The sequence below is a fragment of the Plectrocnemia conspersa genome, unplaced genomic scaffold (genome assembly GCF_051122295.1).
Source record: "Plectrocnemia conspersa isolate PC_06_02 unplaced genomic scaffold, ASM5112229v1 ptg000013l, whole genome shotgun sequence".
NCBI lineage: Eukaryota > Metazoa > Arthropoda > Insecta > Trichoptera > Polycentropodidae > Plectrocnemia > Plectrocnemia conspersa.
The window spans coordinates 29,571,307-29,643,395 of record NW_028277177.1 but is presented as its reverse complement, the minus strand read 5'-3'; the positions used below and the strand labels follow the sequence as shown (position 1 = coordinate 29,643,395).

The 72,089-nt window shown below is 30.1% G+C and overlaps 4 protein-coding genes across 4 annotated transcripts; 2 read left to right on the top strand and 2 right to left on the bottom strand.

Annotated features, from left to right (window-relative positions):
* The first annotated feature begins 30,611 nt into the window (after positions 1-30,611).
* On the top strand, positions 30,612-42,510 carry Gyc88E (Guanylyl cyclase at 88E). Its single transcript, XM_088202048.1, has 15 exons — positions 30,612-30,779; positions 31,490-31,771; positions 31,833-32,038; positions 32,101-32,224; positions 32,292-32,430; positions 33,139-33,265; positions 33,381-33,585; positions 33,664-33,810; positions 33,872-34,004; positions 34,583-34,658; positions 35,003-35,154; positions 35,225-35,446; positions 39,127-39,353; positions 39,860-39,965; positions 41,846-42,510. Exons 1-15 carry the CDS (start codon positions 30,612-30,614, stop codon positions 42,124-42,126), a joined length of 2,595 nt encoding a protein of 864 aa, XP_088058174.1. The 3' UTR covers positions 42,127-42,510.
* A 3,054-nt stretch (positions 42,511-45,564) lies between these two features.
* Positions 45,565-52,466, top strand: Tfb4 (transcription factor B4). Its single transcript, XM_088201401.1, has 9 exons — positions 45,565-45,628; positions 45,701-45,887; positions 45,951-46,049; positions 46,115-46,220; positions 46,288-46,404; positions 46,471-46,599; positions 51,959-52,094; positions 52,161-52,197; positions 52,271-52,466. The coding sequence occupies exons 1-9, from the start codon at positions 45,607-45,609 to the stop codon at positions 52,323-52,325; spliced, it is 888 nt and encodes a 295-aa protein (XP_088057527.1). The 5' UTR covers positions 45,565-45,606; the 3' UTR covers positions 52,326-52,466.
* On the bottom strand, positions 52,163-53,151 carry LOC148227807 (uncharacterized). Its single transcript, XM_088201403.1, has 2 exons — positions 52,791-53,151; positions 52,163-52,723 (listed from the first exon to the last, which is right to left on the bottom strand). The coding sequence occupies exons 1-2, from the start codon at positions 52,998-53,000 to the stop codon at positions 52,457-52,459; spliced, it is 477 nt and encodes a 158-aa protein (XP_088057529.1). The 5' UTR covers positions 53,001-53,151; the 3' UTR covers positions 52,163-52,456.
* Positions 53,152-53,558: 407 nt separating this feature from the next.
* On the bottom strand, positions 53,559-57,842 carry LOC148227806 (vesicular integral-membrane protein VIP36). Its single transcript, XM_088201400.1, has 6 exons — positions 57,616-57,842; positions 56,139-56,254; positions 55,863-56,060; positions 55,637-55,799; positions 54,968-55,134; positions 53,559-54,895 (listed from the first exon to the last, which is right to left on the bottom strand). The coding sequence occupies exons 1-6, from the start codon at positions 57,725-57,727 to the stop codon at positions 54,686-54,688; spliced, it is 966 nt and encodes a 321-aa protein (XP_088057526.1). The 5' UTR covers positions 57,728-57,842; the 3' UTR covers positions 53,559-54,685.
* Between the last annotated feature and the right edge of the window lie 14,247 nt (positions 57,843-72,089).

Genomic DNA, 72,089 nt, shown 5'->3' with positions numbered 1-72,089 from the left:
CTTAACTAAATAAATAAATTAAATCATTAAGAATCATTTCGTTAAGAAAATTGTATAATTATAATACACCCATACCTCGCATTACGGCTTAGATACGTTCCACGAAACTTGGCCGCAAAGCGAAAAGCCGTATAACGAATCAATTATTCTAATACAAATTCATACAAATTCAATGGGATCGGTTCCAAATTTGTTAAATATGTAACATGGTTTATCATTTAAAATGCATTTTATCTTTTTATTTCATTTAAATCAAAAATACATACATTTGTACCTAAAATAATAAGAGACTCCAAAAACCAACAATAATCCATAAACAAAAATGAAACAACTTCATGTTACATAAAATATGTGTATGAATACATACATATTTTTTTTAAAATGGCTTTAATCTGAAGACGATGAAGAAATGGTAACCTGTAGATCACTGTCGTTCTCATTTTTCGCTGGTAAGGATGGGCCTGGCTTAAAAAAATTGTCCAACGTTGTTTGTCTTTCCTTTTTGTCTCTTTCGTTCTTCAGTGATTAATAACAGCTAATGGCTGAGTTAATTCCTCGAGAAACTTTAGCGCTACGTTCGACGTCAGGATCGTTTTCAAGGAAGATGTTTATTCCTTGTTCGAAATAGGAAAAAGCTTTTGACATTTTTTTTATGTTTACTGTTTGGATACAACAGGCTCTGTCTCTTCATCAAATGCCGGTTCTGCTCGCAACTGAATGAGTTTCTCATATGAAAGGGGTTCCCTATCAGCTTCAAGTAGATCAAGCACACCACGTTCGTTCAAACCTTCAAAGTCGAGATCATGTGCTAGATCCAAAATGTTTTGCCTAATCTCAGGAAGGCAATTAACTTCTGCATCAGTACTTTTTACACATTCTGGCCATATTTTTTTCCAAACATGGTTCATTGTTGTTAATTTTAATTCCTTCCGTGATTCACTGATGTTGTCAACAGCATCCTTGATGTTATAGTTTTTCCAAAATGTTTTAATTGAAGATTTACCATCGGTTTCCCTTATAAGTTGTCGAAAAGTTCAGCGTAGGTAATATGCTTTAAAAGTGGATATTGCACCCTGATCCATTGGTTGGATCAGAGCTGTTGTATTTTTCTGAAGGTACTCAATCACGACATCTTCAGATAGTTCGGATAAATTAGTATGATGCCCTGGTGCATTATCCAAAATTAGCAAAGCCTTGTTGCTTAAGTTATTGTCTCGCAAATATTTTTTCACTTCTGTGCAAAAGTGATTTTTGAACAAATCCTCTAAAGTAGCTTTAGTCATCCAAGCTTTCTTGTTGGATCTCCATAAAACGGGTAATTGATTTTTATTTAGTCCTTTAAGAGGCCTTGGATTTTCGGACAAATATATTAAAAGTGGTTTTAGCTTAAAATCACCCACGGCATTTGCACCAAGTAGCAAAGTTAATCGTTCTTTAGACACCTTATAACCAGGCGCAGATTTTTCGGTTTTTGAAATGTACGTGCAATCAGGCATTCGCTTCCAATAAAGCCCTGTTTCGTCTACGTTAAACACTTGTTCAGGTTTATGACCACCTCTTTCAATAATTCCCTTTAAAATGTTGGGATATTCCTTAGATGCGGCCTCATCGGCGCTAGCTGCTTCACCTTTCATTTTAAAATTATGCAAATTAAATCTATATTTAAATTTTTTTTTAAATCGACAACGAAAAAAAGTTTTTTGCCGTTATAGCGAAACATTTTAGGCCGTAAATCGAAAACGTGCCTTAATTTAAGAGGGCCGTTATAGCGAAAGGCCGTATAAAGAGCGGCCGTATAGCGAGGTATGGGTGTATATTTAAATAGCATTACCTATAAATATATAAATTGATTGTTTAGTTTAGTTAAATGTACTCCTATATTATTTAATACATACACAGTATTATTAGGCTTAATATATTCTATAAAATCATTTGCATCAGCAGCATTGATTTTATCGTAGATTGTCTGTTTTACTTTGTAAGGAGCTTCAGACAAAGTTAATCTTCTTGACAATATAAATTATCGAGTCAATCAAATAAACAAGCACTCTGATAAAAATAGAATTCTAAATCGATAACGTGCAAAAATTTTAAGAACACAAGCTTTAGTAGAAAATAGTGATACTTTGGTATTAGAAAATACACGTTGTGGCTTTTACAAAGCTCATAAGATGTGGTTGCAGTTAACCTTCTCGATATTGTTATTATTTTCACCCACACCCAAAATATGATCCTGTGTTTTCGATTGACGGGGTCGATAGACCTAAAATATGTTAGACCCTTTACCATTTGTTTGAAATAATCATTTATCTACAAAGAAGGTAAATTACATATTTGCTTAGGTGTTTACATATGCGACCAAAAATTTTTTATAATAAATATTCACTATCCGTTGTTTTAACTGTGCTAGAAATACCTTTTGATGTTATAAAAATGTTATCTAAATTATATTAAATAGCATCACAATAATAAGTGTCAGGTTTTGTTAAATTTTGCAAATGAAAAGGTCAAACGAAAGTTCATATAAATATCCGTTTGTTCAATTTCTGGCAGTGTTCCAAGTTTATCAATCCTGCTAGTAAGCAATTTTAAGATTTCGATTTCGATTTCGACTAGACGTCAAAAATGGTCCTGTCTTAGGATATTTTACAAGTAGTCATAAAAGTGACTTTAAAAGGAGATTAAAAGGGTATATGCAGTGTGATTTATTTTATATTAAGAATGTTTTTCTGTCTCTTTTTAAAGCTCATTTTTTATTAACGATAGCGTGGTGTTAATTTTTTATAACAATTTTTTTCAAGATATGAAAATATTTTTTATATTAACTCTATCGAACGTTTGTTTTAAGTCTACATAGGTGGTGAAGTTATATTAAGTATTTAAACTCTTTCTCAATGAGATGTATATGTTCTATGAAGCGGCATTGCCATTCATTCGTGATCTCTTCTCAGTATTTGACACATTTAAAATCGTTATTCCTCTAAAGATTAAGCGACATTAGTAGACAGATTTCTCTAAAATTTTAATAGAAATAAATATAGTATATGTATTATCACATTTATTTTTATTAAATTTAATTTTTTTTATTGTTTCTCTCTATATATTATTATTTTTGTGTTGAAATAATAATTAAATAAATAAGCTTTTCACCAATACACATTTCTATTATATAGTCATAGCTAACAGCCAATCATAATTGTGATAACACAAAACAGTTACACAACGCTTTATCGTTAACCGTTTCGCTCCACTGGAACGAAGAGTATAATCGTATTTTTTTATAATGAACCAGATTTTCACTCGTCCGGTATCTCAGCGTCGGATTTAAGCCACCCCCAAAAAACCACCCTGACCACTCCAACGGTGAATATTAGAGCGAGCTTACAGCGTTGGGGAGTTTTCCAGTATTAATAAAACCGGTTATCGTTGAATAAATGCTGTAAGGCTGACGAACGAGTGCATCTTTATAAATGATCCAGATTTGGGTCTGGAATGAATTTTGGCGAAAAGAGAAAAAGTTTTTGATTAAAGTATACCACAACACAGTATAAGTGCTTATTAATTTTTTGGCTTCCCCTTTTCATAGTACAGAAAACACAATGCCATATAATATTATAATAGTTATGATAAACCTAATATTTTCTTTTGGGAATCCTTCGGATTAAAAAATTGGAGAGAACGTTTTTTGTTAAATTTATTATATTTATTGTATTACTTAAGTTTTATCCAAAATACTAATGATTAATATTTTTGTAAGAATGGTGCAATTATTTATGTATGATCCATTAAATATCAACAATGTTTTAATAACATATCTGCTGGTGATTGTATGACTTATATTTATTTTGGGCCCTGAAAGCATATAATTTATACTTTGATTACGAATGTTAGTATTTTTCTGTCTTAACAACTTTCATATATTCAATGTATCGAATATCGAATGCGGCGCATCTACCGCATGTATGAATGATTGTATGTATGTTGCAAAAATTACAAAATAGGGCAATGAGAGTAATCTTAAATAAAAATAGATTAACTAATTGTAAAAGTATGATTGATAGATTAGAATGGTTGAATGTTCAAGAAATATTGAGTATGAATGTTTTAGTATTTATATATAAGTTAGAAAATAATATGTTACCAGAATATTTTAATAAGTATTTAATAAGAAATAAAGATGTACATAAATATAATACTAGAAATAGAGAAAATTTAAAGATAATTAAGTATAAGAAAACGAGTACGGCTAGGGGAATTATGTACGGAGGTTTTGATTTATATAATAGTCTTCCAAGAGAAATCCGAAATAGCAAAAATATAACGGGTTTCATAAATGGAATAAAAAAACACCTTCGTACATATAGAAATAAATTATAATATTAAGACTTTATTATTGTATATTTTTATTTTTTCTTTCTGTTATGTATTTTTTATATATTTTTATATATGTTTACTAAATTTGTTAGATGTAAAGATTAGCTATTAAGCTAAATAAATTAATAAAATAAATAAATAAATATTGGGAAAAAAAATATATTTGATACAAGCGGTATTACAAAATAAAATTCCGGTACTACTGAAATCGAATAAATATAATATAATATTAGTTTTATCGAGTTAGTAAATTAAAATATAATATTATTATCCCTTTAAGATCCAGAGGGCCGACATATCTATACGAAAAATCCCATTGGTTGATATTTCAGCACGACCCACAATTAATTTAATGCAGTGGGAACGCTCATTATTTTCAACCCTCGGAAATGTGTGAACGTGCTGACCGCAAAATTTCACTATCACGCGAAAACGCGTGAACGGACCGTAATGCGTTTAGTTGTCGGTATGAATATCCAAATTCACTGCACGCTTTCCGCTATTATTTATTTAATAGTATAATAAATATTAATTTGAGCAATCAATTCAGTTTTACTTTTAAATATTATTTTGAGCAATTAATTGCTTTATTAAGTCTATTTTAAACTTAAATTCGATTGACCAATGATCGATTAAAATATAATAATCTAAAACTACGCACAATACCTAGATAACGGCCAATAAGAATTTTAAGGAACGGGCTAATGTAATTGCGTAAAACGCAGCAGCTAATGTATTTTTCAGATTTTCCCATGAAGGGGTAGGGGAAGATGGCTAGTTAGTGGTAGTTTTTTAAACATTTACATTTTATTAAGATTCATAGTATTGCATAAAATGACATTTTTTTACATTTTTCTGTTCAAATTCAAGGGAGGCAAATGCATCTCAGTGAAAACGCTCAATAATCTAGCATTCATATTAAAACCTTTCATAACATTAAATCGAATGAAGCACAACTAAACCGAATTTTGACCAATAGGAGAGCGCAAAAAACAATTATCACTTCTCAGAAGTCAAAAATCCACGTCAAAAGCAATAAAATCGTGTCGGTGCCGTCGCAGTGGGAACGCTCGTTACCGAGCGTTCCCACTGCGACGGCACCGACACGATTTTATTGCTTTTGACGTGGATTTTTGACTTCTGAGAAGTGATAATTGTTTTTTGCGCTCTCCTATTGACCAAAATTCGGTTTGAATATACTTTGATCAGTCTTCTTATATTATAAGTCCATAGTAATATCACTAAGGATCGCTGTCATATTTTTTTTAAGTGCAGACAAACTATGGAGCAATATGCTTATTATGCTTATTTATCTCTGAGAGATAACTTTGCTTAGATTTTATTTTGAACTTGATCTATTGAAAGTTCTAAATATATAATTAGTTTAGGTTTGGGTTTGAACAGCAAATGGATATTTCGCAATTGTCAAATTTAGTTTCATAGACATTTCAGAGCAGCACATAATTTCATGCATATCGGTTAAATTATATTTTCGCTAGTTAAAAATATATACATATGTAAAGATACGAAATATATACATATGTAACACCTTATTTACAAATTGCAAATGTCACACTAACGATACTCATAGCTTTGTTCTCAAGATTTTAAATAAATTCAGTCAATCTACACAATTGAACGATTTATTTTTTGTGATAAAGTAGCTAATATCTCTTTTCCGATTGCGTATAATTGATATAGATTAAAAACTAATCGATAATAAATTTGTGACTTTGCGGTAAACAAGTGTATTCGCTATGCTGACGCACGTGATGATCGGAGATCTAGATTATCTAACTAAGCAAAAGGACGGTCGGTGTGTTTAATAATCTTGACAAGTAACAAAATTAAGTTAAAATTACGATTGTTACGTAACGGTATTTTTATAATAAATGTTAGACAATAGCAAGTCAATCAAACTAAACATCAGAAATAGGCATTGAAAATGCGCTTCTTCTATTTTGAAAAACATAGTGTATATTCGACACTTTGATTGTAGGAATGCGCACGTTCTTCTTGACGGCTGCTAGATCTGCAGGCACCGCTTTCAGGGCTTCGGACGCGCGTGTGCCGTATATCTAGATTGGTGTTATGTTTGCATTGCTACAAAGCATATGCTAGCTATTTTTATTCTCAAGTTTTGTTTATGTTTGTTAATCGAAAAATGATTCATGCTCCTCTATAAATATTGACAAAATCATCTAGAGCTTATCAACTAATTTTAATTTTAAGGGAATAGATTATTTGGCAATAATGAATGATCCATTTATTAAAATACGAGTTTATTTTTTACATGATTAAAAAATGTTTTTTTTTTAATATATGACATGACTAATTATATTATATAAAAAAATATATAGATGTGTTATATAAAAAATATTAACACCTTTAATTAATATTCCTTATTATAAATAAGACGATAACATTTAAACAGAACATTTTTGTAAGAATGAAAAATCGGTTAAGCTAAAGAAAATTGTTTCTCTCATTTTGTCTGTGACTCTGAGCAAAATGTCATCTTATTAAAGGTTAAATTGCAAGTCAGTTAAAATATTAGTGAATCGTGTGCAGAATTTTTAAGCACAAAAAGGAATTGATGAACTCAGTAAGGAGCAAGTATAAATATTTTTGGATAGATATAACTAAGTGAGTTTCATGTATTTGTTTAGTGGTTAGCATTTCTAATTAACGCTAGTTCTTGGGATGAATTCTGATTTATACTAATGACATAGATGTAATATGAAGATCTGAGATAGATATTCTGGTATAAATAAATATTTATGAAAAGGAAGAGGGAAAAATAAATTTACACCCTACAATATTACTTAAGGTAAATTTGAATATTAAGTCACTCGATTCAGGTTAATTAATTAACAAACATTTACAGCTCAAATTTAATTTTCAATTGCCTTTAAGCATCCCTAGGTATCCCTTGTTGAATCGATTTAATTTATATACCATCTAAGATTCTATAATAATAATAATTTAAATGGTAATATATTCTGAAGCCTTATTTTCATTGCTTTAATCAAAAATAATTATCTTTAATAAAAATTGCATATATATTCTAAATGTTATAAGATTGTTCATAAGTTATAATGTTAGTTAGTATTTCTAATAAATAATTGTTAGTTCAGTATTTATCATATTTTTAACCGTTTGTTCTCTTAGAAAATATATGATGAAAAATGTTACAAGTCACTTTTTTGTTTTATTATCAATTGACAAAAATTATAATATGGTTCTCTTTACTGTTTCAGACTTATTAAAAGCCTTTTAATAAATATATACGTAATATAAATTATTATTTTTTAGTTTCCTTAGTATATTCAATATATATATATATATATATATATATATATATATATATATATATATATATATATATATATATATATATATATATATATATATATATATATATATATATAAATAGCGTTAAAATGAGATAAAGTGTATTGATGAGTTTCTAAATTAAATTATATATTTAAGAAGTTTTTATTTAATTATGTTGGCACGCGATCTGAAGAGTTAAAATTCGTTTTGAACCGTTCGATTAACTGTACTTAAATTTAACTGCGAGTAATTTCTAAAATGTCGGCTAGATAAACATTTACATACTCATAGATATTCCCTCCCATTCGATCACATCCCGCAGTTTATCTAACCCCGTTTTCGTTGGCCGGATACCGAATCTCGCGTCTTTGTGCCTCTAATTACATCGGCGACAGATTAATTATTATGAGCTCGAATTAATTTCTTTGGAAAGTCTCAAATATACGGCGAATTTGTGAAAAAGAGGATATTATGAAATGTCTTCGGTTATGCCATCTTAAATTACGACTATTTTTATCTCAATTTCACATTGTCTTTGTTATCAACCGAACAATTAGACTCGAGGTTATTTTATTATATGATGCCTTATTATGGTTAACTATTTTTTAATAAATTTTACCTTCATAAGCAGATTATAAATTCAAAAGGCTCAGGATTTTCTTCTTGATTTGTATGAAAATCAATTACACAATAGGAAAAGCTTTTTCATGCTCACTCGAGTGTTTACGTTCGATTGTTATAAGTTGTGTTTATTGTATTATATTTGAAGAAGAATTAGAGAAATAAAATATTTAAGCTCTTATTGAATATAATATATGGAAATTTGTGCTTATTACTTTATATTACAGATAAAGAATATCTCATTATTTCTAACTTTGATCATGTGTGATTCATGTTAGCAATGACGCATTTAAAATCTTTGCAATTCAAGCTCCTTATAAATATATTTTTTGTCGAATAATATTTTTATACATAAAAATTGAACTGACAACGAAATATTAGCAATATTATAAATGTTTAGTATAAAATCATTACTATATTTGTATTTTAAATCAGATTAATTGACGAATGCGTCAATTTTTAATACAGAAATAAATATTATAACTTATTATATATATAAAAAAAAATTAGCTTAAAAAATATTCTCACGTTAATAATACAATTTATATGATCCAATTTGTAAGTAAATAAAAAAACCGTTTGTGCTTCCAATATTTTGTCATTTAGTTGAAGCGTAACGCTTATATATTTTTAGCTTTCCTTTTTTTCTCATCACACAAGCGCTTCCTCTAGCTTAAAAAAAAATCTGAGCAATATTGCTTTTTTTCTATATGGATACATATTTTCATATCTTAAGCATGTTTAATTTTTTTTCAATATAAATACTATCTTTGCTATATTAACATATAAAGTATATCAGTAATTTTAATTTTTATAAAATCGTTATTTTGACTTTAAATACATATTAGTTCTGAAAGTGCATGACTTTGTAATGATTTATTTCAAATAATTACGCAACACAGAAATAAAAATAGGTAGTCTGATACTGAGATAAACGGATGTATAAAGGACTTATAAAAATTCATACGTGATGCTGTAAACGTAAAGTCCGATATTGATTTTCCACATATAGTGCTGAAATTATATTTGAAGATTTATTTAATATACAATTCATGTATCATAGCCTGAAAACTGTCTGCTAAGTTTGTGCTAAAACGTGATATTTTTTAACAAAATTGTTTCTCAATCGCATCAATGGTGCACTGTAGCAAACAAACTTCGTAATCTCTTCGAAATGGCATCGCTAGTTCAGTCCGTTTCTCGCAAATTAATTCATTCAATACTACGTTTTCGTAGTAACTTTATTTATTATCTGAATTGTTTTCTGAACACTCTGTACAGCGAAACCAACTGTCGTCACGTCGAGTGCACAAAGTTTTGAGTCCTTGGACTCGCGAATTACACTTGCATCCCAGCTGCTGGTAATGCGATGCAGAATTAGGGATACGTTTATCCGTCGGGATGAGATTAAAGGATAGCAGGGTGGTGTCAGACAATTGTACTTCATTATTATATTAGGGGATCAACGTTTTGCACTCAGCTTTGTTTACGGTTCCAACTTAATGAAAATACTTTAGAACCGGGGGTGATGCTGTACTGACGCCATGGGAAATTGTGGGTGTGGGAAAATTTTGTAATTGCTTGAATGCTTGAGTAACTGACTGTGCGAAAGGTTTTCGCGTGTGAAAGTACATTTATGTATTAAATATAAATTTGTGAGTGAATGATTAATTGCTCGTGTAAAGTACGACTTACACGATGATACAGATTAATGGAATTTAATGGATTAAATCTTAAACAAATGTAATTGTGTATAAATAATACAAAATAATTGTACATTGTGCTAATTGTTTATACATATCAAACATCCATATAAAGTATATTATTTACATAAATAGATCTTAAAAAAATACTTTTATTTTATAATTTATTTCTTAATGCACGAAGGTGTTATTTTTTTCCATTGAGGAATTGAAATTTTAACGTGACAGACTTTTCACTAAGAACATGAAGATAACTCTTATATCTTAATGTTTTTTATTTAGTTTAAAAATATCTACACGATCCTTGCAATCGTTGAAACCTTAAAACTATGTTTTAATATTAATTTATTTGAAATATTTCGTTGCAACGTGACAAGCGTTAGCCGAATATGTTACAACAGGATAAATACAATTAAAAACTATTGAGTAAGTAGTGATACATCAGACTAAAATCAATAATATTAATTTTAATATTGATAAGTCTTCATAACAGCTTTCAATTAATTAATGTAAATATGCCTATTTATGCATTTTAATTATTTATCATAAATCTCATCCGTGAGATTAGGTACAATTATGCAAACCTATGGTTTTCAATTGTAAGCATTTTTTCATGATAATCCCTTAATTGATTTTGTTTGACTATGTTTGTTGAACAACAGCTTTTTTAAGTATTGTTCAAGTGATATATTTACTAATTAGACAATAGATAAATCTAGTTTCATCTCAGGCGATCATGTGTTGTTTCAATTTGGCGCCAGTATCTTTTTGTGTGGTCAACCATAATGACTTGATGACCATAAATAACTGTAAATGAGTCCTTTCTTTAACTATAAATGAGTTTTTTTCCCTCTAGTTGACGCGAAAAAAGCATTGTTTTTAATTTGATAATTTATATGGCTCAACCGTTACGCCTAAATTGCGACAGTAAGCCAATATGACTTAATAGCCATATCGTCACTCGTTTATTGCTATTAATACATCTTGGTGTATTGTTCTTTCTCTCTGGTTGACGTAAGAAAGGCATTGTTTTTGCCCTAACAATATGTATGCCTTAATCATTAAAATTTCTATATTGTGCTAGTTTCCTAGGGGTGATGAGCCATAATAACGTAGTGGCCATAATTAATTGTATCTCTTCTAGTTTTTTCTCTGGTTGCCATAATAAATTGTTTTTGGTGTAACTATTTGTATGGCATAATTTTTATGACGCCTAACCTGCGACAGTATCCTTATGGGTTGTCAGCCATAATGACTTAGCTGTGGTGCTTGTTGCTATAAATAAGTATTTTCCACATGTTTAAGCCATGACAAAATTTCATCTCAGGCGATCATTTCTACCTTTCGTACTCTTATTTTATCCGCCAATATCATTGAAGATAGTCAGCTATAATGACTTAATGGCCATAAATAATCGTTTCACCTATTGCTACAAATAAGTCTTTTCCAAACGCCTCAATGACATAGTGCATTGTTTCATCTCTCTGGGTAACGTATGCAAATACATTGATTTTGGTATGACAATTCCTATGGTCCAATCGTAAAGACGCTTAAATTGTGACGGTGTCATTAAGTTTCGTCAGCCATAATGACTAAGTGGTCATAAATAATCGTTTCGCCTGTTGCTAAAACAAAATTTCATCATTTCTACCTTTCGTATAGTTGTTTTACCCGCCAATATGATTAAAGGTAGTCAGCTATAATGATTAAATGGCCATAAATAATCGTTTCACCTGTTGTTATAAATGTTACACGCCTTAATGACGACTTATTGGATTGTTTCATCTCTCTGGTTGACATAAGAAAGGTATTGATTTTGGTATGACAATTCGTTTGGCTCAATCGTAAAGACGCCTCAATTGCGACGATGTCCCTAAGGGTGGTCAGTCATAATGACTAAGTGACCATAAATAATCGTTTCGGCTGTTGCTAATTTATTTCTATTCACCTTAATAAGGACTTTGCTTATTATTTTTTCTTTGGTTGACGCAAGAAAATCATTGTTTTTGATGTAACAAACTATATAGCTCAACGTTTAAGAAAATTTCTTTAAACAATAATTATTAACTATTGGCAAAATCCTATTGATGCATAATATATTGCATAATTAAAATTATCACAAAATCACTACATGTACAATTTTTAGTGAATATGTACACAAAATTAGTTATAAAATTCTCATTTTGTGGTAAAAAAAAATAAGAATATATGTTTGTATTTATTATAAAATCATATATTAAACATAATATGTAATTACAATTTAATGATAATATATAATTATTATTTAATAATAATATATTTAATTTACTGATATTAAATAATTTAATCAAAATATATTTTTGCATTTAATATAAAACATAAGACTCTTAAATAGGACAATGTTTTAATTTTTATACATAAATATTATTTATTATGTATCTAATATGACTATAAAATATTATGTTATATTATGGTGAGTTTAAGTGCTGTAAAAAATCACAACGCATGAGCGTATTTTGGAGCAAAAAATTGTTTTAACATACATATGTATCTATATATACTTTCAGATAAACATACATTACTATAATATACTTATATAAAATATATATTTTTTATCTTTCCATTATTTAACAATTTCAATGTATTAAGATTCCATATTATATTATGTTGTTAGGAACCAATATATCACATAAAACTCAAAAAGTGGCTATACTATGTATACATTATATATGATATAAATTATTTTGTGAAAGTTAAACATAAATATCTAATATAGAACATAAGTATTTATAAAATGATAGAGGCAATTACATGAAAAACATATAGCGGAACTTAGAACACTTAAGTTGTTGTATTAATAGTTCAAGTGTTTGACTATTTTAAATGCTTTTGGTATAATTCATATATTGTGCTTCCGTCTAATTTTTATTATACGTCTATTTAATTATCATTTAAACCTAAAAATGTAAATCAAATATTTTTTTAGTATATTTTAACTGGTGCTATTAATCCATTAAAATACCACAAAGAAAGTAGTTAAAAAAATGTAAATTTAAAATTATCGTTTTAACTCGTACTTTAATGTGCTAATTAAATATTATTAAACAAGATGCTTGGCACAAAGATAAAATAATTTAAAATTACAATTTTTTTCACTAAGAAAATATAATTTTTTTATTGAATATTATTAACAATATATTTTTAAATGGCACTGCATTTTTTTAAACTATGATTGGTTTAAGTACGTAAGAGTCACAGCTGCATTCAGAGCAGGTAGTGATAAAAGGGACAGAGATTTACGAATAACACCCCTTAAAAATTGTTTGCCAATATCAGTTTAATGAATATATGAATAAGCAAACATTCCTATTCGAGTTGCTTGAATATTTGTCAGTCAATAAAAAATAAGTAATGCAAAGATCAATGACTTAGTAGTGATTATATATAATTAAGTATTTAACATTTGTTCTTTGGCTAAAATAAACAAGCATCAATGTTAATGTGAATGCTATGTGAATCATGAGATATAATGGTGTTCTTTTTTATCAATTTTCTACAAAAATAAATAGAATTTATTATTAAATACGATTAACAATAATAGATTTTGACTCTAAGTTTATTTTAATGTAGAATAAATTTTAAATCAGCGTTTTAATTCTACGTATAAATCGACATATCTAATGTTTACAACTAAATTCCTTACTCTGATTTACTTTTTCATCTACAAAAATATTTTTCACGTCTATATAATAATTTATATATGATATTTGTCATAAATAAGGACGTCAAGGTATATCACTTTATACCCAAGAGATTCAAACGATTTACTCTCCCGAATACCAAACTTCTAAGCTGTATCATTGAAAGTTTAAGTAATTCTTTAATACACTCTATTAAAGGCTAACTATATAAAGGGAATAACCGAAAAGGACGAGCGCTCAAGTTGATATAATTCGACCGTTGCTTAAAGGGTTGTGTCGATCGATCCAATTTACTTATTCTGGTTGACTTAATTTACTTAAATAAATTTTCTAATAATATATATGTTCATTTGACGAATCAGAAATATTGAGTTAAGATATGACTGCTCAAACACAATGTATAAATTTCCAGTTTATCTGACCGGAAAATTTTAACTCGCAATATCTCATCTGCAATTTCCATCTTGTATCTTTAACGAATCTTATTATAATATATATGGTGTTCATTAAATCTTTGCCAATATTATTTTTAAATTTATATAAATTATTCAAATATTAATTTTGATTATAAAATAATTGGTGACAAGAAGATAATAATTCCATTAGTTGCAGATCATAAATAGTGAAAACTTTTCCAGTAAAGCAGTGTTTACTTTCAGCTCGGCTAATAGTTCTCTCACGGTTTTAACTCATCAAACCCATTTACTGTTACATGTTCTTTCTAAGGCGGCGAAATTGCGAGACCGTTTTATCCTTCTCGCGAGTCATATTTTACCAGGGGAAATTAAGTTTTTTTTTTTTTTTTTGCTTTATACTCTTCTTCGTATACACGTTTACACGCTTATAAGGTATTTTCAAAAGCTAAGATTTAAATTTGTCTAAAATTATTATTCTTGAAACTCTTATATTTTTAGAAGAAAATTTAATTATAGTATTTTTTTCAACGAACATAGCTTTTAATTTATATTAGAAACTGTTTCAATAAGTTTTTTTAAAAACTTGATAGATATCTTTATAATTTATCAGATGCTCGTGACATTTTCCTATCGTATTTTGCCATTGTACAATTTACGACTGTGATTTATAATAGCGAACTAACTTAGATATACATTTGATATTTTAATTATTAAAACAAAGAGTAAACCAAATATGCAAGATTCGTTTTATCAACATATTGGGTTTGTTTTATATTTTTAAACTAGTTTCATTTAGGTTTATTAAAGAATTCTTAATTAATATAATAATTAAAGATTCTATATATAATATTGTATAGTATACATACAATATTATATCGATTCGACTATTTGGGATTTATTTTGTACTGTCTCTGTGTATATATAATACATACGGAGCAGTCGCGTGCGGTCCATACATGCGGTAGATGCGGCGCATGCCTTGGGGTTGTAAAACGATTCTAAAAATTAAATTTAGCATTTTTTTTCATTTACGTAATTATGAAACGTAATCACTCAGAAAATCGGCTACAGACAATCATACCGAGGGAGCGGCTAAAGCCGACTGTAGCCTGGGAGGGCTAGCTGGCCAGCTGTCTTGCGCAGTCGATTCGCGTGCGCCATGAATTGCTTGTCGGGAATTAAATTGATCGCGCACGCGCACTAGAACTCAGCCGTAAATCCACCTAATATACAGCTGCATTCAGAGCAGGTAGTGATAAAAATGCATGACAGTATTAGTTTTATGAATCTATGAATTACGATTATCAAACATTTCTCGAACATTTGCCGACTAACAAAAAAAATAGATAAATAAAAAATAAATCATTTATTAAAATTTTTATATTTTTGCAGAAAATGATAAAAGAACATGATCTTATAGAAAATAACCTTAATTAAGACATGCACTAAATATTTTAGTCGGAATTAAAAAATATTCTCTTATATAAGAATTTTAAATCAAAAAATAATGTAATAATTATGTTATTTTAAAACAAATGCTTAACTACACTTTACATTAGTCCATATAATTCACATGCATAAATATTGACCTAAATTATTGTAAATAAAATCATTAAAAATATATAGAAATAAACTGTAATATTTAATAAATATATTTTTACATGTCCTAATTTTGCCGCTGCAATTTTTAAAACCAGTAGTGATTGAAATTTACCTAATTTACAGCTGCTTTCATAGCAGGTAGTGATAAAAATAACAGGGATTTCTGAACACCCGAAAATATTTTTTGACAATATTTTATGACCGACTCTAAGAATTACATTACATTTATTTTCGACTTCCTCAAATATTTGTTGATCATTAAATCAATGACTTAAGAATGAATATAATATATACAAAGATATATAATGTAATAATATAAATACATTCTGTGTATTACATATATTTTGCATATATATAAATTTCTCGGGAATTCTAAAAAAAATATTTTAATCTCTCATATTTCGAAAAATGAGAAACAATTTTCATCATAAATTCGTATTAGAAAGTGTCAATAAAGCAAAAGTTCATGACTAAAATCTCGAGATGATTTGTATTTTACAAATAGCCGAGATTAACTAGAATTAGAAATCGCCAAAGACTTTCGAATACGTAAATAAAAAATGTAGTCAAAATTTATATGCCACGTATTACCAATATCTATATTAATATCAATGATAAATAATATTGTCCTATACTATTGTTCATGTGCTGGATAATAGGGCGTATATTATGGGGCAGGGGTTAGCCATATGTAATAATTGATCAAAATAAACTCGTTCACTATTTGTCAAAGTCACTCGCATTAAACGTACAAAAGAGTTCGCAACAACTTGTATTTTAAGCCATGTCACACATCAGTGTATTAAAGATTCTTGCTTCACAACTACGATGTTTTATATTACTAACTTGATAATACGCCACATCGAACACCTTATCGAGATGTATATATTAATGTGCATAAATCCAGGTAAGGTGTTCTTTTTTTGTGCAAAAACTATACAGCAGTACAAAGTCACGCCAACTCATTCATTAAATCCGAAATAGCTATTTTTTAAGTGATGAAGAATTCCAAAATCACTTCTTCTTAACTCATTGTCGTTTTTTGATAACCGCTGCAACAAAAAATATGCACAATTTAGTGTCCATCAGATGTATTTGGAATCCGAGAGCATACTCCAAATTAAATATATTCGGTTTTACAGATGGGTTAATGGCTTACTCCCTACATCTGAAACTTCTCCCACTGCCCATGCAGTGTATCCGGAGTTGCTTTTTGAGTACACGCGTGACGCTGAAGATTCTGATTGTTAAAAAGTACACATGAATACTATTTGGTCGTTTTATTAGCAATTTATTTTTATGTCTTGATTTACAATATTTCTTAGAACGCATCTACCGCGTAAATCAAGGGATGAGTGTACATGTCTTTAGCAGCTGTCTTATAACATATTTCATTAAATTGAACTACAGATATAATAAATGTGACTCTTCTTCAGATTCTTTTCAAAAATATTAAATGCAAACATAACGTGAAAAAACACGTGCTCATTTTGCAAAATAGCAAAGGAAGATTGTCAGTGTTGGTATTGTAATATCGAATCATATTGTTAATCAAAAGCAATCTATCATAATTGACATACAATTAAAAATACACTGTTTCTATTTTGAGTATATATGGAATAAATGTATGTATTACAAATGGTGATCAAACCAAGTATCAAAAGAGCATTCGCATTCCACGACAGTATCAACCAGATAAACCAAATAATCCAACTGATACATAAATTTGATCTAAGTATGTCGTCACGTTACACTGTCAGTATTTCACACAAATTCAATATGTAACACGCGTAATGTTGACCCCGTTTTCTCGTCTGATTTATGCCTCTGTCAGTTAAAGTCAAAACCGTGTTATCTCGCACGGACGACCCTTCAATTTCCCGACAATGTTCCATATCCAATTCAAGACCCTTCATGCAATTTGCAAATTTCCTTATTTTGTATCATGCTTTCTTATTATCCGACTTGTTTTTCTACGTTTTCTGTACCCTTCTAAACGATCAATCGTCGTCCCTTTGCCACGTGCTCAACGACTAACCCATTTGGCAGGATTCCAGCGTTGTAAAATGCCTCAGACCTTTCCGCTAAATTTTGGATTTAATCGAAAAAATCACAGAGACACACCGAGATCGTAAAAATGATATATGCCAGAAAACCGACCTGAATGCTTCGGTTAAATTTGATGACTTACGGCGATTGATGTGAACTCGGGTTCGCTCATTTATAGCGCGAACGTAATAAATAAGTATTGTCATAAATTGCGATTTCATTGTGTAGTATAAAATAGTAACATGCGTAAAAGATTTGTTTTTTCTATTTATAAATCATTTTTGGAGATCTTTTACATCAGATTAGAATTCCTAAGTGAAGCAATTTCAGATATTCCGTACTTTCGTGGGACGCAATAGTAAAAACATGTAGCGTCACTTTATTACAGTACACTGAGGTGGCGGCAGGCACAAGAATGCTCTCCGTGTAATACTTTTCTATACGTACAAATGAAAGATAAAAAAACGCAAATAGCTATGTGTTAATTTATTCAGCTTTTAGCTTTTGGTTCCATAGCGCAGGGACTATTCCATCTTCTTTGAGATCCAAGTAAAAATCTTTTTAAATGCTCATTATAGATTAAGATCTATATAATCCTAATAAAACGGTGAATAAACTATTTTGATCGTATTATGTGTATCAGTGTTTAAATTATCCGGTGTATGCAATAGCGCCATACGCACGCGTGAATATAGACTCACATACGCACACGTACCTAAACGCGCAACTAAATTGCGTGGGGCTGGTACAATCGATATTTTAAATTTTATTTTATTATATTTACTATTAAAAATTTTAATTTAAAAGTTCTTATGTTTTTATCCACAAAAAGAATAAAAAAATCTGGGTTGATTTTTTAAAATATATTTAACAATTATGTGCATTTTTATAAAGATAATAATTTAATTTGTTTTTAGATATTTATTATAAAAATAATCAATATATAATATAAATATTTTTATAATAAAATTCGACGAGAACTAATAACGTATAGAAAAAATAGTGACACGTTTAAAATAAACGTGTAATTTTACTAACGAGTCAAGTTTATTTATGTGATACAATTTTATAGTGTATTGATTTATAAAGCGTCTAAAAATATGTTTATTAAGGTACAATATATATAGTCATTGATAACACCCAATTTAAATTGGCTAAATTTACTTTTGCATGAATGTTACTTAATAATACTACTTTTTCACAACTTGCAAATATGCTTCTTAAAAAAATACCATTATCGCAATATTTTATTCTGCTTGTAAATTTTATGCTTCAAGCTATTTATACATAAACGTTAAAAGTAAACACTATTTAAATACAAATATCTTAAATTAATGTTGTTATTATTATAATATATATAACAAGAAGTATACAAATGCTTTTAATTAATATGAAAGTTAACTTATAAATTATTTCTAATTATTTTATAAAGTAATTAAATTTTGTAGTAGCGAAAAACACTAAGGATTAATGTGTTATATAATATTTTACTTTATCTTTCAATATTCATAATGATACAAAAGCACAGGTTTCGTGATAAGAGAATATAGTTCTTCGAAACTAATCATTAACTCGTTTAGAATTGATATGCTTATTATTTTATCAATCGTTTACAAACTATTTACAATATAGAGTATTAATAGATTTATCAAGTTTTATTACTGATTTACCTTGAAATTATTTCTTATATTTTCACTAATATAAATATAATTTCACTATCGGCCAGTTGAAATGTATCAAACAATTTAATTTAAACTTTACTGATAATATCAGTAAACCGTATTAATCTACATTATTTAAAATAAATTTAAGTAAACTTAAATCCAATCTGAAAAAATCATTTAATAAAAGTTTGAAAACTATACATAGTCTTAAACATTCAGTATGTCAAGTAAGTTTGGAATTTGTTTATGTTAGGTTTGGGTTTGAACAGCATAAGAACGTTTCGCGACTGTTAAATTGAGTTAAGAGGAGCATATAATTTCACTAGCGCCTATTACTTTTTATTATATATAATATCTGCTAGTGAAAATTTATATATACCATTAAAAATGTATTCGGATATGCTTTTATTGAAACGCCTTTAAATTAATGTTTGGGTTTTAATATGTGATATATCACCCTACAATTTTTTTTATCAAAACCATCCCATTAACATTAGGTGGCAATTAGATTTGCAAAACTTGTTAAAAGGGTCCTTAAACTAATAGGCTTGTGTACCTCGGATTTATTTAAAATCGCAATAAAGTAGCTATACATTTTTTGTCCAATATCAATAGTGACACAGCTAATTAATTTGCATTTAAGCCGTTGGACCGCACTTTAATAAAAAAATATTTGTCCAAGATATATATTTTATGTTGGTACTATAATAATCACAGCATCCTCGAATATCCAATTGTCAGATTTACAGAGTCCGATAAGATTTTTATTATACAAAAACAAAGATTTTTGTTCCATCATAATTCATCTGCATTAGTTAAATGAGTGAGGACCAATAAGCCACAAATTTACCGTATTTAATCATTTGCATCAAGATTTACATCCAGAACTTTCACTTTTCTTTCAACTTGGAATATACGAAACTTTAGCGGAATTTGCATTAAGCGGAGCTACGCTGAATCGACTGCAACGACCCTTAAAAATCAGAAAAAAGCAGCCCCTGATCTATTTTAGCTGAGCGGCTATAAAAATAATCACTGTCTTTTGGCATAGCTATGAATTCATCTTGAAACCAAATAAATTCATAATATATGTTATATAAGTAAAGTTATATTTTCACTTATATAAATATATTTTTACTAACTCAGCCAGTAAGTACGCTGCTCGTTTCACTGCTCAATATCAGTACGCATATTTTCACACGATCCGAAAATCGCAGAATTGTGACGTCATATTTTTTTAAAAATACTACAATGCTTAAAATAAATTAAATCAAACCTAAACCTTACTTTCATTAGGTCAATTTGGGTTTACTTAATTCGTTTAGATTAGGTTTGGGTTTGAACAGGAAATGAACGTTTCGCAACTGTCAAATTTAGTAAGAAATTTGAGAGCAGCATATGATTTCATTAGTGCATGTTAAATATATGTTTTCACTAGTAGAAATATATTTTAGTAAAAATTCATTCGAATATTATTTCACTAAGATGCTAGTGAAAATATTTACAGTAGACTCCCCAATAACACGATAAATTTAAGAGGTGTTATTTGGATGCTCGTTACTTTATGTATGAGCAAGTCAAAATAAGGATATCTCACCACACGTGCCTGATTCGTACGTTGAGTATCTTCTAGTCCCCCAACTAGTGTAATTGGGGAGTAAATAACACATGTACATATTATTATATATTCACAGAAAAATTGACTATTAAAATTAAACTATAATTTTAATTGTATTTATTCATTATATGAAATGAATACTACATTAAGATAAATAATTATTATTACTTATACAGTATAGTGTTAATTTTAAATTTAATAAAATCGAGAGGTATTTTTTGTTGTTATTAAAAATAGGTTTTTATGTTATATCAATTACTATAAATATAGAAAATGTTTTTTTTAATTAAAAGTATTTTTTTTAATAATTACTTAAACTTTCTTTTTACATATAATACATGTATGTGAAATATAAAAATAATTGCGTTTAACACTTTATCTACCGGTCTCTGAGCGTGCCGAAAGTTAAACACCACGGACGACAATTGCCGTCTTGTATATGTGATGGTTTTCATGTCAAATTAAAATATATGTTTAGTTTTATTCGATGGCTAAATAAATGTATGAATTTCCCTTTTATTTTTGATTTTTTTTTTAATAATTGTATTAATATAAAATATATACGGTATATATAAAATAAAGAATAGTTTCGAATACATTATAAATATTTATAATTACATAACAAAAAAATCAGAATTAGTAATTATTATATAAATTTATTTTTAATCGATCATAAAAGATCATGTTTTCTTAGATTTTCCTAATCTAGCGGATGAATATTCTAATAAATCGTTAAAATAAAATCGAGATAGGTCGTGCATAGTGATATTTATTGATTGTAAAATGTAGTGGAAGTTTATAATTAATAAAATATATCTCACATACAGACTGATTTCAGTCTGGTGTCTCACTTCTAACTTAGTAGTTGTTGCTTTTGTTTATTTTATTGTAACGGAAGAATTTAAATAAATAAATGAGATATAATTTTTTTATATTAATTAATCCCAAAACTGATGTCGTTTTTTTTAATTTTTAATTTTAACCATCAGTCGTGCTTTGGCCGTTTTTTATTATATATATGTTGGTGCACATCTGGGCTCCAAAATCCAATATTTAAAAAAATAGGTTGAGCCTCGAAATTGACTATCGATACCATTAAGGAACCTAGCTGGAACGTTTTATCTTATCAACCCTATTTTCCAGACCTTGTACCTTCCGAGTTGCATTTATTTCGATCAATGCGACACTTTCTAGATGAAAAAGAAAACCAAAATGCAGGCGATGTGAAAAACGGCTATTAGAATATTTTGCATCACAACTTCCAAATTTTTTTCCTCGTGGAATTAAAAAAAATGACCAAGATGGAATTATTAAAATAATAATAAAAATGTTTTAGATACTTTATAATATAATAAATAAATATTAATCTGTTTAGAATATGTAATATTACTTGTAAATTTATTATGTATATTTACAATACTTCTAATTGATTCTCTTGGGATATCTCTATTTATATATTTTATAGCTATATACATATACATTCACATACGTTAAGTTACTAGTATTCTTAAGCCCAAAAGGGACATAAATCAGACTTTGTTCATACTTATTGCGGCATTAAAACATTTCCGTTCTTCGAATCGTTATGAAATAAAACGAAATGCGTAAATATGATATTATGGAAATATATTTATTAAAAGATATAATCAATACTTATTATATATATAAATAATTCTTATGTGGCTAATTAAATATATGTAATAACTAGGCATTTCATACAAAATATATATGAGTATGAAATGTAATTAATCTATAAGCAACATTACTGGCACGCTATTTTTTATTAAATAGCAATTTTATTTTTTATTTTAGATACTAAATAAGTTATTAGAATAATATATTTTATTATTTTATTTATCAATCACTATTATCGTGCGTAGTGTTCTGACCTATTTTTCTTTTCGCAAACAAAACTGCCTCTAAGGACCTTCAAAGTTTCCTTTCGGTATAATTTTACAGTTTTCATCCGAAAGCAAAGCCGTTGTCATTTTACCGAACAAAATCCTAGTGTGTATTTTCGACGCCCATTTGTTCCATTGTTTCCTTTAGTGAGGATAAGAAAAGTATTTACCATTTGGTATTGAACGCGAATAAATTAACACTTGACGGCAAAATCCTGGTGAAAATTATTTTATACAAAAAGTTATCTAACGTGTGTGGGATTTTGCGTTACGAGGCGGTGTATAACACCCTTAATAAAATTGATGGAGTCTTGCTGAGCTGACGTTTATGGAAATCACTGTTTCTCAAAATTATTTCAGCATTTATGTAAGATATAATTTATTTGAACAATTAGAAAGCAATGTTACTGATTTTTAATTAACAATCAAATTTAATAAATATGTAAAAAAATATAATTGAAGTAATTTCAATAAAGAAATTCAAAGAAAAGGCTTAGTACAGTTTTATGCTGATCCTAATAAGTGTAATTTGTTCTTGTGCTACAATAATAACAGTCTTTTCTTAATGATCTCTGAGAAAAATTAATTAGGTTATTTTTAAATAAAAATCGCAAATAAATGTGAAGCAAAAGAACTGTGTATTATGATCAAGAATATTTTTCAACTAAGCGATACAGTCTTAGTTTAACCATATTATAGATTAAGAAACTGTTGTTAAATGTTTATTGAATTTAGATACACCAGTTTTGATTTATTTAAATAATATAAAACATGTTTTTTTATAAATATTAATATATTCTATATAAATTTCACCGATAGTATACATTTTTTATAACTTTAGATTTAAAAGTTTAGCGATTTATTATTCAAGGCTTCAAAGCGTCCCTATTTCGTAACAAATCATCCGCTATACTTAAAATCTTTATTATAAATCGGTTTAACGTTCTTCTCAGATCCTCGAACAAAACTTTTAACTACTATATTTAATCAGATTTCTATCGAGTATAATATATTATATAATAATGCAGAGTGCGTCACCCCCGAATCATTTTAAAATCGTTGCCCTTTTTAGAGGACGGATTGTTTAGCTCGCTCTTTCTTTTTCACTCTCGGACATTTGTCTCTGGATGTAAGTGAAATAAAATACTTTAATATGAGGCTTTTACCCTCGTTAAACGTCGCCATCTCCTCTCCCCTTTTTTCATCTCAACCTCCCGTTTTCACCGACACCCACTGCATTATATTCAGCTCTGCCAGGGAAAGTTTCGACCGAGAGAATTCACTAATGTTTCTAATTAATATTTTTCACACTTTCGTCGATTTATTGCAATCGAAGTTTGAGAAACTTTTAATTTATTAGTGAATATTTTTTATTTGTATTATGTATTATTTATTTATACGCGTGATTTTTCTGTGTCTAATACATAATTTTAATAAATAAATATGCAACATGTTATTTAATTGCAATTTCTTATTATTTAAAATCTTAAGATATTTGCTGATTTAAAGATTATCTGAAATAAATTTTAGCTTCACACAGAGAAATAAAATCTAACTTAATTAATTAAAATTAAATAGTATCAAGCGAAATTGCAGTTGTAAAAGCTTTAAGTTTAATATTAGAGCTCGTATATGTTATAATCTATACCAGAGCTTCCCAAACTATGGGTCGTGATCGCAAATAGGATCGCTTAGCGAAATCTTGGGGTCGCGAGATTTTAATGTAAAATATTTAAATACGTGAATTAAATTAAATGTTTTAAATCTTATTTAGAATAAAATTAAATGTTTTAAATCATATTTTAAAGCTGCTCATTATGATCAATTAACTTTTATCCACTGCCTGATTCATCGGGAAGCCCTTGCAGCAAAATGGATGCTGCTATGCTTGCATTACACTCTCTGGAAGTTGTCCGAACCGAAGTTCCACCGAAGTCGGCCGAGGTCGCCGATTTCCGAGTAGCGGTCAAACTGCCACAAATTTCATATGCCGTCCGGACGGCGGCCGTGAATGACGTTCATATTTGCACGCGATCAAAAAATGTGCCAAATAATCGCAATTTTTAAATTGTCATGTTATTAAAATTACGCTACTGATAATTATAAAAGTTTGTGTGGGCACTCACCAATACAATATCAGTCAAAACTTTTCGGTCGTAAATATTCAATTTACGCAAAATCTTTGTCGGCTTTTGCTAAATGCCATAAGGCATAAAAATGATACTTCAGAATACGAACACCACATCTGTGACTATCCTAGAATTTGTCGCCATCGATTCTAAATAAGAATTCGTTATGGTGTGATCTAGGAAAATACATAAGAATATTTGAAACGATTTTTTTTAACAAAATCAAGTACCACTAATTATTTTTTAATTATTTAATTTCATATGAAAAAAAATATAATAACGAAATCTGTCAGAAGAATATACTATCAAAAATATTATTAAATGAATATTTTAGTGCCCTAAAATATTCAAAGATGTCAGTAAGAGTCCGTTGAAGTCCCCGATAAGTATGTGGTATTATAAATTTATCACGTGATCACGATGCAGCGCTCGTCATGCGTGTTGACCATAGGACGCCTACGCGCATACTGAAATCGAACCGAGTTACTCGTTCTATCTCAGTTATGCGAAAAACCATATCATTATCTCTCTCACTCTCGTCACTTAACACGCGAGAGAGCGAAATGGGAATTATCTCACAGCAGCTCTGACTTCGGTTCCTTTGACTTCGGTCCGTTTACCGACAATGTTCGGAAGCGCTCGAAGCTGGCCGAGTGGACTGAATTACCCCCACTTTACCTTCCGTTCTCGGTAACCTTGGACAACTTCAAAAGTTTAAAAAAAAAGAATAAAGTAAAATTTAAAATTGTATTTATTATAGTTACAAAAATAGGGTATTTTTGTAACTATAATAAATACAATTATAGAATTTTTTGTGCAATTTTTAATTAAGCAAATTCTAAAACTATATTTTTTCATATGTGTGTATATTGTTACCTAATCAATAAATCAGCACAAAATATTTATATATCTTTATTTGATATTTATCTGGGGTCACGAATAAATTTGCAATCATAAATGGGATCGTGAATGAAAAAATTTTAAGAAGCCCTGCTCTATACTAATATTTTTTGTATAAATACAGCGCTTATTTATTCTAAAAGCGAGCCATAGATAAGGAAAAAAATGTTACAAATTACTTTATTTTTCTGGTGCTTTTCCCACTTTCATAAAAGACGGAATAGCGTAGTCTGTAACGTCTCAAACCAATATCTCTGAGGTTGCGGGTTCGAGCCCTGGTAGTGGCACTCGAATTTTTATTTATAAAAAAAACGGTCCCAGCTGCAGTGAGATATATTGACAAAAATATTTATATATGAATATATTATATATTTCACAGAAACAAAGCTCTAAAGTGCATATAAGGTTTATAATTTTTAAAACTATATACATAAAATGTACATTAAAATGAAGTAAAACTTAAGTTTTAGTTTTATTTCAAGCTTCTTCTTTAAGACATGTTTAAATGTTAAATATAATCGTTCCCAAGCACAAAGCTTTTGAAATAAGATTTAAACTTAGACGATAAATTAAAGCTGCAGGATAAGCAAAAAAAGTATTTTTAGAAAGGCAGCGAGTAATAATATTTCATAATAAAACGAGCTATTAAATATATATGAGAACTTCTACAAACCACAATAAACATCCTGCGTGTTGGAATATTGATATATCGCAGACAATATGAGCTGCACTTTTATTTTTTCTGGTAGCCATTCCAAACATAAAACATCCCCTTTATGTATTATACATATGTATATATGTATGTACATACATAAGTTGAGTAAAGTTCAATACTACTGGCTATATTAATATTTTACATATTACTTTACATATACACATGTTATTTATACTCTCCAGTATTAAGTTTAAGCAATAAATAATTTATTGACACTACGGTGAAGAGTTTCTGGATACCTAACGACGGAATAGCCACTGCTTCGAAGGTAGGATTTTCGCGTTAACCTTTTTCCGGTCGAAGCTAGGGAGAAATTATCTTCACTTGAATGAAACCCTAATATATTTACGAGGACCGCTTGTGAACGTACCACAACACTGGAATAAATATCGTTTTTCATTGTAAAGATATTTTTACGATTTACGATAACAAATATAATAGCGAAGTATTTTTGTACAATTTATAAATAAGCATATCATTTATTTTTATCGCTTCATATTTCCAAATAAGCCATCCAATTATTATTTTACATGTTAAAGTAAAACAATTTAATTAAAAAATCTTCTTCTCTTCAAATCCAATTAAATCTAACAATCTTCCGGTTTTCTTTAGTTTCCTTAAACTAGCTTTCATTATACTTTATCCATTATCCAAAGATTCAGATCTTTGCACTGAACCACTTACTCACCAAATGGATTGTTTGCTTTGTTCAAACTTGGAACGTCGAAAACATATGGTCGTACTATTTCGGCGTTTCTCAAACTATGTTCTGTGACTTATATTCTACAAAATAAATATATTTTATTGCCGCTGGACCTTTTCGATAATTATTATACCAAACTGTCATCATTCGACCCCAATCCACGAACTTTATGCCCGGCCATTTGTGCGTATACTAAAACATATAGGTATGATATGACCATATGAAATATTCTGAAGTTTAATTACAAGTCGATACACTGCGGTCACGTTCTGATCGAAATTCTCGGTTTAGTATCAAACTAATGGAATATTTCACAAGACATACGGTCACTGGGTCACGATTGATGAATTTCTCCGTTGCATGCTTTGACAGCTATGTTTTTGTTGGCTGAAATCCCTCAATATATGTACAAACTACAATATATATATAAGAATAAAATTTATATTTAATACCGTTCCATTACAAAAATACCGATATTTCCTTAATCGAAATTCATTCGAGAGCTTTTAACAGCCAATAATAATTTTGACTTCAATGGGTTTGCTAATTGTAGAATATCATTAACACGTTTAACCAGAGTGAAAGTTATCTAGAACATTCCAGAACACAGCTCCGGTAAAAGATCTGTAATAGAAATGGAAAGTTTCTTCGCCTCAAAAATATTGCGTTTTACAATTAAAATATTTATTAAAAATTCGTGAAATGCTGCAAACGTTAAAAACTCAACAGATCATTTTTGCCTGAATTTTAAAACATTAAAGTATTTTTTAAATTAATTTGATTTTTTTTTTAATTATTTTCTTCTCGGTAAGAAATTTTATTTTAATTAAAATATAAATATACTTTCTTATCGTCTGTATTATTTCGTTCGTGTAAATTATCTATTACACTATTACTTTTACGTTTAATATATTATTTAGTAAAACAACTGTGCGAAGTCATTAAAAAGAATAAGTTATTGTATATTTAGTCCACCTATTATTAAGAAGGATATGCTGTAAATCTATATTTTCAGAAAAAACATGATTTTGTTTTAATACACAGATTTGTATCAAAATGTAGCTTAAAAAATATAATAACGACATCTGTTAGAAGAATATACTATCAAAAATATAATGAATCCCTTTTCGTGCCCTAAAATATACAAAGATGTCAGTAAGAGTCTGTTAAAGTCCCCGATAAGCATGTGGTATTATAACTTGACCACGTGACCACGATGCAGCGCTCGTCATGCGTGTTGACCATAGGACGCCTACGCGCATACTGAAATTGAACCGAGTTACTCGTTCTATCTCAGTTTGCGAAAAACCATATCATTATCTCTCTCATTCTCGTCTGATTTGTATTAAATGAACGTGAATGATTTGTATCAAAATGTAGCTTAAGGTTGAAAAAATTTAAAGGACCGTATCCTTCAATTTTAGGCTATCTATAAACCATATGTCTTCATACTTACATAAGTATCCAGACGTTTTTGGAATGGGATTTTCGCATTAAAAAAATACACGTAGCCATAAATAAGGATTTTAATAACATTCTATACTTACCAAAGTACCAGGATACTTATGTTTTATTTTTATAAAGCACAGTTTTGAACTGAAAAATAATTTATATGAAAAAAATTTCAAACCAAGCTTTCGTGGCCTTGTCTGCGTCGTAAGAATTTAGTCATAATATAAGACCGAGTACTTTGGATTTAGCACGTTGTACCTGAACCATGGTCGGCGCAAAAAGAGAAGCTGTCAATGGCGTAGCTCTACTTGGCTGCAAGTGCAAATAAATTCTTGTGTGTCGAAGTCAGTAATAAATAATGAAAAATCTTGTCAGTAGCAAATACCAAACGGAAGTGCTGGTGGAAGCGAATTCCGAAGAAAAGTGAATGACATTATTTATTTATTTACCTGATAAACGTAAGCCCAAATAGTACAGATTAGTTGCATTTTGTTTATTGCGCTTTTAACGCGTTATTTCTTGCAATCAATGCATAAATTTGAATAATATCTCGTGGTCCTAACAAAACTACATTAAAATTAGTGCTGATTTTTCTTGAATACTCCTGAACCTATAAATAATATGTTTTAAAGGTAAACGACTACAAAGTAAAACCTAAATGCCCCAATAAAATATAACAGAAAAAAGTTAAGACTGTTTTAGTTTTTACATTGTCAGTTTTTTTCATATAGTATATTACGACTTTTTATTCAACTTATAAAAAAAATACTCCTAGTAAATATTAGCAATACGAGAGCTTTAAAGTATATAAGATCTTGAAAGCTTTATTTTTTAATAATATATCTTTTTTTTATTAATAAAGCTTTCGATGTATTTCTATTTTAATTATAAATTATTTAATATTTATTTAACTATAAAATTAGCACTGACAGTTATTAATTCATAGTATATTTTATTTATTTTATCCTCTCATTGCACTTAAAGTTGAAAAAGGTTGGAATTATTATTGAAGTCCTCTAAGTGTTTACTAAAAATATCAGACGTGAAAGCTTACGAAAAAAAGTAAACGAAAATAACTCATGACATGAGTTTATTTATTCAGAGACGCCCTTTAGCACAATGATCCCCTAAACGTAACTTTTGAATTATTTTCCCTAGAATATTGAAATTAAATAACTATATTCAGGCTAAAAATTATATATTATATAATATATAATATAATAAAATCTATTGTATTAACAGTTAATGTATAACTTAACAAGCTATGTAATTTAATAATTAATAAGCCAAACCGTAACTAAAAGTTTATCAAGGTTAGTCTTTCTATGTTTAACTTAAACTGTGATTTAATGTTGAATTAAATATATAACTACAAGTTGCTATATTATAAACAGATAAATTTTTTAATGTACAATAAAGGTTTGCTACTATATAATTAAATAACTGTTAGTTTGATGTCTGTAATAATATAATGATTTAATTTTGTTAACCATTAACAGAGGTTTTCATGCTACCCTGTGTATTTAGATGTTTTTTTCAGCTTATCATTCTTCATAAATTTTACCGTTATATAATATCAGTAAGATATAGATATCTAAACGTTCAATCTCTTCAAAGCGACGTAAAGCAAATATGATAAAATATTTTCCATGAAAATTCTCCCTTTTAATAAATTGTGAATATTTTTTTATTCGTAATAATATTATAGATATATTTTACAATAAAATATTTCTGTTTCAGAACACGTCATGTACGGATTATTGCTGGAAAATTTGGCCGAATACATAAGACAGGTATACGGAGAGGACAAATGGGAGGATATAAGACGTCAGGCAGGCGTCGACCAGCCCTCGTTTTCCGTCCATCAGGTTTTTCCGGAAAATGTTCTACCGAGATTGGCAAAGAAAGCCCAACAGGTATGTTTATAATCTCACCCATAATTTAATGTGACATTCTTGCTATATATGTTCAATAGGCGTGATGTGTGAATAGTTAAAATGACACATGTTTTCCAACTGAATATGGATATGTATCGTCGGATTAAAGTGTCTTATATAATCACTAATACGCCTGAAACTGTTAAAAGAAGTTTCTCAAATATCTAAAAATAAGAGAATGCAAATAGCGGTGCAAATAGCGGTGCAAATATAAATTCCAAAACGAAATTATTAAGGATGCCAAAATGACGAAAATATTTTTGACGTGTCACAAAATATTGCTAAGGGTTTCTCAAAATATTTCCTTCTGTTTTAGAGTAATCTTTTGCGCCTTTCACAAGTTTTTACCATCAAGAAAATAGAACGCTCAGTTCAGGGCCGCCGAGGACGAACACAGGTCCTGGGCCTCATGACATAAATAGCATTTTATATCATTTTTAACATCGTAATATAATTTCTTGAATTAATAATAATTGGTACGAGTTAATAAATATAAAAATTTTCTGAAATCATATTTTATGCGAAATATTTTAATTAGGCAATAAAAATTATTTAAAAAATCTACTCTTAATATTTACCTGATAGTCCAGGACATTATAAAAAAGTTAATCAAAATGATAATAAATTTAAAGCCGATTTTTTTTCATTTATTTATATCTTGATAACAAATAAGATTTTTCTTTCGCTAGGTTCTCGGCGTATCAGAAAAAGAATTCTTCGATCAGATGGGAGTATACTTCGTCAGATTTGTAAGTCAATATGGATACGACAGGGTATTATCGGTCCTTGGGAGGCACATGAGAGATTTCCTCAACGGATTGGACAATCTTCACGAATATCTGAAGTTTTCATATCCGAGAATGAAAGCTCCGAGTTTCATATGCGAGAATGAAACTCGTCAGGGACTCACTTTGCACTATCGGAGCAAACGGAGAGGATTTGTTTATTACACCATGGGGCAAATCCGAGAGGTTTGTATTAAAATTTAATTTATTTATTTATTAGACTTTAATAATATTTACTTATTTTTAGGTTGCGATGCATTTTTATCATAAAGAAATGCACATAGAGTTAGTGAAGGAGGAATTGTTGTTCGATACAGTGCATGTGACCTTTCAACTCACATTTGACAATAGAGCTTTCACTTTAGCATCATTAGCGATGACTAGAGAAGAGAAACATCTTCCAATAAGTGCTTCGGTTCTATTTGAAATATTTCCTTTTTGTATCGTCTTTGGGTAAGGCTTTAATGCACTGTGTATATATTATGATACTCAATAATATATGTATTGTTCATTAGTTCGGACATGATAGTGAGAAGCATCGGAAACTCTCTGATGGTAATATTACCAGATTTACTAGGTAAAAAAATAACCAATTGGTTCGATCTTGTGAGGCCTTTGATATCATTCAAATTTCACACCGTGAGTTCTCTATTTATAGATTGAGTTATGCTACATATATTATTTATTAATATATTTTTATTTATAGATTTTAAATAGAACGAATAATATATTCGAACTGGTAACAGTAGAAGCTGTCTTTACTGAAAAACCAGCAGATAGAAATAAGGAAAAGAGTATATTGGAGGAGCAAGATGTTATACAGGAAAGAAATTTAAGATTAAAAGGTAAGATATGTATATAATATTATTTATTAAAAATTGAATAAACAGAATGGAACGACCTCTAAATTTTTAATATATTTACTATTATACAGAGCAGCAAAAGAAAGGTCGTAAAAAGTCTGAGACGAAAAAAAATCATATAAACATTAGACTGAAAGGTATACAAGAAAATCGAACGATTTAATTAGTAATTTTTGGCACTTTTATAAAAATATTAAACATTGTATGTTACGGTAAAATAATATATTATGCATATTACTATATTTATATTTGTATAAATATTTATAAATTAATTTAATATTAAATTATATTTTTTTTTGTATAAATATTTATAAATTAATTTTAATCATATATATATATAGCAATTTTAGTTTTTTTTTTGGCACATAGTATAGTCCCCATTCTATATTTTTCAAAAATTTTTATGCTTTAATATTTTGCATTAAATCGATCCCTGCATTGATTAAAATGTATTATATTCCTACTATTATTATTAGTAAAATCACTTGGCACTTTAAACTATTTTTTATATTTAAGTACATATATATATATTACACAAATGCAATTTTAGTTTGTAAGTAATTTTCGTATAGTAAAAAAATATATATCTAATATTTATTTATTTACACTTACAGTATTTTTATTATGCATATTGTGAATGTCTAATATGTCATTATTAACATTTAATTAAAAATGACCCGTAATTTATAGGTCAGATGATATACATGGAAAATTGGAAAATGATGATGTATTTGGGAACACCTGTGATGCCTGATTTGACTTCATTGATCAGCACCGGTCTTTATATCAACGATTTATCCATGCATGATTTTAGCAGGTGAATTATCGATTCTTAATACATGTATAAAATCGTGTATATAATAATAGAAAGAGCAGATACAAATATATATAGGGTATAATTATTATAAATATATTATTTATGTGTCAATTAGAGATTTGATGTTAGCCGGAACTCAACAATCAGTCGAGTTGAAATTAGCTTTGGATCAAGAGCAGCAAAAGAGCAAAAAGTTAGAAGAGTCCATGAGAAAGTTAGACGAAGAGATGAGGAGAACCGACGAGCTACTATATCAGATGATTCCTAAACAAGTTGCTGATAGATTAAGAAAAGGCGAAAGTCCCATCGATACTTGCGAAGTAAGTTTACGACTAATCAAACAGATAAAGCCGATGCCAAAATGAGATAGAGAGAGAACTAATTATTATTATTTATAGATATTTGATTCAGTGTCAGTGTTGTTCTCCGACGTTGTTACCTTCACTGAGATTTGCAGTAGAATTACTCCTATGGAGGTTGTGTCTATGTTAAACGCTATGTATTCTATATTTGATACGCTCACTGAGAGAAACAAAGTTTATAAGGTACTTGAGGGTTATATATATTATTTTAGTAGCAAATAAACAGTTTTATTGTAACATTTAGGTTGAAACAATCGGTGATGCTTATATGGTTGTGAGTGGAGCTCCTGACAAAGAGGATAATCACGCTGAAATGGTTTGCGACATGGCATTAGATATGGTAGAGGCTATTACGGATTTGAAGGACCCATCGACAGGTAAAATAATATTTATATTAAAAATAAAGTATATTTAGTATATATAAAATAATAATATAATAATCTTTCATACAGAAATTTATTTTTAGAATATGTTTCAGATTGTTTAGATAGACATTAATAATTTATATGTTTTATAAATAAAAATATAATGTAGTAAATTTAGGGATTAATCAAAGTCATTTAAATTAAAGTATCATAATACTAATTTTTAGAATTAATGTGAAATTTAATTTTTAATAATATTTTTATTTCTTATTTTTAATTTATATCATTGATTAATAGTATCATACTTAGGTAATGAGTATATAATTTTTATATTTTCTGAAATTTCATTACTAAATATGTTAAATTAATATTTTTTCGCAATTCTTTAAATTCTCACAAAGCTCTACAACTTTCGCAAAATTTTACAAAGTTATATATTGATTTTAAATGAATTTTAATAAAATAAATAAGTATCAGCAAAGTAAGCCTTATAAAATATATTTATTATTAAATGTATATAATACATATATATTACTATTAATTTTAGCATTACATTTAAAATGTATGTACCTATATATAAATATTTTTAGGGTCTCATCTTCAAATCAGAGTTGGTATACATTCAGGTGCAGTTGTTGCTGGAATCGTGGGCTTAAAAATGCCTAGGTAAGTTATATTTTTTTATTTATTTCTGGGTGTCTAAAAAATCATACATAAATTGTTTTAATTAATTTTTATAATCTATTAATTATATCGCAATTATATACTAAGTGTGATTTATTTATCTGAAATTTAACATAAATTTTATCTGTATCATTAGTTATTTGCATATAAGGTCTAGTTCCTTTAAATAAGTTTAATATATACTACATATTACATCACTATCATATTGTAATTTCTCGGATTTTAAAATATGCTTTGAAATAAATACTTTATATTAGTATATTAAAACATTCCTAGAAATCCTTTGAAGAAAATCATGAAACTTTTTCACTTTTTATTAAAATCAGATATTGCTTATTCGGAGACTCTGTAAATACAGCGTCCAGAATGGAATCCACTTCAGAAGCAATGAAAATACACATATCACAACCAACGAGGGAATCGTTATCCGAAGCATATCACGTGGAGGAAAGGGGTGAGATTCTGGTCAAGGGAAAAGGTAAGCCATTCTAAGCTTCAATAGTCACCAACAAAACTCAATCGTTCGTGTGTGACTAATCTAATTTTAGGTGCTATGAAAACGTACTGGCTGCTGAAAAGGGATTGCAAACCTCCCCTAGGCAAGATTTTGATACCGAAATCAGCATGGCGCACCGAGGCTCTTTCTGCAGAGAGCGCGAGAGAAAAATCTGCGCTATCTGATGAGAGGAAAATCTATTCTCCGGTTACCTTGAACGAAGTGGCCAGGAGAAGCGTTGTCAGCTCGCCGATCAAGATAAATTCCAACAAAGGTAACAAATTAAATTATTAGATTAGAGTCTTCACAACAAAGAATCATTCTCTAATTGATATAATAAACACACAAATCCGTGTATAACGCATGAAGTTAGTCGCAATTTAAATCGTTTTTTAAACCATTTTCGGTTAAAATATAATAATATATAAATGAAACGATCAACTGTCTCACAAAAAACTTTTTTTACCGTCAGCTCTCTTATTACCACCGAGAGGGTTCTTAAAATAATTATTTTAATGACTAATTAAAACGCGAATGCCTTAATATTCGGCTCTCTGGTTCCTAAATATCGCTGCTTTATTTCTATAATATTTTTATTTTTAAGTGAGCAATTAGGATACATTTTTGTACTAGCTTTATTTTTACTGAATCTTAAAGTATCTTAATCTTTCACATATTTTAATTGCTCCCTTTTGAATGCCTTCAAATAACTCATATTTATTTACCACAAAAATCAATAAAACATTTTTTCATATGCTTTGAAAATCAAATATTAAAAATACGAATGGCCTCGCATCGATAAGCATTGTTAAAATTATTATTTGTAATTTTCTGAGAGCCACCTTGAAACATTAACATTTGAAAAGGGATGGGTTAAAGGTGTAGTTAAGCAAAAATTCGATTTGCTATAAAATGCCCTGATTCATCAAAGCTTCATTATAAAAGATGTGACACGTTCCATCACCAAACACTTTATTGAATGAATATTTTAACTATACGGCCAGAATTTGATCAAGCCACCCGATACTGAAACCTATATGTTTTTATACCGATTTTTATAATAAATTTAAATTAGATCTTCCAGCATCTAACTGGCTGCAAAAGTTACACTGCTGGAAGATAGAAGATCAAAACCGATTATTATGGAAATAGTAAATATAACATCTTTTCGTATAAAACGATTTTTAAAAAACTTTTCGTCGGCTTATTACACAAGCCTACGATATAAAATTTGTCTTGAATGTAAATAGTAATTTATATAAATTTTTATGTGCTGATTACTAGACAAATAATGAAAAAAAAACGGTCTGGCACAGTTTACTTTTAATATTGACATTTAGTAAAATAAAAAGTACAGTGAAACTGTTTTTATGTATAATACATACATATATATGCTATATTAAATCATTCTTTAGGGTTTGTTTCCCCAACTCCCATACGTTTCCCCTTCCATATAAGTGTCTATCCGGTCTTTTCGTCCACCTACAGTGTGTATCCAGACTTCGTGCAGTACACGTGCTTGTTTTTTGATTTTTCAAATATTTAATTAATGAGACATCAATGTCTGGTTTCTTTGATTATATAATTTCTCTTTAATTGCCTGTTGAAATTTAGATCTTAGCTCAGAATTGATATTTTTCAATTATTTAATAAAAAAAATTAGGATCCCTTCGGTTGTCAATAATAATCGTAAGACAATTGTCAATAACAGCTATTGCTACTTTACAAAAACAATATAAAAAAAACTTTTTGGATTATTGAAAAAAATATCCCTAAATCGTTCTACATTCTGACGATTCCAATGAGTAATTTATTCTTATCGGAGCAGATTCTTAGATCACCAAAGCAAAGATAAAGCCGCCGGCCGGTTAGAGTAATAGAAAATCGCAAAAAAAATATTGTGCATTCAAATACTTTTGATCTTCCAAAAAAGTATGCATATTTTTATGCCTGCACTACACTCTCTGGAAGTTGGCCAAGGTTGGCCAAGGACGGAGAATATAGTGGGTTACTACGGTCGAGTTCGATTCTGTTGTAGAACGGGAAGTAAATTGGGGGTAATTCAGTCGACTTGACCAGATTCCAGCGCGTCCGAACATTGTCGGCAAAAGGACCGGAGTCAAAGAGTCTGAAGTCGGAGCTGCTCTTTCAAGCGCGAGTGGTGAGATACTTCCCCTTTCGCTCTCTCGCGTGTTAAGTGACGAGAGTGAGAGAGATAATGATATGGTGCTTCGCAAACTGAGATAGAACGAATAACTCGCTTCAATTTCAGTATGTGCGTAGGTTAACACGCATGACGAGCGCTGCATCGTGGTCACGTGGTCAAGTTATAATACCACATGCTTATCGGTGACTTCAACAGACTCTTACTGCCATCTTTGAATATTTTAGGGCACCAAAAGGGATTAATTATATTTTTGATAGTATATTCTTATAACAGATATTGTTCTTATATTTTTTTCATATAAAATTAAATAATTAAAAAATAATTAGTGGTACTTGATTTTGTTAAAAAAAATCCTTATGCATTTTCCTAGATCAGCTTATATAAATGTCACACCATAACGAATTCTTATTTAGAATCAATGGCGACAGATTCTAGGATAGTCACAAATGTGGTGTTCGTATTCTGAAGTATAATTTTTATGCCTTATGGCATTTTGCAAAAGCCGAAAAAGATTTTAAGTAAATTGAATATTTATAATCGAAAAGTTTTCACTGATATTGTATTGGTGAGTGCCCACACAAACTTTTATAATTATCAGTAGCGTAATTTTAATAATATGACAATTTAAAAATTGCGATTATTTGGCACATTTATCGATCGCGCGCAAATATGCGAGCTGTACGTGACAGAAGCCGCCGTCCGGACGGCATATGAAATTTGCGACAGGGTGGTTACTTACTCGAACTCGTAGGTCTCGGCCGACTTCAATTGTAAACTTCGGTTCGGACAACTTCCAGAGAGTATAGTGCAGGCATTAAACATCTGGCACGAACACTTTCGAAAAAAATTCTTATCTGAAAATCTTATTTTATAACTTAAGCAAAAATAAAGCGAGTTTGAGTGTTAAGAATTTGTAAACATATTTTTATCATTCCCAGACCCCTAATATAACCTTCCAATAAGTATCCATATTAGGCATGTACCCGCCTTCACTTATGTAGCGTTATAAAAAGGGCAGTGGTTGTAAACCATAAACAATATTCATACAAATTTAATCTTATATAATAAAAAATGCTTCACAAAATTTCTCGAGAAATAATAATTCTCGATTCGATATTTTTCTCGAGCAATTATCGAGAAATAATTCTCGAGGAGAAACACTAACTGTGACCATTATATTTTGTACTGAATCTATCTTTTATCACCAGTGATGAATTGTTTGAGAAGTTTATTTTCTTTGCGTTTAAGTAATGAATCACAAGTCCATGCACTTTTCTTTAATCGGCTGATTGCTGCAGTCTTCGTAAGTCTTCGTAAATGTCTTAAAACTGTAGTGGCAGAAAGGCTTAGTGCTCGACCAATCTCGCATGGATTTGATTTTATAGATAGACATGCATCTTTAACGTCGAATTTTCTCTCTTTAAATATATAATAAGGAACGACGTTGAAATTCACTACGCATTTATGTCTTTTAATACATAAAAGCGAAAATGTCGAAAATGTTCTTGTGTTTTCTGACGTATTTAAAATTTCACAAAAATTCAATAATATTTAAATAAAAAAACGTAAATAACATATGTTACACCATAATTCTTTCCCATCCCATTAATATATCATTTACAAATATGTTCACATGCACAATGCTTGTTTTGTATCACAAACAATATTCTATGTACACAAAATATGATGAGACTTTGACCTATGGCAATATTCACCTTTTCTATCTACTCTTACAAGGGTTAATTAAGCGACAATCGAATTTGTGACGACGTGGTTTAACGTTTCAGAATCCAGATCGAATTCCGTGGGAACTTTGTACGCCTACTCCCCGGCTGAGTACTTCGGGTCGCTGGTTTCAGAAACTGACGAGTTTCTCGATCTCCACAGTCAGAAAACCACTTCCGAAAAACAGTTTTCTCCGGCCAGAGGGCATATTTTCAGGCTTTCTACGGCCCCAGCGAAAACCAGAGAAGTTTTGGCGCACGTGGCGGACGAAGAAGATGAATTCGCTGAAGTGAGTTAACCGGCAAACGAGTAGTTATTCGAAACTTTAATTAGCACTATGGAGACATTAGAGACCTTTGTTTGTTTGAGTTTGACCTATTGATTAAGGCTCGTGTTTTCGCAGAAGCACTAAAGACGAACCCGTTTATTTAACTTGAGCGTGATGCACAAAAATTGTGAAAAGTAAAATACAGTTTTTCCGAACTTATCTCTTTCCTATGTTATTATCTATTTATTGTTTTCGTCCGTTCTTGATCAAAAATATGCGTAATACACTTAATATTTTCTACATATAATTAAAAATTCAGATACTTTTGCTTTTCATTGCAATTTTGGATGAAGACAAAGTCTGTTATTATCTATTACTAGCTGCGGTACCTCACGACAGTGAGAGACCGACGCCTAATTAACTGTTATTGTTGCATAGTAATGATCATATAGTGCTAGAATTCTGGATAATAAAGGTTAGTAGTAATACATTTCATAACATATATTGACTAAAACTATTTTTTACAGCAAGCCATGACTGCAGTTCTAGCAACTTCATATTCAGCGCCAGCGGTTACTCGCAGTTTAAGATTCAATGACGAAGCTCATGGTAATTCCGAAACTAACGAAATAGGTGTGTAAATTATATAGTTATGTTAAATCTAAGATTTTATCCTTTTTTATGTATGTTACAAACTATGAAATTTCGATAATGCATACATTACCTAGTCAATGTATGCACTGTCGAATCATTTCAGTTACAGTACACAAAAAAAAGTATAAACAATATAACTAGTTATTGTATGCTCTAACTGTACAGTGTTTGTCAAAATATTCAAAATGTTCACCTAACGTGCACTGGAATTGCCAAAAAATCGTAATTATCTTTTTAATTACATGTATTAACATAAAATAATATATTAAAATATAAAAATCATTTCAAACACAACTTTGTTAAAAAAGCAACAGAAACATTTCAGATTTTTTGGAAAAGTTGTACTTTACTTATTTTTACATTTGAGGGACAGGAAGTTTTGGGTCACCCATAAAGTTTTTCGATTTACGTGGAGACCTGGTACAGTGGTTTCATGGTAAAAATCAATATTTTTGCTTTGGAATACCAATGGTTAAATGGAGCCAAAAAATCATAGTGATGACTGTTACTTTTAATGTAAATTGAAAAAAAATATAATTGTTTTAAATAATTTTTAGTACATATAAAATATATTTTTTAATAAAAATTTTATACCTACAAATAGAATAATGCTATTGTTTTTCAACTCGTGTAATTTTTTTAATAAAAAATCAGCATTAAGTAAAAACATCTACCCTGAATAAAAAAAATATTAGATTGAGCAATATTTTATTTGTAGTGTGCATTAAAATAAATAAGCTGTGCATTAGCGTTGGTGTAGCCAACGAAGTTAAGCAGCGAAGTTTAAAATGAACATCGTGTAAAGGTTATTTTAACCAACTCGCACAATCAACAACTGAAAAAACTGTTCTGTAAAATCCAGTGTCTGATTTACTGTAAATTTTTTTCAGAAATTGTAAGATGCCATCGATTTTAAAACCCACCTCTAATTCATAGACCAAAATAGATAGAAAAATGCATCTAATAATTGAGTAAATACATATTTCATTTTTGAGAAATCACTTTTTTTATATTTCATGTAGGTAGGAAACACACTCGTTTGTGAAATCATGTTCGTTGACGATGTAACTATAATAGAACACGTTTGAGAGTTCACACACTCACTAGTTAAAACATACACAATGCATGCATTACCTAGGGAAAGTATACATGAAATGTAGCATTAGATTTAACTAAAACTAGTCATTGTATACTTTATGGAAATTTAGCACTTTAACTGTAAATTATTAATTCTAAATTAAAAATACTACAAAAAATAAGGTGAGTTAAATATTAATTTAGTAAAGTCTTCACAGTTTTCTAAATAGTCGATAAATGTGTGCACAAATATCTTTCTCGCACCAAAACCGTTGGACATGTTAGGTGCGAGCATTGGTCAGAACAGTGAACACCCCATGAATAACTCTCAACGAATCTATTTAATTGTATGTATGACGCGAAGGTATTCAAAGCGATGAACGAAGCGGGAATAACGACAGAGCGGCGGCGGACAGCTGCCATATGACAATGTTGCGAGTCCAAGCAATCAAGTTGACCCTAAAACACCTTGATAATGATAATGATAAAGAACTGCCGACATTTTAATGACATATTGGCCAGCTGTACCAATCTTCAGCGTAACAGCACTAATACTACAACTACAAAACTATTCTCATTGCGATATTTTGTAATAACATCGTTTTATAGTACCCACCTTTTAGAACTTTGTGGACATCTTGGACCAGAAATGAGGCTATTTCAACCCACAAGTAACACTGCTGCATATAGCAGTGTTTCAAATTTAATTTGTCTCATCCTCATAATAATTGTTCGAAATCCAGATCACAGATACCATAGATTAATATTATTATTTTTTACAGAAAAAGAAGCTACAAGATTAAATACTGCAACCTCAGTGACTAGTGCCTCTTCCGCACCATCTTCATCGTATTCTGATTCCAATCTCATATCTTACACAAATTCCAACGTTGAGAAACGCTCCTTAGCTTCTTCATGCAAAAAGAAGATGAAGGGTAACTACGGAAAAAAGGAAAACTCAAAAAACACAAATCACAAAAAACACGAAGAGCAATGCTGCGGTGGATTCGTCAGTTCTAATCCTAAGAACAAATCCAATAGCAATTCATGCAGCATGTTTTAAAAATAAATAATTTTGAGCCCTTAAAAAAACATCAATTCATAGCCTTATTGTATCATACCTAAAATATCATCATCATTCTTGGACAACAACGAACCCAGTACACGAGACTGATTTTTAATAAATGCAGTCTCAAGCATAGAAAAAATGTGAATGGTTGTGAATGATTATGATGAATAAAATTTCACTTGAAATTGTTAAAAAAAACTCTATATGAGCACTCCCTTATTATATGTGTCAACTAGACCAAAGATGTTAAATTGTGAAAGTTCCAATCATAATTTAAGTGAATCTCTCTATACATGTTTATTATTATTTATTATTGTGTTATATCATGACATATTTGAAGATCAATTATTAGCTTTATTTATATATGGATTTTAAGAATAAAACAGTGATGGATAGATTGATAATAATACTAATTGCTTAGTCTGTTATGATATGATATATCAAAGTGCAATTTCATCTCACTCTAAATTAAAATTTATCCAATTGAAAACTATTTCAAGAATTATTTTTGTACTAGAACCTTTTTGAACCATCTTATTTGTGATATAACATAAATAAAGCATATATTATACAAACATATTATATGTAAATATTTTATTAATATATGTACATAAATCGAAAAATGAAGAGAAAATATTTTTTGAAAACACATTGTTGTGTAAATATCTTAAAATTGACACAATGGCGTAAAAAATAAATAAATGTAAATAAGTTGTTATAAAGTGTTTATGAAAAAAAATATATTTACTGTGCGCGCACTTGGTTTGAATGTGTGTTGAAATAAAAAAAAACTAAAATTATTACTATTGTATTATAATATAATGTTTGTTGTGATTATTATATTAAATTATTGTTGTTCAATGGCTATAATTAATGTTATTTTTATGGGTTTTAAGTCAGTTAAACTTTATGAACACGTAATAGATCAAAGTTGTATTTATTTTCATGTGGTTGTATTGCCTGTAAATTATATTTGTTTATAAATATACACAATGACATAATAACTTTTTATTTATTCCATTAATAAAAAATCATAATAAGCAATACACATTAACATTATAATCTGATTAAATCTGTTATTATTCCCAACGACAGCAGCACCTCGTTGAGTTACACTGGTCTTTCGGAGCCGACTTATATTTAAGAAGAAAAGTTAAGTCAGATCTAGTGCTAATCTTGCATTCGAGTCGACTTTTTCTCTCAAAGAGAAGTCAAAACACCGTTATTATTTGACCTTCGATATGTCCACTTATCAAATTTCACTCTTTCAAGGCGTTGACATATTTCGTTGGTCGAATGACCCCAGGAAAGCCAGAGGGGCAGACTACCGATTGAACGACAGACTGCAGAAAGACGAGGCAGCTAACAGACGACAAACACATCTAAACCTTTTATCGCAGTCGATCTTTTCGATGACTTTTTCGTACATTTCAGACGGTATTTTAGCTATAATTTAGCGAATGTTTGTTTTTAGATGCTCCAGCGTTTCGGGTTTGTCAACGTAAACACAAATCTTAGCATAAACTCACAAAAAAATACATAGCATGATCTCAGCGGCCAGTTGTCTTCTCCGAAACGTGAAATAATGCCATCTGGAAACTTTTCACGTAAAACATCCAACGTTGCATCTGATGTGTGTCTTTACATCACTATCTTTGATTTCGTGCCAAAAATAATCGGTTATCATACGCCTATAGCGCTCACCGTTGACGGTTAGTCAGACCTTCATCGTTTTCAAAAAGCATTCATTTCTGGCGTGTAACGCTCTCTCGTAAATCACATGAGAATTTTCTTTGCCCCATACCCTGACTTCCTGCTGCTCTAACACCCAATCTGCGTAAATTCTTCACTGCCCATAGTCTCTGGTTTTCAGTTCTTGTGTTATCTGTGCAAGTCAAGATGCAAAATGTGCCAAAAGAGCAATAAGAAAAATGTAAAAGCTGCGAATACGGACGAACAATACGGACTGTGGCGGCGTTTTGACAGTTCCCAGTGTTGCCACACCACCGCTCAACTTGTGAAGCGGGTGCTTTTTAACAACTGGCAATACATACATTCTCCCTCTCTCTCGCCATGACTACACCGTTACCCAAAAAAACATACAGTACGAATTGAACTGCCAAATTCGATCGTTATTATTTTATTTTTCGCGTTACTTTTGAAATTGTAAAATAGCTGATCGGCTTGTAACTGACGAAGAGTTGCTAAGAATTTTGCAAGATTCTGACGAGAGTGGTAGCGAATACGATACATTTCAAAAAATACATTTCTCCCGTAAATCGTATCGAAGTTGAAGCGTTTATAGGTATCCTATTATCTTCTGGAGGATTGAATGGGGGTAAAATACAGTTCAAAGAATTATGGACAACAAACGAACTGTCCAAACAATATTTTTATTCAGCGGTCATGTCTAGAGATAGATTTTCGGTGCTCCGATTTGATGATCGTTTGACCAAAGAAGATATTTTTTAATAAATGCTTTATTGTACTCACGTGTACATAATCACAATTTATAGTTTATTTTTCCGAGCAGCTGCAGGTTATTTCTTATATGTATTCATATAATATTTATTACAATTTGCCAAAGTAACTGTGGCTACATACTCATTTACATATACATGCATAACGTTCACCAAATTTAATCGATTTGAATGATTCGCTAGGCAATTCCTTCAATTTTTATAGCCGCAATCAGGGAAATATTTCGCCCTCTAACTGTTGGCAAAAACACGCATGCCAATGTAAAAGGGTTAATTTAGAAATGAAGTAAAATTACAGAAAATAAAAAATACGATGTACATATATAAAAAGTACAAGACACTAAAAATGTATCTTACCATTAATAATTAAATAGCCCTCAAAAACGGGTCTTCGGCACGATGATGCACAAGCCTTACCCTATCTCCAACGCTTCCAGCACATTTTCACATTTTGCGTTGCGATTTGTTCGCTCAGTATGACGATGAAATTGATAAAATCTCGTCAATTTCGATACACAGTTTGTACAGAAGTATTATTTATGTAAAACAATTGAACAATTTTAACACGTTGAGCGATCCATTTTTTAAATGTCTTGTTGCACACTACCATACGCGTATAGTCACTTGTTTGACGATGCAACGAAAAATCACCTTTCATGCGTATAACATGAATGCACAAAAAATGATTTCAATAATAAAATTATAGATACATTATTACTCATTTTAAACAGAGTAATATAAGCATATTACACAACAAAAAGCTAAAATTTTATGAGATAACTTAATCGTTTTGTGGGGTAATACTGAACAAATAAATATATATTGTAATTAATTATAAATAAATCATATTGTTGAAACAATACGACATTTTTTAGTTTTTACTGCATTGAATAATCTATTGTACGTTTTAAATCGATAGTTTTGAGCAAAATATTAGTTAATACATGTAACAATTTTAACGCATTGCAACACTGTTACGCGTTGATTTGTCAAAATGACATCTGAGAAGACGGATGGTACTGTTTTTACTTTTTAACGTATTAATAATTTAAAAAACATATAAATAACGCACATTTAAATTATTACAGGCTTAACTAACCAAGAATCCAGTTTACTTGTAGTAATAATCGATACAAATCCATACCAAAGATTCATTCAAGAAAAACCAAGATTACTTATTCACTGCTTAGACTCAGTGATAGCTTTCGCTAATTCGCATTTGATGCAAAAAGCTCGAAACAAATTGGTAGTATTAGGATGTCACCAGCACAAAAGGTAAGTTAGTTATTATTAATAAAAAAAGATAGGTTATGTTTCATACTACTTTGTATTTTGAAGCGATTACCTATACCCATCACCTGGAAAACCTTTAGATGTGAGACAAATCGATGGGCAATACGAAATGTTCACTTTAGTCGAGAGAACCATCAAGCAACGGTAATATTTAATCATTATCATTGATTTTAGTATGGAAATGTATATGATGTTGTATTTAATTTTAGATTAAATGATCTTATAAGATCTAGTGAAGATTCTACACATGATGGAGCGGCGGGCGAATCGCTATTAGCTGGCACGATAGCTATGGCATTGTGCTATATTGCAAGAGTAAGTATAAAGATTGAGTATAATTTAAAATCTTGATCTTTTAATATATGTATATATATGTTCTTAGATGAAACGTCAAGCAACTCCTGGATCTAAAATGAATAGTAGAATATTAGTTATTACGGGTAGTAGTGATACAGCCGCACAATATGTTAATTATATGAACGTATTTTTTACGGCTCAGGTAAATTGTGCTTAATTCATTTTTATCAACTGTATTGGTTTTAAGAGTTTATTTTTTTTTATATAGAAACAGCAGATTTTAATTGATGTGTGCTCTTTGGATAAGCACCTAAGTCTTCTACAGCAAGGTTGCGATATTACTGGAGGTCTTTATTTGAAAGTTCCCACGTTAGATGGACTGTTGCAATATTTATTAGTAAGTATTGGTTAAATTCAGACATAAAGTCAAGAACCTGTTAATTGACATACATCATACATTCAAATTCATAACAAAAATATAAAATTCCAGAACTATAGATTTTTTGCTAATATATAGGGGGCACAAATTCATACCATATTTTTTAAAATATGCTTTTTACCGATATCACTATGGACATATATAAAAGAGCTGATCAAAGTATATTCAAACTGAATTTTGGTCAATAGGAGAGCGCAAAAACAATTATCACTTTTCAGAAGTTAAAAATTCATGTCAAAAGCAATAAAATCGTGTCGGCGCCGTCGCAGTGAGAACGCTCGGTAACGAGCGTTCCCACTGCGATGGCACGATTTTATTGCTTTTGACGTGGATTTTTATCTGCCGAGAAAAGATAATTGTTTTTTGCGCTCTTGTATTGGGCAAAATTCGGTTTAGCTATGCTTCATTCGATTCTCAGTTATGACTTTGTACAAAAGACCTATAGAAATAAACAAACAATTATTCTTTTGGTTTCAAAAAAATAATATGATTTTGTTATGAAATTTCGCAGATTTATTAAAAAGTACCGGAATGTGCTCTGGCTTGGAAAAATCTGTCCTACACGACCCCACTACACCAGTGGTTTTAAAATGGGTCTAATTAATAGTTTATAAATTAAAATTTTATTTTTTATAACTATCGCACTTTTTCTATTAAATATTGGTCTAAGGACCGCAATGGCGGCAAGCCCTTTAGGGCGATGTTACAAAATATGTTTATCAAATTTAAGCTAAGTGCAGGTATTTAACGCTTGTTTTTCATTTCATATTATTGCTCTCTTCATTTAGGAGAGATAATAGCAGATTTTGTCTACGTTTTGTGAAAATAATTGCTTCTGTTTTAATCTCATTGATTTCAATTTTCCACCTCACAAAATATTTATTGAATATTTCGCGATTAGTTTAAGACCGTAAGCATTGGTTAAAATAGCTGTATCATCAGCGTACATAGTTAAACGTGTATTTTTTATTTTTGCATTATCGTTCATATACATATATAAAGAGAAATGGCCCGAGCAAACTTCCCTGAGAAAATCCATCTGGTATTTTACACGGAATCGAGGGCTCAATATTTAGTAAAACACCATAGCTTTTACTTTTCAGATATGTATCAAATAGTCATGGATTTTGTTTTTTTATGGTTTATGAATCAACCCGTTATGCCATACTGTGTCGGAAGCTTTTTCTATATCTGATATTAAAAAACCCATACTGCTTTTCATATTAAAGTTAGTGCATATGTGCTCTATTAAACTATTAACCCTTTCTGCTCATAAGGTGCGTGAGACGCACCAGCGCTTGGCTCTATATTACTCGTAGGATGCGTCAGGCGCATCATTTCAATTAATGAAATATAACGTCGATTTTTGGGTATTTCCTGTGCATGTTTTGAATGGCGTTTTTGCAGTATTGTAAACAAGAGTTTCAAGAAGCATATCTTATCAAAAAAATATCATTTTTACTTTAATCAAGCCGGGGAGAGCTCATTTATCGCGATAAGTCGGGGTTTTTTTGATGACTAAATTAAAATACAGATGTGCCGTAGATTTCTCCCGTAGGCAATGGTTGGCGATCGTCCTTCAGTAGACGTTTTTATTGCCTATTGGGTTTTCGACAGTGTCTCGGGTGTCCATAATTTGTGTCTAAGTAATACTGTAATAATTAATAAATTTTTTTTAATTACTAATTATTTTATTGTGAAATTATTTTTAAAAATAACAGTGCTAACGCTGCATTTAGTGATTGTAATGATAATATGTTTTGTAATGATAGTGATGGGGAGGATTTCATGTTTGATTTTTCATCTTCCAATGATGATAGTAAAGAAAGTAACGTCGAAATTAGGCCTGTTGCCTTGAATCGAAGATGGAATACAGGCAATTAAAACAATAGCGAGGAAGAAACGGTACCTCAAACAAATCGCATTACATCAGAAAATTGAAAAATAATAACTAGTAATGACAAAGTACCTTATAAATAGCAATATTTCCACCAAGTGATAAATGTCCTGGGCCACAAGTTCCCGCAAACTGTATACAACCTATTGATTATTTTTAATTGTTTTACACTGATGAGTTGGTATACTAATAGAACTTGAGGATTTACGAAAAATTAAAAATAATATTTTTCCATATTTGTTTCTTTAATTTATAATAAATCAACATCCCACATATTAATAAAGGTAGTGCCCTTTTTCGTGCATCACTTTGTTTATTTTTATATAAAAATATGCTATTTAAGCATTATTAGCTCGAATATATAAAATCACAAACAAATATGTACCATAAAGCTACTCATTAAAGTTTCGTCTATTTTTAATTAAGAAATATATAAAATAATATGACATTAACTGCAACGTTTCATTTGACCTTCGATAGGGCATATTTTAGTTTTTAAAAATATACCTAACATCAGTTTATATAAACATAGATATACCTTGTGGATTTTTTAATTTTTGTAAAACGGTACAATTTTGTATTTCTGCAAGCGATGTAAGCTTTCTTCGTTCGTAGGTAGATATATCTAAAACTGAGCGGCATCTCTTTGTTATTTGTGTATATTTATTTATTTATGGTTAAAACATTTTTTGTCGTTGCCCTATTGTGTTAATTTATTGTTATGGATTGTCAACCAATGGTACTTGCGAGAACCAAAAAAAATTAAAATGTAATTTAGAGAAATGCGAGTATTTGTTCTGATTTCTTCGTTTTTGGTATTAGCTTATTCACATTTATGCTCTACATATATAATTTTAATTTTTAAAAAGAATTTAACATTTTTCATTTTTCTCGAGCTGGCGACATACCTAGTACGGAAACGATTACGAGTGCAAAGGGTTAAGTTGATGTGTCTGTTTGTAACTGCTGTATTCTAAACTAACCTGTTGTTTCCTTAGAATTGGCTCAAAATCATTTTATCGGAGTCATATCTAGCAGTAAATTCTTCTGGATTTACCCTTATGATTATATATTACCAATTTTTGTGGGTTTTTATTCAAATCGTTGTAAATTTCCTACTACTGCTCGTATTTTGCTGAAATTTAATAGCATTTTCTTGACCGTGTTAAAGCAAAGTATAGGTGTATATATCATCGAGGATTCCTCAAAGCTCCAACCTGGGCCTTCTGCTCTTTATGCTATTTATTAATTACATAAATACAGCAGTTACAAATTCAAGTTTTCATCTGTACACAGTTGATTTAAAATTGTAAGAATTCATTCCATCTGTTGCGGACTCCTCTCTACAAAGTGATTTAAACTCTATATGGAGATGGGCTCCCTTTAAGTGCCATACTGTCATTTTGTCGATCCCATTCGCCATCAGTTTATTCCTACGATCTCGGAATCACATTTGCTAGCAAGTGGAGGTTTTCTCTACACACACGACGTCTGTGATAAATCTTCCAAAATGCACAGCTTTGTTATGAAGAACCCCTTTAACTTTTACGATCGAGATCTATAATTTCGTATCAAAGAAAAGATTCAAAAAACGTTTTTAAGATACCTTTACAAAAGGACATTTGGTTATCATCCGTTCTTATATCCCAGTGCCTTTCCTCTAAGAGTGTTGGAATACAATTTCTTGCAGAAAGTTGTTTGTCGCTAAACATTTGTCGACAATCCAGCTGTTCTCGAGAAATTTTGGGTTCCAAAACATCTTCGAGAATCACAATCGTGTCCTCTGTTGATGGCCGTTGGGGCTAGGACATCTGCACTTGCCGAATCACCTATGGCTGTGGCCATCCGTCCTTAATACGCTGGCATTACACATTGACCTGTTTAATGTTAGCTACGAGGAGCTGGTTCAATTTGTATCATTTAATTTTGATATTTTATTATTTTTTGTGTATTATTTTAATTATGTATATATACATATATATATATATATATATATATATATATATATATATATATATATATATATATATATATATATATATATATATATATATGTATGTACATATTTTTTTTGTGTATTAAATAATACAATTTTATTGTTTTCGACCATCGTGACGCATTGGGATAACCTGTTAGGTTACGATGGTCTTAATTTAATCTAAATAAATAAATATCGGAAACACATTGTTTCGGAATTGGGCTGACAGCACTGCTTGTATGATAATATGTAAGAATTGCTATTTTTTAGAACCAATTGTTACGTCTTTTATAATCATGGGAGATAAAGCAAATTAATCCAATACAAATAGTGTTTAGCTCCACCTCCAAATCCAACTCTGTGTGAAAGTTTCAAGGTGGCCATTCTATAACAGTGCTTATTCAAGGCAAGCCCATGTTTTTTAGACCTCGAAACTTTTGCTTAGGTATGTCTGGAAATCCCCATTACCAGTCAAGAACTAGGTAGTTTAGAAATTTCATTTGAAACATTTCATAGCCGCAACTATGGGGAAAAAACTTTGGTGATGAAGCTTGTCTCCGACTGACTCGAATAGCCTTGTCAAACATCCCTTTGGAAGATCGCACGCAGCTCTTCGCTACGTCATAAATCTGATTGGATAAGCCAATGTTATGAGTACAATCTCAAAGGCTAAATCTTAGGCAAACATTTTGCTGTCCTCTCCGCCCAAGCAATTACAGCATATGTTAAATTTTAAGCAAAGAAAGACCCATATATTACTTAGTTTGTCTTAATGCTTGCCAATGAGTCACACCAACCTGCACATATCCTCTCTAAGAAGGAATTATATCGCTGAACCATATTTCAGGGGCTTTAACAATTGGTTGTAATTGATTTTATGCCATAGATTAAGCTTCCCTAGAAAATTAGTTAACATGTTATATTTTAAAGCCATTTTCAATCAATGCGACAGTGTTCTTCTGAAAGAGCATAATAGCTATTATAACTTATTATTCAATAAAAATGTCAGTTAACATGTTCTTGCCTCTTCAAATAGTAAAAATATTAATTGTAAAATAATTTATTTAAACATAAAGTACAATTTTATAGTTGATTGAATTTAAAAATTACATTAAGATGTAACTTATACTTATTTTATTTATTTTAACACCACAAGCAAATGGAATCATTGGAAATTCTACTAAATGCTGCATCATTTGAAGTTAAAAGTTATTTTTTTTTATTTTACAGTATATTGTTGATATACGAGACACAATCTATTGACGATATTTTATTCTTTTACATTAAAACAATATTGATTTAAATATTAAAAATGAAATTAAACATTAATGATAGTTTTTTGACTTTCTTATAATATAAGTCGCTTCAATTTTGTACATGTTATTTATTCGATTTCTATACACACACTAAAACATTATTAATTAAACATTGAAAATTTTCAGTGGGTATTTTTACCAGAAGGACCAGTTAGAAAAAAGTTAGTTTTACCACCAGCCGGCAGGGTGGATTATCGAGCTGCCTGTTTTTGCCATAAACTACTCATCACCATTGGATACGTTTGCTCTGTTTGTTTAAGCGGTAAATATATTATAAAATAATTCATACATTTTATAAATAAGAGATCTAATTATTTTTCTTTCATAGTATTTTGTAAATTCAGTCCAATTTGCACAACATGCCAGTGAGTATAACCAAAATAATAAATTAACACACACAATTTAACGATAATAAATAATGTTATATTAAATTTTCAGCACCGTTTTCATCGTACCGCCTATCAAGCCGAAAAAGAAAAAGATGAAAACATAATCAATCATCTACCTATATAGATTATAAGCATTTATCACATAAGCCAACTTGATTTCCTGTGTATCGGATAATAGATTAAAATCTGTACATAAACGTATAATAAATTTAATTTTACCACTTTTTTAATTAAATTAAAAGTTAGTCTCTGTGTATTTATTTGTAATGAACTCAATCTCCTCTTCGAACTTTGCTAGTTCACTATTAACATCGTCGTCTTCTATTATTGATGCACAGCTATTAACACTATCTTTAACTTCTTGATCCATAGATTCGTTTTTGATTTTTGCCGAATCATTTTTTAATTCACTTTCAGCTTCGTTTATGTCCATTTTTTCGACTTCTTCAAATAGTTTTTTGTTCACGTGATATTCAATCTTTACTTTTTCTACTTTTTGTGGCTATAAAAATAATTGCACAATTAAAGCAAAGGAAATAATAAGTAATAAAATTTTGAAATAAACTTACAATTTCTCCGAACAGATCGTTGCCTAATTTGCCCCTTGCTTTTAAATTCTGTTTCATCTTTCCTGATCTAGATATCGACAGCTTTCGTTTCGTATCGTAAGGAGTCGAGAATTCTTTGTGATCTTCTGATCTATTAACATCTTTTTGTATCTTAACATCTTTTCTTTTATCTTCGGATGACGAAAACAAACTTTTAAAAAAATTAGGCATTGTTCTATATCTATATCTACACTAAAAACCGATCAAATGACGACTTCCATCTCTAATTAATAAAACGATACGGTAAAATGAATAGAAATCTGCCTGTGCTAGCAGCTAGTGTAATAAAGTACTGAACTGATGCAAATTTCTGTTAGCAAATGTGTTTTTATCGTGCGTTATCAAAAGATTAAACAGATACTGCATAAAATTTTATCAGCGAATATTTACTACATACGTACTGTTGTTATATTGCCAACAATATCCAGCTGTATCGTTGACGAGACGAATTAGATAAGATAAAACGCAAATTGAGATGGTTAGATTTACCAACAACTTTTTTTATTGGATTTCTAATGCTATAATCCAGAGATTAATAGTAAATATGTTTATATAAAAACTGCTCGCAGGGAAGATATGAAAAGGTTCGCAAGAACTCTGACAATAATCACGAGCTCTTCACTGTTGATTTTATTTATAATTAAAACATATTGTATTGCTTCTAAATTTTTTTATAAGGTTCATTAAATATTTATTTTAGCATTCAACAACATATAATAAAACTAATAATTTATTTGGAAGTCATTTTATTATGGAGAACGTAAGACAAAAAATAAATATGACATGACCCAGTCAGTAAAAATACTGAGGTACATTTATATATATATATATATGTACAAACCTTTTAACTTTTTAACATAATGACGCTGATTATTAGTAAAGCAATTGATCGACGTGCACTTATCAATATTAAAAATTAAAGTATATAACATTTTTAACAATCGAATATGAGCAAAATTATGAGTTTGAGTAAGTAAATAACCAGATAATGCATATGGCTAATGGTTTAAATACAAAAATAAATTATTTTTAATTAATTTTAATTTTAAACGAAAGCAAGTAATGATGCAAAGCCTCAATGGGGTTTCATTTTATCACTATGGTACACATTTATAACATCAATATTCATCTTTATATAAAATTGATTAACAATAATATTTACTATCAACGTGGGTACTTCGTGATAATGTATATCTTATACATTAGTGAGGAAAGGGACAGGTAGAGTATCGATGATAATTCATGCTATTTGATATATACAAATTGAATAAAACTAAAATGTGAATAGAGAGAAAGAGTTTACAATTACAGGGTTATTATAAAACGACAAAACTTGCAAATATCGCTATACAAAATACAGAAATCAAAATAATCATTCATTCCAAACACGGTCTGTCGTTTTATAAAAATCCTGCTTAACGACAGTCTTTTAATCATTTACCCATTTGTTCTTAAATATTTCGCAATGATTGTGATGACGATGGGTCAAGTAAAAAATCTGCATTTTTAATTTTTTTTAAATCACATTGAGCATTCAACAACATTATATTGCTTTTTGCTTTTTTAAAAAAGATCACGCAGTAATCATCAAAAGAGAACTACTTTGTATTTAACGTAATATATCGATTCAACGTTTACTTCAATTTATTTTTGTTTTAATTTTAACATGAAAAACTTTTTGGTTAATAATACTATCGAGTAGATAAAATAGGAATAATTTAGAATTGCAATCATTAAAAATCACCAAAAATTATATTGAGCGTTGAATCGTTACATTTTGTAAAAAACTAAGTGCTCTAATTCGACGAGTAGATACCGTGATGCATGATTTTTATGTATATTATACATACAAAAAATTAATAGAATCTTTTCCTAGTCTTCTCTTGGTGCTTTTGATAAAACATAATTCCCATAACAACGCAAACTATTAGTGCTATAGCGCCGACCATTAAAAGCAAGAATATTTTAATTCCCGACAGTGAAGACGGTTTGGGGTCTTCAACGTGTTCTCTCGGTGGCTCCGCCAATGGAGCGTGCGGCATGAGTTTAGATCGATCTTCAAGATCCTGAAATTGATGAAAATCAATATAAAGTTAAAACACAACTTTATTTATTAATAAATTTAGAGAATGATATACATTTTCTGGCGCTTCCAATTCGTAAGTCTTCACTGATAGAAGATCGTGATTATCACTGAGATCTCCGGTCGTAGCAGAGACTCCGAAAAAGTAACCAGTGGGTAAGATAATTCCAGATACGGAGAGACATTCTTTCCATGAATTTTTTCCAGAGAAGTCAGTTGATACTATAAAAAAAATTGGTTGACTACATTTTTTAATTGCATATTTATATTTCATTAAAATGACTATAGAATACATTTTTTTTTTAATTATCACTATTCCATTATCAATGTTTATAAAAATTATAATGTAAACATATTTTTAAAAATAGCCATTACAATTTATTAAGCTAAAAACATAATAATTGACATTGAAATTGATAAGATAATTAGCTATTTTATTTTTTTTTAATTTTAAAAAGACAATTTTATTTATAATAAATATTTTACATTTTTTAAAATATTAACTAAAAAAATTTAAAAATACATATTTTTATTAACAAGACAAATTATGCAGATAATGGATGTATGGCGACCATGTATAACGCTAAGCCGCTTCGAAGAATCAGACAAAATCTCATTTCGAAATAAAGAAAAGTGACCCGTCGATAAAAATTCAAAATTTTGGTTCTATGAACCCCCTTCCCTCCGCCATATGCATGTTGCAGAATACAATTTTTTTACATACCTGTCAAAACATCATTTTCATATCGTACTGCAATATGCGTGTCATGATCTGAATTGCGAAACCGAGCTTCGCATCCTGATATTTGCGTATGAGTTCCGTCTCTATCGTGATCGTAGTGCAAAGTTCCGTTATTGACCATTGCAGAAATATAAGGATGTTGATGCTAAATCAAAAATATATTAAATAACAAATCATGTTCTACTAAAAATACTAATAACCGACATACGTTATGAATTCCATTGTGATTGCTGTACGTGTCTAATATAACAGCCAAACCGGTAAAATAGTCTATGTTTCCGAAAACGGGACCTGGCAGCATTCGATCTCGGACGTACCATATCGCCATTCCGTCACCAAACAAATCCTTTCCTTTCCCATGCACTTTGAATTCGATCTGTAGTTCCCAATTTCTTGACATGCATGGCTGAAATATTTATTTATATATATATACGTACATAAAAAAAATATTTTAATATACACATGTAATTATATAGATAAGTACCGCTGAATTCCAAATGGCACCGCTTTTTGATTGCTCATCCGCCGTCATCCTCACGTACTTAGGAGTCACCATAGTGTGTCCGGTGAAATCCCAAAATGGAATTATCGTTCCAGTGCCTTAAAATATATAAACATAAAATTACTTTTTTTGTCGATTAATTTATTAATTAATAGTTATATATTTTTTTTACTCAATATATGAACTATTAATTACTGGATAATTTTGGGGAATTACCAGTACGAAATGCACAGATTTCTTTAAGTATCATGAATCAAAACAACGTGAACATGCTTTTTGCAACATGATAATACTCAGCCTCATTCTGCCTGTTTAAAAAGCCAATGAGAGACAAGTTTCAGGTCTGACAAAGTACAATTGCTGCGCTACTGTTTGATCCTTGCGGCAATCCAGAGTATGTTGAGTACTCATAAAGTCAGGTTCACTGATTTTTTAATTATTAAGAACCATGAAACATTAGTTAGCGTATTTAATTTCTTAGAGGTATGTGCATTTAAATAAATTATTTGTTCCATAAAACTAATTGTTTGTGCATTTATGTATGGTAAATCTTTGGAAAATGATTCGTTACAGAGTTATTCATCTGTCTAACAGTGATGCACAAACAATTGTTTTTATGGAACAATTATTTTATATATTGCTCATTTAAATTTAAAAATCATGAAATTGGAGCAACAAATTTCATATGTATTTGAGGAATAAAATGACAAATAATGAAATTAAATACGTTAACTGATGTTTGATAATTTTTAATAAATAAATCATCAGCGATCAAATTGTAGTCAATTTCATAAACAACCATTAGTCGACGATTTTCCCAAAATAAAGTAAAGAACTACGATAGGTTATGAAATAACCTGTGACGGATTAAAATTGAACAGTTCACTTTATTAAAGGTGATCTCGAAACCATTTATTTAAGTATTCTATCAGGATAACCCAATTAGTCATAATTGCTCATTAATAGCATAATATAAACTAAGTATTTGCGACTTACAAATGCAAAACCTTAGAATGCTGGACTATCTACTATGAAAAATCACAAAAATTTAGGACTTATTTGGAAAAATTGTTATTTTTTTCAGCGAAAGTTTCCGTTGTCTATTTTTCTACATTATATTTTTCGTCAATGCAAATATAAGAAGAAGTTTAGATTATTTAGCACTTTTTAGAATCGCTTTCTACAATTTTGGATATTGCATTTAAAAATAAGTGAATATAATATAAGAAATAATAAGAGTACATTAAAAACCAAAGATATAAATATAAAAAAGAGATAAAAAAGGTGACAAACGTATTTATACGAATTTTGATAAGACCCACACCCACCTGAAATAATTATGTTGCTTTTGCGGGATGAAAGCCAATCAAAAAATCACAAAAATGACAAAAATGCATGCTATGTCTATTTAAGTTGCATCCTACACAAAAGTGACTGATTTGTGGCATTTAGAGGTTACCTTGATAAGGCTTGGTCAACGAATGCTCCCTCTTCATGTAGTCTTTCGTGTTCCATTGTGCGTCAGTACCGACGAGGAGGAAGGCGACAAACGCGGCGCATTTCAAAAACATGTCTTCTTATGTTAAATATTAAAAAGCAAATCACTACGCCGGTTGACGGACTGGACTATGTACGGCGACGGCGACGGCGACGAATCGCCACCTGTCATAGAGCAACAAAACACTCGTCGATAAAACAGAGCGCTGCATCAGCGACGTAAACGTTTATAGCGTTTTTCACAGATGACGCTATTATACTGATTTTACGCCTAATTTAAGGGTGGAAGACTAATTCAAAATATTTTTTACAATTCAATCCATACTTTACAATAAATAATATTCTTCATAATTAGAACTTCAAATTAAATTATCTTATTTTTATTTATAAAATGATCTAAAGCACAGCAAAAATCGACCTTTAACAATAATATTTTTTAAATAAATATTCACTTTAATTAATTATGTACGCACAAAATATAAATTATACAAATTGCAATTTATAAAAATCAGTAATTTATAAATTGTCGTTATTTCTTTAATTGTCGGTAAATCGCATGGTATATATGTATAATACATGTATCAGGGGTTATATTTTTTCCATGAATAAAACAATTTCACAAAAGGCACATTATCACACCGATTCAATTCACCGAACTTACGAAAATGATTGTAACGAATGTTTGCAAAAATAATAAAAAAAGCTTCATTTTAAAAACATATTTTCGATCGATTAAATAACTTTGTTTTGCCAAAAGTTTGTTTTGTTTTGGTATGTCGTAATATTAAATCTATACCTCATAGGAGATTCAATTCCTCCTCAAAAATGTTGCCCTCGATTTGTCCTCCTTGAATAAAAATGTCTGCGGTGACCATTTTTAAGCTCCTATTTATCCTACTCGAACAAAAATTTCTGAAATTATTTTTTTTAGCTCCCACAGCAATTTATCCTTCTCGAACAAAAATTTTCGAGATGACCTTTTTATTTTTCGTGTCCTCTTTTGATACTTTAAAAATCTGGTCACCTTAATAATACTTGATTCTACAAATAATACTATGATAATACAAACTATAGTTTCTCAATTTATGAATTATACAATAATTTAAACCATAGTTTCAAAATTAATCGTTTTTTAATATATTTTAGGATGAAGAAAATCTTATTGAATTTAACTTTGAATAATAGAAATATATTTAAATATGACCATAATTAATAAAACAAATTATTAGGGTACAATTTTCTTCATAGAACGTAAAGATCCTTTAATTTATATATATATATTTATATTTTACAATTGTAATAAAATTACTTTTAGTACCATTGTCAATAAAAGTAATTTTATTTCAACTGAAATCAAGTACGTATAATAATTTATAACGCGCTTATAGTCATATTCATATATATAAACTTTTAAATTTACAATCCAACGTTTCTTGGTGAACAAATTATTCAGTAATAAAAGTATAAAAGACATATTATTTTTTAATAAACATTTATGAGCATAGAAAACGCTTCAATTATGCAAAACGATCCTTTGAATCATCATTATGGGCGAGTGTTTAATTTATTAGTTATCAATACACTCGATTGGGGTCGATGAAATACATTTTTATTATCCACAATCGACTGTGACTTTCAACGTTTACAGACGAAATTTGAAGCCAATTTTCTTGATAACCAGCGATATCCAAATATCGCATTGCAGATTGGCGTCCATAAAGATCGATGACCGGTCATGTTAAATCATTCACACCCACGAAGATAACTTTTGAGCGACTAGGGTTTGGATTGGGGCACTAATCTTTGGTCACCATAATTATTTTATTACTATAATATATAGTTAAGAAACGACCATCAATAATATATATAACGACTTCAAAATCTCTCAAAATCCAAATTAAAACTAGTTATAGTTACTTTAACAAAAAAGATACACACATTCATTAATACAGTATAAGCTGAAAGATTTATAACGCCTAGATGTATAACAATAAAATAAATATATATGTGCAAGAACCAATCATTGACTACAGAATATTTAAAATATCCTTCTGCTGCAAACTTTTAATACCAAACAAACTCTTATTGTCGGTCTTTAGATGCCTTTTAGATTTGCTTCATTGGTAAAGATTATTGCCAATTCCTTGATTAAGCAATGGTAATATCTGAAATCATGATATGTAGTATGTCATAAAAATTGTATATACAATAGATAGTATATGTTGAAAAAATCTTTGTAATAGATATGGTAGAATTTCATCTTAGGTATTAAAAGCTTTTAGTAAAAACCTGAACTGTGAGTGGCATTTTAAAAATATAAATAAATTAATAATAAAAATATATTAAAACTCGATTTTTATCTAATGGATTTGTTGTTTGAGTGATGTGACTTTTTAGCCAGTTAGACGCCGGAAGAGTTGTTTGATACGCAGATTATTGCAGACAAATATACAATTTATACCAATATATGTACAATAAAAATGTAGATGGTCAGTTAAGTAAAGTTAGTGAGTCCGTGTTCGCCGAAAATGAATTCGTGTAAGTGCAAATGTGAATAAGTGCTACATCCTTTATACTGGTCTTTCGATTAGGAAAGAAGGCCAATTTAGAATCAATAATGTTATCGTTAAGCTCCGCTTCCGGAAAGTTGGAGAATCTTTGCTGGAATGTCAGCGGAATATTGTCTGCTGGGATATGTCGTGATGATGCTGTACTATCTGTTGATGTGCCTCATGCTGAAAATCTCTAGTGTTGAGTATCGGGACAATCTTTCTTCGTTTGCCCCTCTGTGACTAAGTGTCGCATATTTTATAGTGCTGATTCGAGTCAGCTATGTCGAATCGCAGATGAGGATGTTGGTGGGCCAATTGCATCGCTTTTTGAACCCACGTGTATTATGTTTACGCCTTAAAATATGTATAAATAACAATAATCCTTATTGTGCAGGGCAGAACGCATTGTATATCGTATTTTTTCAAGTACCTATGGAGGATTACGAGTGATACACATATTGGTACAAATATACTATTAGATGGTCCGTGAAATAATAACAATTATTAACAGAATTGCTTAGCTCCGAGCTCATTCTTTCTGATCTCCCTTTTATTGTTAAGACCTTACTTTCGAGACGAGTTAGTACTTCTTTTTGTTTGGTTTTTAATGATCGTTAGAATGAGCTTTTTGAGCTAATTGTTCAGGTGGTTGAAACACCCACAGAATCGTTTAATTTATGTCTTTTAACTATTTTTTAACATTTATTTTGCAGATATTTCATTAAGCAGTCGGATTAGCCTTGCTAAAGGAGAGCAAAATAAAATCGAAATAACGTGTGAGATCGCAACGCACGAGCGTGCTTTGGGGCAAAAAAAATTCAAGTTGCAAATAAATAAACTTGTAAAAATATTTAAAATAAATATTTTAGGGATTTAATATTATCAATAATAATTTTATCTAAACTCTCACATCCAGGAATTCCCAATAGTCAATAAATCAGAGCGTTAATGTGTTCATTGTTTAATTGTAAGTTTAAATATATTAAGTTAAAATTATGTATTTTATATATACATATGTAGTATTTAAATATTAATCACTAAGTAAATTGTTTTAGAGCAAGTTTTGTTTAGGTCAAGAAAGAAAGATAACTACCAACAGGCGCGCGGTCAGAATCGACACAATCCTTATCCGGCCAAACGCCATTAACTTTGATTTCGCTGTCCTCAAAACACGAAATTTATTTATTTCATAGCAATATTTGTAAAAAAAGTTTTTCCCTCAATAAAATGAATTACCATTTGGGACCTTATTGTTGGTATTGAATTTCTAGTGATTGTAAATAAATTAGCACAAGTGAGAACTTATAAATTATATTTTAGAATATCTCTCATTCAATTAAAATTAGCTTAACACATTCAATCTAAACCCTAGCATTATTAACGCCTTATCGTAAATATGAACCACGTGATTTAAAATCTTTTGTAGAATTTTATCATTTGAGAAGAATTATGACCGTGTCGCTTGGAATATTCATTTAACAAACGGCATAGTGGATAAATATGTGAATAAAATGCGGGTATAAGGTGCAACACAGCTATTCTGGTCAATACAGGAAGAGAAACGAGCAGGTTGTTGGCTCTCCCCACTTCCCATCTTCAGAGCAGTTTCGTCTCACGTAAGGTATTCCTGTATGCTCTTATATAGATGAATTACGTACTTGGTGGCCACACGTACGAGCCAATTTGCGAAATAGTCTGAATTCTGGATGAGTATCCAAATGTCATTAAGGAAAAATTTCCTTTTACTTTCCATAATACAAAAACTGTTACTATTACAATAATTAAAAATATTTATTTTTAAACATACTCTAAACCTACTGATCATTCTATCAACCATTTGCTTAAAGGATGTTGATATGAATTTCATCTCATTCATATTTTGAAATCATCAGTCCTACCATCAACAGAGACGTCATTTCAACTTTTATTCAGGGAGGGGGGGGGGAAATATAACCAGTCAGTAGTCGTCATTTTAATTTTCCATTTTAATAAGATTCATAATATTTAATTAGTAAGAAACGTTTATAAGTGAGAGACGAATGATGCATATCTAAATCGAATTTTGACCAATAGGAGGGCGCAAAAAACATTTATCCCTTCTCATAAGTTAAAATCATATGATTTCACTAGAATCTGCTACATAAATTATAGTTAAAATGTATTCCAATATGATTTTACTGAAATGAAATATTTAAAAAAAGATTTTCTGTACAGTCAGTGGTCATTTTTTATATTTAAATTTTATTAAGATTCATAATATTTCATTACATAACATGATTCAAGGGGGGGGGAGATGCACCCACTTGTCCCCCTGTCCGTTAACTATTTCTCTGACTTATAAAATATAGATATTCCTTTCGCCGAGTCAGTTTAAAGATAATCCAAACGAAATGATGCATTGAGAGGCTGTGTGCGTTCGCGGCAGATAAATCAAAAACTACTTCCGCAAGGATGCCACGAGATGAAAGGGAAAAATATAGTATGATGTCGACGGTGTTGTTGCTTCTTTATCTTGATGCACGGGAGCAAATACGTATGCCAGTGGTAGCGAAACGTTTCTCCCCGGAATACGTATGTAATTATCTTTTGGCGAATGATACGTGCCTTACGGTGACGCTGAGAGAATTTTAAAATTTCACCAAAGGAGAGATTTGTGTTTGTCCGAGTGTATTGCACTCGCGTTTTATTGTCGTATTTAACTTTTGGAGGCAATCGACACATGCGAATTTAAAGGCGAACGCTCGTAAAAACCGAAAGGGCCGTTAAAGGGACGAAGAATTGTTGCTCCATAAAATTATACAAAGTCTATATATGAAAAATGCAAAAAATGCTTATTTTTGGACTGCGTCGTAAATAGACTTCTTCTTAACCCTTTCGTTGCCAAAATCTATTTTTGCTATTTGGCAAAAAAAAACCGGAGCAAGCATCATCAGCATTAAGAAATAATAGAAATCATTTATAATAAATATAAACTATTTTTCGGTTTTTACCGATATTAATTTTTTTAACCAATTCATGCAAATTATCAATTAATTGTCTGTAAAATAATTATTGATTAATAACAAATATTTTAATTAATCATTAATTATCTTCATAATTGTTAAACTTTTTAAATTTTATAAAATTTGCATAACACAATGCTGTTAAAATTACTGTGAGGGCGTCAAAAAAAATTCTTAATTTATTATATTACGTACTTTTTAATCAAAGATTTCATTTCATTTCATTGTTTTTAAATGTATATATAAAATTACAGCCCCTCTTTGCGTTAAAAATCATCCATGTTTTTTATTGCAAAGAAATTCACTGCAGAAGAAATTTTTTACCAGTAAAATCAAATATGTTTTAATTGAATGTTAGATTTTAATATAGGTACAATAGCTAATATTATTTGGAACGAATTTGATATACATACATAAAAAAAATTGGGGTTTGTTTTGTGCGGATTTGTATATAAATTAAATAATTATAAATAAATTACCCGCGATTGAATTAAAATATTTGCGTCGTGAAACAAATGCTAATAACTTGTAACTTTACAAAAAATTGCAACGCACACTTGTTTTTTTGAAAGCACTAAACGATAAGAACGGGTGAGCTTTTCCAACATTTTTTTCAACGAACGAATTCTGCGAATTCGATCATAGTAAACACCGCCACAAATATTATATTTACGAATGTTTTTTGAAAGCATTTTTTGTTGAGAAGAAACGTATTATTATCACGTATTTCAAAACAAAACAAAGGCACAGGATAATGGATTTTAGAGCGGCACTTGTCACTCGAGTATATTGAGAGCAAAATAAGAAAAAAAAAACAGAAAAAGTATACAAAATAGAAATAGTAAAAACAAATATTTGTATAGTTTAAAACCGGGCAAATAATTTGAATATTCGTTTGCGAACCCTAACTGTAGAGTATATTTTTCAGGGGTAAAAAGCATTTTTTCTGAACATTCATACCTATTTTTATTATGTAATACATATTTTTATATGGTAATTTTAAAAAGCTCGGCAGCCAAAAGGTTAAGAATTATTCATATTGAAACATTTTTGAGATTTTTGCCAGTTATACACCGAAAAAATTGTTTGATATGCAGTGTTTAACCAATTCATGCCTGAAATATTTTTCAAAAGTTTTTAAAAAAATCGATACTATATTCTTTTTTTTTTTTTAGGTAGATAATAAATATTTAACAAAAAAATAGCAAATCCTTTTTTAAAACATTTACTAAAAACAATACGATTTTTTATAATTTAATAATTATAAAATAGAACAATAAAAATAAGTATTTTTAATACGTAATTCCATCTTTGGAAATCAAAAATCGGGACCTATTCTTACGCGGTTAATAAACACAAAAATCAATAGCAGTCCTGAAAATTATGTCTCTCTGGTCTCTGGTTTCTATTGATATCTTCGAATCGAGTTGGTGAGTTTGTGTTTACTGAGAGTGTGTTCGTTTTGTAGATGAAGGATTGCTTAGGATGTGATATGACTAAGTGTCACATCCTGACAAATAATAATAAATCTTGGACAAATGGGAGACTATGCCAAATTAGTACCAATAGCAATACTGTTTAGCTCCGTATCCAGTACATCTCTCTATGAAACCATTACTTCCAGATGCCCATTTGTTGGCTACTATCTTGATCTTTCAATATTATTTTTTTTAACAATATTACGTTTTACAATAAGTGAGAATCGAATGAAGCATATATAAACTGAATTTTAACTTATAGAAGAGCGCAAAAAACAATTATCGCTTCTTAGAAATCAAAGATTCAAAATTATTCCACACCTGGAGTACTTAAAACTATTTCAATTTTCAGCACCTTAAAAATATTTTCAAGACTGCTTTGTGTGCATCACAGAATAAAGAATATATAGAAGCGGCGTTCGCGGTAAAAAAAACAAACTATCCATGTCGTAACTATGTCCACCTTTGTATTGTATATTTATTATGATATTGTATTTAAGGAAGTTTGGCAGTTATTTCTGTCGATACTAATAGAACTTGCGGATCTTAATACTTAATAATGTAACGAAAATAAATATATTTTAAACTTTTTTTCTTGTTTTATTTTAATTAAATACAGCTAATTAATGTTCTCAAATGAAATACGATGGTGCATTAGAAACGTGTGTGAATAAATCTACAATAATATATATAACTATATTTTGTTTTCTGAATTCAATACGGTTTTAATTTTTATATGCGTATTTGCACGGGACGGCCGTTCTAGTTTATTCTCTGTTCTGTGGTAATAGCATATTTTTTTATAAATAAAATTCGAATGCTGCTCATGTACTAGATATATAAATATCTTAGAACTCAAAAGTAAAACACGAAAAAATATATAAAAACTAAATTTTATATTGCAAGTACAGTAATTTTCAGTTGATTTTTCCATTAAAAAAAATATTGCGAGAAATACGTTTGTTATCACTGATACTGGTACATATATTATTTATAACTATTCGTTTCTACACAACATTTTGATTCGCAAATATACAAAATATTCACTAGTGCTCTGACCAATTTCAGTACGCATAATTCATGAACATGTCAGATTGTCACTTAGAATATAAAAGCACCAACTTTCAGTACTTAACATATTAAATCTTATTTTTATTATTTATATTGTATTATAAAATGTGTTTAAATGCACGTATGTGTTGGTTAAGTCGGCTGTCGCGGCACTCAGCGGAAGACAAGAGCAACAAGAGCCGGTTTAATCCTCCTATCTCTGTTCACACAATACAGTAGGTGAATGCCCCTGAGTGAGTTTACTGGGCTAAAAGGTGAATGCTCGCGCAGGCCGGTAAGAACACAACCGGCCAATACAACGTGTGACGGCTCGGTTTTGCTCATCCGCCGGGCCATCGTTCCAAAAATAAGAATAAGCAGAAGTGACACCTTGAAGGCTATGTTATAATAAATTCGGGAACAGTTTTTGGCATACAGTAGCGCAGCTAGAAAAATTGGAGACTCCATAGAATTTTATTTCAATAAAAAAAGATCAGGAGCCGCGTAGCGAAAAGTTTTGAGATATATTTTTAATGCGTGATTTATGAACAAGACTTCAATGCGAATATTTTTTAAATAAATTTCTAGTGCATATCATAATAGTAATACCAACCATACACAACAGTGCAACGCTCGGAGTCAAAGCGGTAAAGAATACATTTTTCACATGTATTTTATTTTCGAAATTATACTATTTTTTATTTGTAGTCAAATTAATCGAATGCGTTAGTTCAAAGTTAGACCAATGCGTTACAACATGATAAACACATTCAATACCTAAAAGTAAGTAGTGAGACACCAGACTGAAATAAAGTCTGTAGATCAGTATCATTAATTTTATTAATTTATAACTATTATTACAGCTTACAATCGATAAATATCAATATTCACGATATTCCTCCATAAGATTAGAGACATCTAAGAAAACCTATTCTGTACTTTTTAATCATAATTATTGTATAATTATATAGTATTTACTAAATCACTTTATAAATATAGAAACAAAAGAAGAACTTAGAACCTGTCATATAAATTTAATAATAAAAACGTCTTAAAATAAATCAAATAAATAAACATATAAATACAATATAAATAACAATAAATAAATAATAGCAGAAATAATTTTGGAAAAATACATAAAATTGACTCACGATCATGATCACTAACAAATTAACAAATGTGTATAAATTTACTCACTACTCAAAGGGTTAAAAAATAAATTATAATACTAGGTCTGTTTATGTTTATACAATATTATGTACTATATGTATGTTTATTGTAAAAATTAGCTAAATAAATTATAAATAAATATATATATAGTATTAAAAATAAGCGCTTTCTCAATTGAGCTTTTTTCTGCGTGCCTATTTTAGCTGAGCTTAAAATTCCATCACCGAAACACATATCTTTGTATGACACATGAAGTTAGTAGCGAAAGAAAAAAAACATTTTTTATTTGATTAAAATTATTTTGCAATTCGATCGGAATTATTGTATAATTATATAATAATCACTAATTACGATTGATATTGAAAAACACTAGGACTCAATTGGTATTTGAACCTAGGTCTTTAAGGTTTTATTGCTACATGTTAAAATTTAAAATGCATTATTTTAATCATTCATTTTGCTCTAAAACCATTTTGAACAAATAGAAAAAAAATCAACTCATCTCGAAAGTAAGGTCTAACAATAAAAAAAGGGATCTCGGGACTTGGTAATTGCTTTATTAATTGATAATATTTCACCGACCCCCTATTAGCACATTCGTCCCGAGCCCCATAAGTACCGGGAAAAAATTACTAACTGTTTGGAAAGGATGCGCGATATGTTTCATGCGCAAAATACTATTATCTCCTATCCATGTTAACGATATTTGTCAGTTCAAATTTAAAAGCGTGAACACATTTCGTGGGCGTGTTTAAGAAGCGACGCAATTGACCCATCAATATCCTCATCTGCGATTCGCAGAGCTGTCTCGAGCCAGCAATATAATTTTTTTTTTTTTTTTGATGAGTAGCTACAAAACTATTGAATTTTTGATATATTTTAAATCAATTTCCTCGCTGCGCGGCTTTTGCTAATATGAATAAAATCTCGATGTTTCTCGCTACACCACTGCGCACATCACCAAACGGTCTCTGAAAATTTGCATTTTTTCAGCACGCATGGCCTGCAGGTCAGGTCAGGTCGTCGTCTGATGAATGCGAGACCGTTACTGAGTTATTCCAGTCAAATGCGGACGGTTTGGCGACCCCTGGTCTCCGAGTTCCGAGTGTGTGCCCCACGCGCCGGTGCTGCTTGCCGAGCGAGTTCGTTGTAGTATCTCTCCGCCACAAACCGAAGACCTTACTATTTTATTCATGTGCAACTTTGTGCATTGGGTGGGTGATGTGCAGCATCCCACACGTGAGCGCGGCTGATAATATAGAACCTTATTAAATAAGTCACGCGAGTACGTGTTTTATTGCGATGCAACTCGTTCATGAATAATTCTAAAGATTTAGATAAAAAACTCCACCAAAACAGATTGTTTTTGTCCTAAATTTTGGGTGTCATGAAAAGCGAATAACATTTAGGTTTCACAATTTCCGAAAAATTTATTATATTTTTTTGGGTCACTCAAGAATTACGCATTTGCAATATCCTGCAGGTGATACAAGACTTTTCTCACAAGCTTATTTATTTATTTATTATAAATCCTTCGTTGCAACACGATAATTGCTAGTCCAATGCGTTACAACGGGATAAATATAATCAACCCCACTAAGTAGTGAGGACACCAGACTGAAATCAATCTGAAATATCAGTATAATTTATTTTAGTAATAAAACTATTATCACAGCTTACACTCAATTTTATTTAAATCGATTCCTATCTTTTATATCATCAAATTATGAAAATCTAGTGAAACCTAATCTGTAACGATCGATTGGAATTATAATTATATAATAAACACTAATTCTGATCTCCCAAAAACGATTGAAATTAAAAAAACACTAGGGTTCATATAGAAATCGAACCCATGTCTTTAATTGCTAGTCACTGTTTTGATCCTTTGATTATTTTTAAGTTTTTTTTATTGTACTGTATTGAAGAAAAATGGGTTTCTTTATTTAAAACATAACACCGTTGGGAGACCATTTAACGGATTAAATACGCGCCGTAAAAGATTAAGATTAGTCGCCTTGAGATAAATTAGACTACTGTTGCATTCATACCAAAACCACTGCCTGCACCGGCGCAAGTACCAGAAAAACTTCTAACACAAGCACTCAGGCGCCTGGACGAGTACTGGTTTTTTCACTACCAAACCAGGCAGTGGAAAAATCAGTGCTAGCCCAAGAACAAGCACTTCTACTAACACATTAGTATTGTAGCCTTACGAGTCCGTCCTCATCAAGTGAGCTGCTGGGTTTTACGTCCAGAAAACGGTCCACATAGTACTATTTATTTTTAATAGATTTCTTAGTATATTCTCGGGCCCTCATTAGCAGGCGTTATTGTCATTGATGTAGCTCTGCCCCTTAAGAATCGCCAACAACATCAGACACCATCAAGAGAGACGTCATCACTACACTCTGTTGCCTACCCCTGAGTCACTTGCTCCTCGAAGAAGTTCGCGATACTCTCCCATACTAATATTACGTGCGCCTTTTGTTTTTGAGAGTAAATAACGCGCGTAGCCGCCTCCAGTGCATCTTATCGGCCAAAAGAAATTTATATTCGTAGAAATTTTCTAAATTTTCTGAAATGGGGTGAACCACAGAGTTCGCCATGAAAAAGTTAAGTGTATAAATACAGGGACCCTGGCGCACAGGAATCGCTTTCGCTCAGATACTTCGTCTGACACATACTTGAACATCCACATTGGAGTTCAAGGCATGCAAATTTGGACCGCAACCAAGAGGAGATCAATTTAACTTCGGACAGAAACCGCCGTTTCTCTCTTTTCATCCACTAGTCCAGATCGACTTTCGGAATCCAGAGCGACCCACTTCAAAGACGCCTGTAGCTCACGGACGCACCCACGGACAATCCGTCTCATTTGTTGCGCATCAGACAATTCATCTTAGTCTTATTTAATTAAACACCCCGGACCATAAAAAATATATTATGCTATCAATTTACATGAATTACAAATCTGAAATGATAATAAACAAAAGAGCGGACCTATCTTAAAATGTATATACTTGTCCCTTCCACCAACTCAGTCACAAAAAGGCAGCAGTCGTCTGGGCGGTTTGACTTAAGTAGTCTCTTGTGTACAGAAAGGCTGCATATTCTGCATATGCAATTGCTGCCTCAGGTATTTCAATTAAATTTATTATATAAATAGACAATTCTATTAGTACAAATTTTTAATATCATAGCAACGTTTATTAGATCTAATTTTGAACTGCTTTCTGAAGTTTTTTAGAACCACTTAATAACGGCTATTTAAGAAATATAAGCATGAGTATAGAAATTAAGTTGACTTCCAAAAGATACCCTGTAAGGCGCAATATTAAGATTTGAATTATGCAGGACGGTTGATATTGGGTTTTCAAGTAGAAAAAAAGACAGAAGCTAAGCATTTTGCCACTCGCATGTCATTTATGTGATTTTTTCTGGTCGTAACGAAGGCTATTGTGTGGTCCCAATCCTGTACGCTATTGTCTTGTTTCCTTGTTACACAACAGCTGAGTATTCATCAAAAAACTTGAAGGCCTTGAAATATACTACTCTAAGCGCTAGTTAATGTGAATATACAAAAAATGATGTAGATTAAGAAGAACCGTTCTTGTCAACTTGAGATGTGATTATTAAAATATTAAGAAAAGATTTAAATTAAATTAAATTTTAATTTAAAATATATTAAATGCATTACGCATATATTTATGAAATAAAATGAAATAAATTAGAATATTTTAAATCTGTTTGATTTTGCTATGAAGGGTGCGATATTTCAACGCACGTCTGTGTTCCGGGGCAAAAAAATAAAAAATAATAAAAAAATATCTACTATATATTCCTTCAAATGCAAATATATTAGAAGTTTACAGTTTAGAAGACTTATTATAATTATCTTTAAATAAAACACTTTAATATCTAGGTGTTTACATAATGTTTTTTTTTTCTCAATTCTAAATGGTAACCGATTTACTAAAACACAATCTAAAAATCAACAATTGTTTAAATTCTTTTTAATCAACATGAGTAACAGCAGTAGACCAAGATTTGAACCTTGTGGAACTCTAGAACTATTAGGCGTTTTAAGTAAAGTTGCGCAATAAAGGTTAGTATACTACGAATTGTTTTACGTCAGGGCATCAACTTATGCTAAAACGGCCCTGTATATATGTATATATGCGCGTGTGAATTTTAGTAAAGAAGTTGATTCATTTTTTGCGTCATGTGAGATGAAGTTGATCGAGTTCGTTGATCTTTAGCCACCAAATTACATATCCACAAGTATTGAATTATTCAAAGAGAGAACATATTCACGACTATCGCTGCTGGCGAGAGATTCGCGGTGAAATTTCAACGAGCACGACAAAGAAAGGCGTTTTGGCAACGGAAACACACAATCACACACACCCAAAACTATAAGTTAGAAGCTGTAGTTAATCCAAGTCTTAACCCTCGGTGGGTAGAGATTTGTGGAATACGGGAATCGATATGACGGGTCTTACTTAGCTAGAATGTGATCTACCAATTATGCTACCCACACGTTAATTTCCAAGTTGACTGACCTTCCAGACGCTCATGCTCTTCTCTCACAGTGCGCTCTGAAGCTATCAATGATTTGATACCAGTCGATCGGAAATGATTTTACGACACGGGACGATGAAAAAATCTGTCCAATAATATTTATTTGCCTCGCGGCTGCTAATTGTATCATTAATGCTTCATAGTTGTACATCTATATATACCATGTATATTATACCAGTGGTGGTGCGTCCATATAAGCTGTGGAAGCGCCGCTTCCTCTAATTAATTAATCATTTTAACACTAGTTTTCACATAAATTGTTATGCCTAAATGTTAATAATTTAATATTTATTTATTTATTATTTATTTTTAGATTAAATTAAGACCATCGTGGCCTAACAGGTTACCCCAATGCGCCACGATGGTCGAAAACAAATTTTAAATTTATAAAACATACAAAACGTATATATACATAAATATAACAATACTTAAACATAACAAAAAAATTATAAAATATTAAAATTAAATTATATAAACTGGATCAGATCCTCGTAGCTAACATTAAATAAGTAAATATGTAATGCCAGCGTATTAAGAAGCCGGATGGCCACAGCTATAGGCGAGTCGGCAAGTGCGGATGTCCTAGCCCTAACGGCTATC

Bases quoted from the DNA above. Each gene is read 5' to 3' on its own strand.
- LOC148227807 (XM_088201403.1), bottom strand. From the start codon at position 53,000: ATGCCTAATTTTTTTAAAAGTTTGTTTTCGTCATCCGAAGATAAAAGA. The intron at 52,724-52,790 runs GTAAGTTTATTT...TTATTTTTATAG, and splicing joins ACGATCTGTTCGGAGAAATT to CCACAAAAAGTAGAAAAAGT.
- LOC148227806 (XM_088201400.1), bottom strand. From the start codon at position 57,727: ATGTTTTTGAAATGCGCCGCGTTTGTCGCCTTCCTCCTCGTCGGTACT. The intron at 56,061-56,138 runs GTACTTATCTAT...TAAATATTTCAG, and splicing joins GTGCCATTTGGAATTCAGCG to CCATGCATGTCAAGAAATTG. The intron at 55,800-55,862 runs GTATGTCGGTTA...TTTTTGATTTAG, and splicing joins ATCACAATGGAATTCATAAC to CATCAACATCCTTATATTTC.
- Tfb4 (XM_088201401.1), top strand. From the start codon at position 45,607: ATGACATCTGAGAAGACGGATG. The intron at 46,221-46,287 runs GTAAGTATAAAG...ATATGTTCTTAG, and splicing joins CATTGTGCTATATTGCAAGA to ATGAAACGTCAAGCAACTCC. The intron at 46,600-51,958 runs GTAAGTATTGGT...GAAAATTTTCAG, and splicing joins GACTGTTGCAATATTTATTA to TGGGTATTTTTACCAGAAGG.
- Gyc88E (XM_088202048.1), top strand. From the start codon at position 30,612: ATGTACGGATTATTGCTGGAAAATTTGGCCGAATACATAAGACAGGTA. The intron at 32,431-33,138 runs GTAAGATATGTA...CGTAATTTATAG, and splicing joins AAGAAATTTAAGATTAAAAG to GTCAGATGATATACATGGAA. The intron at 33,266-33,380 runs GTGAATTATCGA...TGTGTCAATTAG, and splicing joins TCCATGCATGATTTTAGCAG to AGATTTGATGTTAGCCGGAA.